The following is a 56,682-nucleotide window of genomic DNA, read 5'->3' on the forward strand; positions in this document are numbered from 1 at the left end:
GTAGCAAATGCTAATTTACAACACTGTCCCTAGAAGGGTTTAAGATAAGATAAGCTACTCCTTTATTCGTCCCCCAACAGGGAAATTCATGGAGTTACAGCAGCAAACAAGAAGGTGTACAGTACAAGAATTTCAACAAGAATATATACAGAAAAGAAATGTCCATCAGAGACGACAGCTTGGCCACATTGGATTTTTAAGGGAGTAAAATATTAAAACAGTAATTTAAAATGAAAAAGAAAAGGTATTATCAGTACAGCATGATACAATAAAACACACATTTGGCAATGACAGAACATGCTGAAAAATTAGACATGAGTGCAGGTTTGTTGCTGAATGAACCAGGATTTGGTGGCAGTCTTGAACGTGGTGAAGTTTGTAATGAGGTTTAAGTTATCAGGAAGAGAGTTCCAGGCTTTAACTCCTTTCACAGAGAGAGCTGTTTGAGAAAATGATGTTCTGCAGAATGAGACTTTACAGGCGCCACTTAAAGCTGCTCTGGTGGATCTGCTGCAGCCCTGTAGTCTCTTTATGTATTTGCAGAAAGGTTGAGGGGTAAGACCATTTAAACATTTGAACACAAACTTTGGATAATGCAAATCAATAAAATGACTAAAACGTTGTATGTAATTAAAATGTGACTAGTGGTTGCTAGTCTTTGTAATCTTCACAGTTCTAGAGAACTTCCTCAGTCATAAGATGTGTGCAGCATGTGTGTAAACTTTAAGTTTGCCTCATTATCATAGAATACAATAAGATGGAGGTCAACAATGTTTTCAGCAGTAAGAAGGAGGGGAGCAGCCACCATTCACACCTTCTATTCCAAAAAGTAGAGTTTCCATTTTCCCACCTTGTAATGTACAAATCTCTTCTTAATCTCAGCAGGAAAGTCATATTCAGACAATTCTGTCCCATGGGTGGATCTGCCTGGAACCATTTATGAGTGATTCCTTTTTTAGCAGCAACAACAAATATTTTCAAGAGATATTGAGTGTCTCCTGTTATGTCATCTGGTGGGTCACCCAAATAAAGAGAAACAAAGTTAATAGAAATGACAATCCCAGAATCTGCTTCATGATACTCCAAAATATTTAACATTTAAAAATATGGTGGTGATCCGCCCCATCACTCCCCAATTTCTCCTCCTGTAGGGCTCCTATACAGAATACCTTTCTAGTTTAGGAGTAATGAAATATCGGACAAGATTCTTCCAACCACATCACGCCAGTACATAGAACAAGAAGTGGAAAAGGTGTTTTTGCATGTTTTCCCATTACTGTTCAGTTATTTATCATTGGATTCTTTTTCCCATCTCTCTTTAATACAGTGTGTGGTACTTCCTCTTCCCTCTCTAATCCCCTGGTGAGAAGGAGTTCTTTAAACATGTAAACAAGATAAGATAAGATATTACTTTATTAGTCCCAAAACGGGGACATTTAAAGTGTTACAGCAGCAGAGTAGACAGTGCAAAACAGTATAAAGTAAACAAAAGCATATATAGCAATTTTTTTTTTGAACTTAGTTTTTATTTCAAATTCAACAATTTACTTAATAGTATTCACAATTCTTCATTTTTCCTTTTTTGTTTACAGCTGTATCTATATGATTACAAGGATAAACAATAAAATACAAATAACCCATCAAACTAGATATAACTTAACTCTATCATAAGGTAAAAAATATAAATATACATACAAAAAAAGAAAAAGAAAAAAGCAGATAAATAATAAAGGAGGTAAGAGTCGGGGAGTGGATTTGCACGTGTGTGCGGCCGTATGTGTGTGTGCGCATGTGCACGCGGTAGTGTCTGTGCGTAAGCACGGGGGTGTGTGTGTGCGTGAGCATGCGTGCGTTTACACATGTATGTAGTAGCTTCAGCTTAGAAGCAGAACTAAAATGGCAGGGTTCCATCTTTCATGAATGTTTCTTTCTGTAGTCTTAGGGAGAATGTTATGCGTTCCATGTGATAGATTTCCAATAACTTCTCAGTCCATCTACTATATGTCGGAGGGTCAGGTTTTAGCCATTTAGTTGTTATACATTTCAGAGCTGCTGTAGTCAGTATTTGTAAGAGATATTTTTCAGCTCTACCATCAATGCCTCTTGGTGTTCGACCCAGTATTGCTACTGTTGGTATCTTTTGTAAGCTTTTGATGAAATATAATTTCTAGAGCTTTAAAAAGCTCCTCCCAAAATGCTTTTAATTTTGCACATGTCCAGAATATGTGAGTATGGTCGGCATTTTGTGTACCGCAATTTCTCCAACATATAATAGAATATGCTGGGCCCATTTTAGCCACTATAGCTGGCGTCCGGAAGAATCTCATTATCACCTTCCACTTGAATTCCCTCCATGAATTAGAATTGGTTACAAGATGGGCTTCAGTGCATATTTCCTCCCATGTGTCCTCCGGTATGACTACATTCATTTTGGTTTCCCAGCTGCTTTTAATCTGCAATGTATTATTCAAAGTCATACCTGAAAAGATTTGATAAAAATGACCTATTATCTTCTTACCCTGGTTTCCAGTTTGTACTTTTAACAGAAATTCCTCAATTGGGGTGGGTTCCAAGACTTTATTCCATTCTTTGTGTTTAGTTAAAAATGTCCTTAATTGTAAATATCTATAGAAGTCAGTGTTAGGGAGTATGAATTCCTCTTTTAGTTGTTCAAATGATTTTAGGTTCCTACCCTCATTGAGTTGGTGTAGCTTAGTGAGTCCATGTCCTGACCACTTCCTAAAGCCTGCATCCATATGGCAGGGAGCAAAGTCCTTCATAAATCCAATGTCAGTAAGTGCTGAGATTGTTTTAGGTAATCCAAATGATACTTTCATTTTCCTCCAGATATTTAATGTGACTCTAGTCCATTCACTCATTTGGGTGTCCCCTAATGGGACATCTATAAAAAGCAAGGCCTGGAGGGGGTAGCACAACAACATTTTTCAATGTTTAGCCAGCGTGTATCTGAGAGATCCTGAATCCATATTGTTAGGGGTCTTAACTGTGCAGCCCAGAAGTAGTGCCTAAGATTTGGAAGTTTGAGGCCTCCATGGGATTTAGGAAGTTGTAGTGTTTTCAGTCTAACTCTTTGCCTTCGTCCTTGCCAGATGAACTTTGAAATAAGTCTATCTAATTTATCAAATGTGGATTTAGGAATATCAATTGGCAGCATCTGAAACAGGTAGGAGCTTAGGGAGTATATTCATACGTACGCTTTCAATACGACCTAACAGAGATAGTGGAAGATTTGACCACCAGCCCAGATCCCAAATAATATTCTGAGTTATGGGTTTGTAATTGTATCATATAGGTTGTTTAATGTTCGTGGAATATGAATGCCAAGATATCTAATACCATCTTTTGTCCATTTAAATATACAGCAATTATTAAAAGTTATTAGCAATTAAAATTAAAGAAGTAAAATAAGAATATCTCACTAACATATATACACAACTAAATAATTAAATTTACAAATATTTACAAAACCAGTGATGCAGTGAAAAATGTGCACAGACTTGTAAGGTTAAAAACAATATACAGAACTGAGAAGATGGGTAGAGAAAAAAGTACTGCACATGTAAGAAGAGAGGGATGAAGTAGTTATTGCACGTTAATAAATAGACGGGGGGATATTGCACGTGAGTCCGTTTTGGTGAGGTTATTGTTATTGATTATAAGTCTGACCACTGCAGGAAGAAAAGACCTGTGGTATCTCTCAATGAGACACTGCGGGTGAAGAAGTCTGTCATTGAACAAGCTTTCCAGTGTTGTTATGGTCTCTCTTAATAACACCACTATACTAAACAATATTCCTTTATATTCTGGAGCCTTGAATAAATAAATGATAACTATACAGTGCAAAGCCATACATCAGAAAACTTTCTGCTATTTGGGGTTCTTTGTTATTTGTTGAGGGTGATGGTTTAAAAATTGCTGAAGGGTGTCTGGGTTGGGACAGGTGAAATAATTTATGGGTGGGCTCACTGGGCTTCTTGGCTCTCTGGGGAGATCATCTCCACAGGCTGCATGCTGCCTATCACAAATCTGACATGAAAAGTAGAGGAATAGTCTGGAATAGGTGAAGTTTGAACAAGATTACATGCAAAAAATGAGTCTGCATGCAATCAGAAATGTGGCTAGTTGACTAAAGTATAGAAAACAATAATATAATGATCTGAAAAATGGACCAACACTTAGAAGTTTATTTTAACAGACAGTACAGCTCAACATAATGTGTAGTGACCATATATCTGCATAATATGTGCAGATGTTTTATTGTAACAGTTAATCAGTGTTTTATTAATGTAGCTACTGTATATAATGTGAAACTGTTGAAAGGACAATAAACCATAACAACTGACTGAAAAAAATGTAAAGCATACATATATAGCATATATTATTCAAGTTGTTAGATCAATGTCCTTCATGAACCAAATTGGACTGTGAGCACTAAAAAGGTGCATGTTGACACTTAAACTCTGGGGACCGGATTTGGGAGATTTTATTATAGGTTGAAATGATCAAAAACTCTGAAAATAGCAGATCTACATTCTCAAAACACATCACATTGCAACATGTGAGTTGTAAGCTTGTAGATGTGCAACTTGGTGTGAAAGTATATGAGACCTCCTGGGCCTCTGTAGCCTCTCATAGGGCCATTGAGCCAGGTATTCTTCACAGACAAGCCACTGGGCCAATCAATCATCAGGTCATCTCTCCGTTGCGTTGAGTCTGCAGCTGAGCACTGTGTTTATTTTGTTTTGTCTGCAGCCTGCGTGTTGCCTTGGTAACTACGGTCACTCTCCCGGACAGGACACAGGCCCAGCACATTTCCCCGGGCCGGCCTGGGAGAGTTACCGTAGTCGTACGTGATTGCTCTACGACTGCCCAATCATCTTCATCCTTCTGAACAATACAGTCAGTGCCCAGTTTAGGAAACAGTCTATAATTTACCCTCCATTGAGCACAGTGAGGATCCTCGCTCAGCTGCTGCACTGTGAAACACCACCGGTCAGGTGTCTCCTTCAACCGAAGAATAGGTGTATAACTCACAATGGCTCACACCTTTTTTTTCTCTCAAAGACACACACTTGTGGGGCTGCTTTCCTTCAGCACCACTCTCTTTAACCTGTGCATGGGGCTGCTTTCTGTCAGCATCATGCTTCTGGAACTGAGAGTGAGGCACATTGTTGCCTCTCTCCCTGAGCTGCAGGTCAGGATTGCCACTCTCGTTCTCCTCATTGTTGAGGTCAGTGTGTTTCGAATGTACACAACCTAATATTTGGTCAGAAATCATAAACATATATTTGTAAACTCCAAAATTTGACATACTGTGTGTACAAAAGTGTTTTCTTATATCTACAAAGAGCCCTGATGGTGATGATAAATGATCTTGTTTGATAGGGCTGTTTTTTCTTCCGCTGGCCTACTGACATGGCGTGCATCAGTCTACCAGTGTGTGTGTAAGACTTGTGTGAAGACACTGCAATTTAATTACCTGCAATTATCTTATTTATGATTTATTCAATCATTCATTTCCCCTGTCCTGCATGTGAAGGGCAGTGTACAAAAATGACCAGAACATGGAGGAGGGATGAGGACAGATAAGATACCATTAGGGAGTCCTACAAGCTAGACTCCTAGGACAACCCTAACACACTCATAAATGATGCTCTAACTGTATCATCTTGGTTTCCTGTACTGGAATATCACTAACAAAAGGCACAAGTATGGCCTTTTTAAGTTACAGGGACCTACATTAATGTATCATGGAGCTGGAGGAAGTTGTGGCTTGTTTAACTTCATATCAGTTGTTTTGCATTTCCATGTGAAACAGTATCAGATCCAGAGGTGTGAATCCCACATTTAAAATAGCAAGCTGTGCTTGTAACATATACAGCATCAAGCAAATTGTGATTATACAATCATTTTTAATTTGTTAATCTGAGGACAAGAGAAATCCTCTCTGTCCCCAAAGTTCAACATGAAATCATGAGCAGCACCAAAGACATAACATGAATCTGTAAATATTATGGTTGCTTTGTCCTTGGTTTGAGTACAGGCCAGATAAGATCATACAGCTCTGCTGCTTGAGCTGAGGTGCCAGTAGGCAGAGCTCAGGTCTCAATCAGTTCTCAGTCAATCACTGTAGCATAGCCAGTCAGATGTATTTTCTCAGATGGTCATGAGGATGAGCCATCAGTATAAAAATGAAAATACTGAAAACAATGCATGCAAAAGTATGTAATCAGCACTGTGTAAAGATATCAACTCAGATTTATCATTAAGGAAAGTCTTCAACTCATCCAACAACCATTCACAACGCCTCTCTTCACCATTCTCTCCACACCTCTTACAGGCCACGTCAGACCACACTTTCACACAGATCTACACACATGTACTTGTAATCCCACTCTGGATCACCTCTCACTGGTTTAATATTAGCAGTAGCTAATGTAACCCAGGTCCCATGTAATTAAATTTAAAACTAGAGTAATTAATACAATGGGACAGGGCCTGAGCTCTTTTAGAACAATAAAACTGTAATAAGGTTTGTAACTTTAATAAGGACCACCACAACTGTACTTTAAATGCAAAACCTTCAGAGGTATTTATTTATACAAAATGAAATAAAAGGTAAAAAACAACAATAACAAATATATAAAATACTTGAGTTATATTCAACAGTTCTCTGTTAATTTCCAACACTAATACATCAATAAACATTTACCTGTGGGCCCACACACACTCACATGAAACACACAACATTAAAACAACCTGGTATTCAAAACCTTAACCCGTTGCAGGCCTGTTGAATGTAGCTTGGGTGCGGTGTGGCCTAAAACGGTGATGGCCGCTTCACTCAACTGAGCTTAAAATAAAAAGCATGTGCACAATGTTCAGTTAGTACTCACAAACTCCCAGTTGGATTAGTATGGATAGGTGGGGACAAACAATGCAGTCTCACGAGGGCAATGGCGCACAATGGCGAAGTTCAAAGAAGACGTAGGAAAACAGCAGGGCCGTCTGTTGGAAAAACCCGTCTCGACCTCTCTCTCCAACGTCCGCCCTTTAAACATATCATTCAGTTAAGCCTCAGTATCAAACACTATCTCTTGTTGACTTAGCATTAGCTCGCTTTATGCATCTTAAATGCTAAGGCTACGATACACAGGCACATTAACACTGTATGCTACTGCTAATTAGCATGTCGCTAACCACGTTACACATTCAGTCTCATTAACACTAACAGTTAGATATAACACGAAATACAGGCATACACATTATATTCACCTCTTGCAGGTCACAGAAGTTTAAATCAGGACCACGAGTAGTCGACCTTCACGATAAAACTTAACTGCTCCCCACTCAGAATATCTCCGTCTCAGCTCTCTGATCGATAGCGTCTGCGTCTCTCATGCTGCATGTTCACCTTCACCCCACACTAACCTGCACCACTAGTCCCGCCCCTTACGTAAATGGTGTACTCTGATTGGCTCGTGAGGTTGATAACAACCAAACACAACACAAGAATGGAATGATTGACATAAGACAGGTATCAAGTTAGATTACACACAGAAACTAAACTGCTTCTTCATCTCTCCTTCTTTCCTAATCACAAATGTTTTAAATAAACTTAAGACCTTTGTAAATACTTTATCTTTTAACTGTAAATAGTCAAATATATTAAACTGAAAGTATTATATTTATTCCCTTTTTACAACACTTATTTTAAACAGTTTTAAATCTTATGACTCTTCTTTTGAACATATTATGAACTTTTAATACAACTATTTATTATACTTTTAACATTGTATTTTATGCACTGTAACCAAAATGATTTTGTACAGGGCTACACCCTCCCCCTTCTGACCGTGTAGATGTCCTCATCACACCTTATGTCTCTCTTTAACTCGGAAGGATGATACATTGTCTCCTCCTCTGCGAACCTTCTGGACGTTTTGCACCTTGTTCTTGGTTCGTTTGTCCTGGTCTGGAGGGTTTAACTTGAGTTGAATGACCATACCATGGTGCATGATGGTAACTGGCTCACAGGATGGGTAACCAGGTTTCTCATAAGTTAATCTCACAGCTGGTTTTGTTTTCCTCAGTGATTTTCGGATTGTGGAAGATTTGTCACTGTCATGTCTTGCACTTTTAGAAGCTTTAACATTTCTGGGTCTGTTGGACGTGAGTGAGCTTGCTCCCTCTAAATCTTGTTCTTCCACAGAATCGTTATTTGTCTCTTGAACATCAGAGTCTGACAAAGGAGGTGCAACGCCGTCGGACGATCCCTCATACTCTGCTTCTGTAAGTTCTGGACTTTCTGAAACTTCACAGTTTTCATCCTCTTCAGACTTCCCGTCCTCTTCAGAGCTTTGATCCTCTTCAGACTTCTCGTTCTCTTCAGAGCTTTGATCCTCTTCAGACTTCTCGTCCTCTTCAGAGCTTTGATCCTCTTCAGACTTCTCGTCCTCTTCAGAGCTTTGATGTTCAACTGCCAACTGTCTTTGGACTTCATCCACATCAAAATCAGGTTGATTATGGACAGTTTCAAACTCTGAGTCTGATGACTCTGTGTCACTTTCCTTTGCTAGGTCTGTATACTCAGCTTTTGGTTGACGTTGCCGGGTAAGTTGAGCTCTCGTAACAGGTCTCCGAACAGGTTCTTTATCTTCAGACGGATTAGACATCCTGACCATATATCCGACGGGTAACAGGTGGTTTCGATGGAGAGTTTTGACTGCACCTGGGCCATGTTCTGGTTTGACCTTGTACACTGGCAGATTTGGCAACTTCTCCACAACAACATACGGTGTTGATTTCCATCGATCTTGGAGTTTATGCTTGCCTTTTAGACCCACATTGTGAATGAGGATTCTGTCACCAACCTCCAACGGTAAGTCTCTCACACGACGGTCATAGTGTGCTTTGTTTTTCAGATGACTCTTTGTAGCAGCGTCAGATGCCAACTGATAGGCTTTTTGCAACTCCTTCCGCATCCTGGCGACGTACTGTTGGTGAGAGGACTCACTTTCACCGTTTGGTGAGATTCCAAAACAAATGTCAATGGGTAGCCTTGCCTCTCTTCCAAACATGAGATAATAAGGGGAGTATCCAGTAGCATCATTTTTGGTACAGTTGTACGCGTGTACCAGGTAGGTGATGTGCTGGCTCCAACATTGTTTCTGTACAGTGTCCAAGGTACCAAGCATCGCGAGGAGCGTTCGATTGAATCTTTCTGGTTGTGCATCCCCTTGAGGGTGGTAGGGAGAAGTTCTTGACTTCCGGACGCCAAGCATGGACAAGAGCTCTTTGATCAGGCGACTCTCAAAATCTCGACCTTGATCTGAGTGTATCCGGGCCGGTAATCCGTAGTGCACAAAATACTTATCCCACAACACTTTTGCCACAGTGATTGCCTTTTGATCTTTGGTAACAAAGGCTTGTGCATAACGTGTATAATGATCTGTCACTACTAACACATTAGCAACACCTTTTGAATCGGGCTCTATCTGTAAAAAATCAATACAAACCAAATCTAGGGGCCCATTACTTGTTATTTGGTTTAATGGCGAGGCATGCTGAGGGAGTGTCTTCCTGGAGATACATCTTCCACAGGTTTGAATGTACTGCTCGACCTCAGCTGTCATCCGCGGCCAATAAAATCTGTCTTTGATCAGTTCGGTAGTGCGTTCCACTCCCATGTGTCCACACTCATCATGAAGAGATTTTAACACCATAGGGCGGTATCTCGCTGGCAAGACAAGTTGTTTGATCTGTTTTCCAGACAATTTTTCTTTTACTCTGTGGAGCAATCCATCCTTTAGTTCCAACTTGCGGCTTTCTCGTAACAACAACACCATCTCAGGTGAGTCATTTTTTGAGCGAGTGAACCCTTTGTTGTTCTCCATGGCTTTCTTTAACGGCCCAATTGCCGGGTCTATATCCTGTGATACCTGGATATCTTTCGGGCTCAACTGGTCAAGGGTGTTGATGCTAAAGTTCACTGGGAACATGTAGGCTTCTGGTACTGATGTGGCAGGAGCTCCCAGCTGATCCACAAATCTGTCGGGCACATCTGCCTCTTCACTGCTGCAGGCTTGTTTGCAGAGGGCTTTGATGCCAGCAGGCGGGACACTGATCCACTCTTTAACCTCCTCTGGAGCATACTGTCGAGACAGCAAGTCAGCATCGATATTTTGCCTCCCAGGACGATACTGGATGGTGAAATCATAGGTGGCAAGGGCAGCTAACCAGCGATGTCCGACTGCGCTGAGTTTGGCAGAGGTCAACACATACGTTAATGGGTTATTGTCCGTTCTGACAGTAAACTTGGCACCATACAAGTAGTCGTGAAATTTGTCCACGACAGCCCATTTTAATGCAAGGAATTCCAATTGGTGGACTGGATAGTTGTGCTCAGAGTCTTTAAGCTTCCGACTTGCAAAAGCTACGGGTCTGAGGCCCTCAGGGTATTCCTGGTTCAGGACAGCGCCTAACCCATTCATACTGGCATCTACATGTAATATGTACCTTTTGGTTGGGTCGGCGAATGCCAACACTGGGGCATTGATGAGGCAGGCACGGATTTGCTCAAAAGCTTCCTGGCAGGCTTGAGTCCACCGTTCTCCAAAGGGCTCGGATTGCTTGAAATAGGCTTTGCTTTGGCCACCACTCTTTTTGGACTTGGGATCTTGCCAGGTGGGGGCATAACCCTTGGTGAGCTCGGAGAGGGGGCGGACAATGGCAGAGTAATTTGCAATAAATCTCCGATAATAACTGCAGAATCCGAGGAAAGACTTGAGAGGCTTCAGGTGAGTGGGTACTTTCCAGTGTTTTACTACATCCACCTTGTCTGGATCAGAAGCTATCCCATCCACAGAAATGAGGTGACCCACATACTTGACTTGAGGTTGACAAAACTGGCATTTGTCAATGGAAACCTTCAGTCCAACCTCCTCTAGTCTGTCCAGCACTTTGAGAAGACGTTGCTCATGTTCTTCAAGTGTTTTGCCAAAAATAATAATATCGTCTAGGTACACAATGGCTTCCAGAAGGTGCATATCTCCGACTGCCTTCTCCATTAGACGCTGGAACGTTGCAGGCGCTCCTGTGATTCCCTGTGGCATGCGCTCAAATTGGTAGAAACCAAGGGGGCAAATGAACGCTGTCTTTTCTTTGTCCTCTGGTGCCATCTCTATCTGGTAGTAGCCACTACGCAGATCTAGGACCGAGAACCATTGGCTGCCTGACAAAGAGTCCAATGCGTCGTCAATGCGTGGCATTGTGTACTGGTCTGGTGTGGTGCGGTTGTTGAGTGTTCTGTAGTCGATACAGATTCTTATTGTCCCATTCTTTTTGCGGACTACAACGATCGGTGAGGCATAGGGACTGCGGGACTCTGTGATAATCCCAGTGGCCAGCAACTGTTGTATGTGTCGCCTCACATCATCAATGTCTGCAGGGGCAATTCTCCTTGATCTCTCTCTGAAAGGTCTGGGATCATGCAGGCGAATGTTATGTTCAACCCCTTTGGCCACACCAACATCCCACTCATGCAATGAGAAAACATTCTGCCTCTCTGCCAACTTCTGCTGAAGTCGACTCTTCCACTCTTCAGGGATAGGGGAATCTCCGAAATTGAAGAGACTTGGATCAAGGGTTTCTGATGAGAGGTCGGATGGCTGGATTGGGGTAACTGTGTCCACAGCATACAGCTCAGCAATGACGGCCCCCACCGGTATGGAGGTCGTTTTTTTGGACTCATTTTGAATGAGCACAGTGAAACTGTTACTGTCTATATCAGTGTCTGGGAGCACACCTGGCTGTACCAGCACACCAGCGGGGAGACACTGGGCAGTGGGTGCATCAATCATCACAAGATCTTTGGATGGGGCACTCTTTCTGTCTACTGAGCAGGTTGCATAATACTTTGCACCTGGAGCAATAGAGAGTGGATTGGGGCCTTTCCACTTAATCTGTCCCAAAACGTCATCCTTAGTTAACTGCTCTTGTGCTTTAGCTGGGGCGTACACTGACTGAATTCTCATGGAGTGAACAGCATTCTGGTCTCCCTTTGTCTTCACCAGCTCCCACAGGCGGCGGAACAGAGATGTATTGGTTCCAACCAGCACAGGGGTTTGTTGCTGGTTTCTTGGCTCAGGACAAATCAAGGCGAGCACTTCTACACGCCCTGATACACCAGTGATCTCCTCAGTAAACTCCATCTCTACGACAACATACCCTTTGTACGGATACTCTGTGTCAGCCAGGCCCCAGAGTCCAAGGCAAGAGAGGGGCTTTATTGGGACATCTGACAAGTGTTCGTTGTACCAGCTTTCAAAGATAATAGTCACGTTGGACCCACTGTCGATGAGAGCATCGCAGACCACATCATTGACTTTGATGGTATGAATAAATGATGGACCTACAAGACCCTCAGGTAAGTCATTGTTATCTTCTGGGACTTCAATCTTGTTGGTTCTAGCTACACACTGCTCTTCAGCCGTGGGCTTTGGGTTTTCTTTGTTAGGGTCAGAGGAGCTTCGCACCAAGCGTATAAGCTTGCTAATGACTTTCCGGGGGTTCTCCGGGGCAGTACATCTAGTGGCTATGTGACCATTTTCCCCACACCGATAACAAAAACATTCATCGTCTTTGAATACTTTGGAAGGAGTGGGCTTGTGACCTGGAGCTCCTTTGTGTCGGTGGGGCTGCATTTTGTGTTCTCGTTGGGGTTCTGAGGTGTATTTCACTGTCATTACACTCAGTTTATTTTCCAACGCCTTCACTTGTTTTTTCTCAGAGAAAGTAGTTCGCTCTGTGATCCATTCTTCTGGTTTTGCTTCTCTTTAAAGCCTTTGAAGGAATCATCAGGTAGTGATTGAGGTGGCGAGTTGTTTCTCTCTTCCAACTGCGCTCTCAGTTCTCCAATCTGCGCTTGTAACTCACTCCGAGAAGCTGAGTCAGGTTCTTTCTCTTTTTCTGCCTGGATGGTGCGTACACGCTGGTGACGCGGGGGTGCCACTTGGCTTAGTCTGGCTGATTGACGACTTTCCTCTTCCATCACTTCTCTTAACAGGTTCAGGAATGTAGGGGGATCATTTCTCCGCTCCCTAATTTTCAACTGAAGCAACATGAGCTCAGAGGTGGATCCTCTAATGAGCTGCTCTATACGAGCACCGTTAGCTGCGCCGACAGATAAACCACCTCCTTGTACTACTTTGACAAGGGATCTCTCTAATCTTCGCAGGAACTCAGACAAACGTTCACCAGGCTGCTGGTGGAAGGCTCTGAATGACAGGTATAGTTCTTCTGCAGACTCTACTGTACCAAAAATGCTCTCTATAGCCTCTATGTACTCACGCGGGCTAGCATCAGGTTGAGTCAGACGCACAGCTTGAATGATTTCAAAGGCGGGCCCTTTGAGACTTTCCAGTATCCGGCGTCGTTTCTCTTGGTCTGAGCATTCACCTTCATCTACTAAGAGTGTGGCTTGCTCAAGCCAGTTGTCTAAGGACTCTTCTCCAGCAGGGGTGGGACCGGTTCCGGAAAATGTCCGTAGACGTCGATATGTGTGGCTGTCAGGCTGTTTGTTGGTTCTTTGCATAACATCACCGACCGCACGGATGATGTCTGCTGGGTTACTGTTACCTTCTTTGGAAGGGATACTTAAACCTTGGATGTCCTCTAAGGTTTTCCCTTCGCCCTGCAGAAAGGTGAGTAATTTCTCTTCAAACACTTAATGTTGAGGCTCAGTGTAGTAAACAGCTTTCCAACCACTTCCGCCACTTATAGGCATTATCTCTGAGGGAATTCTGGAGGGGTGGATCTCTTCACGACACTCGCATAACACCATCAGCGATTGTTGTTGAGGGTGAAACATTTTGCCCCTAACTGCAACTCTCCCCAGGGATTTGATAGTCCCTGCTGTTTCTTCAATGTCTTCTGTAGGAACTCCTTCAGGCACTCCATATAACAGAAGTGCATGCTTTAAATCTACTGATTCTCCTTTGCACCAGTTAATTAGCTCTATTTGTGTTGGACTGCTTGCTTGAACTTCCATTATTGTACTTGGTTTAAGTAACTTTTAATTACTGTCACACGTGTTACTTTTACATTAAAGCTCTAAAGTTGTGGGGTCCAGTTACTTTTGATTGTCTCATTTACTTTATGTCAATAAAAATCCCAGCGGTGCCTCCATTTATGTAACCCAGGTCCCATGTAATTAAATTTAAAACTAGAGTAATTAATACAATGGGACAGGGCCTGAGCTCTTTTAGAACAATAAAACTGTAATAAGGTTTGTAACTTTAATAAGGACCACCACAACTGTACTTTAAATGCAAAACCTTCAGAGGTATTTATTTATACAAAATGAAATAAAAGGTAAAAAACAACAATAACAAATATATAAAATACTTGAGTTATATTCAACAGTTCTCTGTTAATTTCCAACACTAATACATCAATAAACATTTACCTGTGGGCCCACACACACTCACATGAAACACACAACATTAAAACAACCTGGTATTCAAAACCTTAACCCGTTGCAGGCCTGTTGAATGTAGCTTGGGTGCGGTGTGGCCTAAAACGGTGATGGCCGCTTCACTCAACTGAGCTTAAAATAAAAAGCACGTGCACAATGTTCAGTTAGTACTCACAAACTCCCAGTTGGATTAGTATGGATAGGTGGGGACAAACAATGCAGTCTCACGAGGGCAATGGCGCACAATGGCGAAGTTCAAAGAAGACGTAGGAAAACAGCAGGGCCGTCTGTTGGAAAAACCCGTCTCGACCTCTCTCTCCAACGTCCGCCCTTTAAACATATCATTCAGTTAAGCCTCAGTATCAAACACTATCTCTTGTTGACTTAGCATTAGCTCGCTTTATGCATCTTAAATGCTAAGGCTACGATACACAGGCACATTAACACTGTATGCTACTGCTAATTAGCATGTCGCTAACCACGTTACACATTCAGTCTCATTAACACTAACAGTTAGATATAACACGAAATACAGGCATACACATTATATTCACCTCTTGCAGGTCACAGAAGTTTAAATCAGGACCACGAGTAGTCGACCTTCACGATAAAACTTAACTGCTCCCCACTCAGAATATCTCCGTCTCAGCTCTCTGATCGATAGCGTCTGCGTCTCTCATGCTGCATGTTCACCTTCACCCCACACTAACCTGCACCACTAGTCCCGCCCCTTACGTAAATGGTGTACTCTGATTGGCTCGTGAGGTTGATAACAACCAAACACAACACAAGAATGGAATGATTGACATAAGACAGGTATCAAGTTAGATTACACACAGAAACTAAACTGCTTCTTCATCTCTCCTTCTTTCCTAATCACAAATGTTTTAAATAAACTTAAGACCTTTGTAAATACTTTATCTTTTAACTGTAAATAGTCAAATATATTAAACTGAAAGTATTATATTTATTCCCTTTTTACAACACTTATTTTAAACAGTTTTAAATCTTATGACTCTTCTTTTGAACATATTATGAACTTTTAATACAACTATTTATTATACTTTTAACATTGTATTTTATGCACTGTAACCAAAATGATTTTGTACAGGGCTACACTAACTCAATCTTCTTTGACTTTAAATGACCTGAGATGTGGCCATCTTTGTTTTATCCATTTACCTAGGAGTGGTGAGAAAGTGACCACTCACTGCTCTTCTCACAATGCCCTCAGGCGTGTCTGTGAGGAATGATTGATCCTACTATGTTGTCGAGTCAATTGTATGTGAATTCAATGTAGTATTTGAGGAGGTTTTAACAGAAAGTCATGCACATTTATCATTAGCATGTGTGTGTTTATTCTTAACTTTATCATGTTGAGGTCTATTAGCTGTTGTGGACTGATGATTACATATCTTGCAATAAACAATGAACACAACACAATAGCAACACAAACCAGGAAAAACACACAGCAAACACAAAACATTTAATAAACACTTCAACTGCATTCAGAGTCTCTTCTGAACTCAAGGCAATTTGAACCATTTCATTTGAGTTCAGATGCTGTTCATTTATGTGGCCGGTTATGTTTGATCCACTTTCTCTCTCTCTCTTAGTGTACGTATGTAACTTAATGTACTGTACATAGTCAGTAGTGTTGGGACTTATTATTTATTTAGATAGGAGGGATTATACCAAAAATCAACCCCCTTTAGTGCTCTGAAGTTCGTGACTTTGCAGAGTCTTATTGTCCCCCCGGACACAGAATCCCAACTGGTCTTGTCTTAACGAGATGAACCCTTCAATCATTCGATTCACCTCAGAACTTTTTCCAAGGGTTAAGACTCACAGATTGAATATTTTCTGTGTTGAGTCGCAGCCCGAAGCTGGCTCAGACCTCTTGACTACCCCCACAGGCTGCCCAATGCCCAACATCTAAACAAATTGTAGATCCCATTTTAACTTTATTCCATAACGCCTTAACTTATAAATGTCAACATACAGCAATTATCAATTCACTTCTGTCACTATGTGTCAAGTTTAGAATTCTAAACCCCTATTACAGTTTCTTTGAGATCTTGTCAGACTTAGACATGGTGATAGCAAATAAAAGTTTGCACTTACCAGTCTCTGTCGTTAAGATTCTCGTTTGTGATGCCTATTTGTGATGGAATTCATAAATAAACTGGACACTGCACACAGAAGACTCAGGAGACTCTGACGGCTTGCGTTGAAATAGTTTATGTAGAACTTGATCAAGGAGAAATAACATAACAGTACACAGGCAGGGGAGTGCAGTGCAATGACAAGTCAGTTCTGTCAGACAAATCCCCAGGCATGTACCTTTATTCCCCCAAAGACGACACTACAGTTAGATAACCATATTTGGACAATAGGAAACAAAACAATTGGGAAGAAGAGCTGTGCTCTAGTCTGGAGACAGTAAGTTGGTCACAACACACAGATAAAGACAGGAACAGGGGGAGAGACCTTGATTACTACACTGACCCTGTCTCTTCTATCCCCTCCGTAGCCACAGCTGACATAGTAGAAGTTACTCTGACCCTGACACTTAGACTGGAAGAATACAAGAGTTAAACATTCTTACATACATATATGTAAGACCATGAAAATTCCATGTCACCGAGAACATTCAAACTACACACACAGAAAGGTTCCTTTAAGGCCAGGGATTCAAACCAGGAACCTTCTCACAATGAGGCAACAGCGCTAACCTATGGAGGAAAGAAGCAGTGACTTTATGGATGCATGTCTGCTTAGGGCTTCAAATACTAGCAAACAAGGAAAAGCAAAACAAGCTATTCAAAGTTAAACCTCAAACTCTTCACCTGTGGAGTATCAAGTTGTGATAAAATGTCAGTTTAATTTATGAAGTAAAACCACATTTTTGGACAGGTTCTACTAACTGTTAAACACTTGAAAATGGTCACACCTTCTAAAATGATCTATATATTACCACTCTAAGGTATTGATTATGACATAAGATGCACCCACTCATGCTCTCCTTATGTTAGACTTTAAAAATACAACTTAAAGAGCCTTTTGAGCATTAACAGTAAGTTTGATCAACCCTCCTCTACCCAGTAATCTGAGAAAGAGGACAACAAACCTGACTGTGGATGTTCTTCAGACCACCAGAGGGCACTGACTGTCTCTTCTGTTATTGTCTGTGGGCCTTCAGACTGCTGCACAGCAGGAGGCTCAGTGTGACTCAGAACATGCACCAGATGGTTCAGAGGTTTTATACAGCGTGGGTTTTGCTTAGTAACACATGTATAACACATTGTATAACATCAGAGAAGGTCATATATGTATGTTTACGTTCATTTATCAGGCCTTCCTGTGGGAATGGGATTTGGTTACAGATTTAGAGCCACTCAGTTCATGTTGAGGTGACTTTGTGTTTGCATCCTTGAATGAGATGCAGGTTTGATGTTTGGGGGGTAAGGGGGGGCATACATTTTTCTAGTCATATATTGTTTTTAAGTTATATTTTTGGGGCTTGAGGAGGAAACTTGAAGAAAGCAGGGGGTTTAAACGTGGGAAAGTGGACGCAGACTGGACTGGAACCAGGGCCGTCCACTATATGGGTGCACAACTTAACCATTAGGCCAAGCCTGCACCCCACCATGTATTTTTGACACCTGGTTGCTAGCTTTTCCACCTGTACTTGCATTCCTTTTTTTTTTCATTCAACAGAGAGAAAAGAGAAAGAGCTCAAATGTGAAAGAGGTGAAGCAGGGACCACTCAGCCACCCCCAGGCCCTGAAAAGCCCCAGAAACCCCCAGATCGAAGCAGATCCCCCACCCCACCCTTTTCCTTTTGATTTATAATTGTGTGTATTTCATATATATACAGATCAACTGTCTTTTTACTGGGAGAACTGGGAGTACGTGGACAGAATTAGCAAAACACGGCTAAGGAAATGTCAGACGAAGCAGTTAAAACTAGTCAGTGGATCTGGTTGAGGAGGAATAACATCAGTTGAAGGCAAAAACAGAAATAGGAAAATACTCAGTAGGGGGGAGGTAGAACACACTGCCTAACAAGGCAGGTATGAGTTCTAGCCTAGACCAGCTCCTCATCTTGGCTCTGCCTCCCCTGTCTTCTAACACCTGGCTACATACGCCTCTTGTTGTGTGTTGGGTGGTGGGGGCTGCTCGGGGCCAGGTGGTGGAGTAGGTAGTATCAGTGGGTTGGGTTTTAGGGGTGTTCTGCTGGTGGATATGATGGACAGCAGGAGCTGGCATGGAGGGGGGTCGCTCTGGGACGTCAGAGTTAGTAAAGTGAGGAGCCCACTTGATAACCCCAGTGATATGCTGGTTTTGCTCCCCATCTGACTTTCTATCTCAGGCTTTAGGGGACATCAGGAGCCATGGAGTAGGCAACTAGACATATCAGTAGAGGGCATAGTGGGGTGGGATTCTGCACTGAGCACTCTTCCCTTCTTTCTTTGTATTTAACTCACATTGTGTTTATATCACATATTTCTTTGAATTTGCTCGTAAACACAACAACATTAAGCGAGGTCGAGCTTGCAGAAATAACTTATTGTCTGGTCCATTGTGTGAAGGAGTCGTGTGCACAAATGATACACATTAGAAACCAGAATCAGGGTCTTATACATACATGTCTTGGTGTTTTTGGTGCGAATAAACTTAAATAGGGAATAAGAAAAGGAAACAAATAACCAACAGGACTCCTACAGCTGAGAAACTTCAACAGACTCAAATAAAAACTGAAGTTCTAAAAGTGGAATTTCTTAAATTGCCTTGTCTTATATTACACACTCATTTTAATCCTATGTGCAAAAGATATTAACTTGTGAACATAAGTTAAAAGGTTGTGCACATTGTAGCTGTTTGTGGGCACAAGTTGCTACAGCTACAGAGTTCAATCACAACACTGGGGCCTGACTGTTGTATAGAACCCGGGTCACAGGGGCCTGACTGTTGTATAGAACCCGGGTCACAGGGGCATTGTTCATTGGGAGTGCATAAAACTGGAGATTGAATACAGCAGAGCTCATTTCAACTGAAATACACCAGAGAGAGAGAGAGAGAGAGAGAGAGAGGGCGATAGAGAGAGAGAAATTCACAAAACTACGAGAGATAAAACCTGAAGATAGAGAGATCAGAGATCAGAGATTGAAGAAGAGACAGAAAACGAAAGTTACACCTGCTCATCTAAAACATGTCTGAACAGACACAGGTGAGTACTCGCTGCAGTCACTTCAGCTTGAAACTGTTTTTGAGTTCAAAGTTTAAAGAAAGAGATGTAGAGGTTTTAAGAGAAGGATGTCAATATGAAGCAGCAGGAGGGAGGAGGTTTAAGAGCAGGCTGGAGTCCAGATCTGATAAGTCTAGGTGAAGTGGTTTTTTGATCAGGACCTGGTTTCATCAACCCTGTCCTTCACAGCTCAATCAGAAGCTGTGAATCCGATTTGAACTTCAGAGTCGGTGTATTTATGTTCATTATTTACATGTTTGTTAATGAACTGTTGAGTCAGAGAGAAGACGAATAAGGACATGGAAGAATATTTGAATATCTAATGTTTGACTAATGAATCAAATCCCTCTCTGTTGTAACTGTTGCACAATGAGTAGTTATTTAAACTCCATAAGAAGACTTTGAAAGTATTTCTCCTCCTCAGTAACTTAAACAATGTTTGTGGTTCCCCTGCAGATTTCTGATTTCAGTGAAAGGGATGAAAAACCAGAGAGCATGAAGGAAACCTTCATCCCTCCTGAGTTATCCACAAACCTAGCTGAGATAATTGAAGACCTGATGAACTGTGAGGATCTGTTCCAGGACAAAGACCTCACCTCCCGTCCCAGTTCTACTCTCAAAGACAAGAAGAGCTTATACTCTCTGTCTCAGAGTTCCCTGGATGAGGACCGCGTGTCCATAGCCACCTCTGTGTGGTCATCTCCTGCCTCAGACATCTCTGAGAGGATCTCACATGACGTCCAATCAGAGGAGAGCAGGAGAGCGTCCTCCATCGGCATGAAGAAGGTGACTATAAGAGGCCATCAGGACTGTGTCCCCTCAGCCTGCAGCACAGAGGGTTTAAACATCACTTTTTAAACATACTGTGTGATATATATGAGAGAAGTCAAATGTTTGGTTTTAAGGGTTAACACATGCATACCCACTGAAACAAGGAAATAAACATCTGAGATCAATTATAATTTACAATATTTCAGTTCATGTTAGAGCAAAGAATCAGAGCAGCCCTCCCCAAACTTAAAACACCTTACAAATCCATAACAGTAATACAAAATAAAATCCTGCATCTGCATCACTACTGAAGTGTTTCAGACCTGCAGGTGGAGAAAGTTTGAGAGCAAGTTGTAGAGAAGAGCTTTCATTACATTGTATCCTCTCTCTGATTCTCATAAATATAAGATCTCTAAGATGTTTGAGGTGTTTGACTGCATGTTACAAACTCCACAGGTTTTTCTTTAGTGTGTGATGATTGCAAAGATTTGAACCTTGCTCTAAATATTAAATGCAAATGTTTGTCTTTGTCCACCAGATGTCTGATTCCAGTCAAACTGAAGAAGAGGCAGACGATCTGATGAAGTGTGACGACCTCTTCGGAGATGAAGCCACGGACTTGCGTCTTGATTTGTCTTCCATAAATGAGGAGCGCTCTCACACTCTATCTTGGGGTTCCCTCAGCTGGGACAGCAGGACCATGGTGAGAGGTTTATATTCAAGACCCTCGGATGATGAACATCCATCACAACAGGAGGAAGCAGAGGCAGGAGAGGTCAAACAAACAGAACAAAGTGACCCTGCTCCTGCCAGCTCCAAGACCACCATCTCCACCAGGGGGAAGTTCTTCAGATGGATGAAGAAGAATAAAATCCACCCCGATGACGTTGATGTCAGCACTGGACAGACCTCTATTGAAGAGGTGCCAAGAAGAGTCAGTGCTGAGACAAAGACAAAGAAGGGCAATGGTTTCATAAGATTCTTCAGAAGCATCTTCTCAAAGGTAAGGATGCATTTATTAGCAGATTGTCTGGGGATCAATGAGGGCGATGGGCTGAAATGAGCCAGATGATATGAAGTGTGTTTTTTGATACAACTGTTCTAAATGTTTTTTATGTCTTCCCCATAAAGAACGAGAAGAATGAGAATGGGCAGAAAAAGGCAGACATCAAAGTTCCTGTTGAGGAACAAGAAGTACATACAGAGGAGACAGAAGAGGAGGTCCAATCTCCAAACGTTGGCAGATCAAGTCCCTCTTCAATTCAGGAGGATAAAATCCCCTCACCTCAGAGCCAAACAACGGCTGGATCTGTGATCCAAGTGGAGGTGATAAGTTCTTCTCCAAGACCCTCATATGACAAAGATTCATCACACCAGGAGGAAGCAGAGGCAGGAGAGGTCAAACAACCAGAACAAAGTGACTCAGTGACCCCTGCCAGCTCCAAGACCACTATCTCCACCAGGGGGAGGCTCTTCAGATTGAAGACGGACAAAATCCACCCCGTTGAGGCTGATGTGAGCACTGGACAGAACATGAAGATCTCAGACTGTCCTCCAGAGACTTGCTCCTCTATTGAAGAGGACATAGGAGAAGTCAGTGCTGAGACAAAGATGAAGAAGGGCAATGGATTCACAAGATTCTTCAGACGCATCTTCTCTAAGGTAAAGATGCATTTATTAGCAGATTGTCTGGGGATCAATGAGGGCAATGGGCTGAAATGAGCCAGATGATATGAAGTGTGTTTTTTTATACAACTGTTCTAAATGTTTTTTATGTCTTCCCCATGAAGAAAAAGAAGAAGCTGAAGCAGGAGGAGAATGAGCAGAAAAAGACGCATGCAGAACAACATGTCACGCTGTCTTCATTCAGCTGGTGTGGAGCAGTGAGCTGAATCCCATGAACCCACCCATAACCCCCCCCCCCTTCCATTTCACTCCCTCCTCCGTAACTCTCTCCTTTCTCCAGTCACCCCGACCCTCCATTCCTCTCAGACTGTCTCTTTCTGCATATATCAATAAAAATATTGATATCCAAGCTCTGAAGGTTACAGTTTTACACTTTCATGTACCAGGTTGTTACTAAAACAGTACAACACAATGTCTGAGGTAAAACAGCCCACAGTGGGGTGTGTCCTTTCTTCTGAGCAAATCTCATGATTCCTGCCCAAGTTAGAGATGTTGTGGTGTCAGGAAAACATAAAGGCAAAGAGTTTATTATCACCAGAGGTCAAGAGGTCAAAGAGATGACAGTTTTCACCATCATTTCATCTTTATTCATGTGTTTCAACTTTATTTCTCGGCTGCATTCTTTAGCTTTGCAGAGAAGGTGTTCTTTTTTTTAACACATCAATTTTATCTTGTTTTTTTGCTTTTACATAACAAAAGAAAGAAAACACAAACATCAACATCATTTATTTATTCATTTATGGTTTATTTGTTAGGGACAGATACATAGACAAACTGTGAACAGCCATCCCATGCAAGTATCATAGTATTTGTAGCAAATGCTAATTTACAACACCGTCCCTAGAAGGGTTTAAGATAAGCGACTCCTTTATTCGTCCCCCAACAGGGAAAGTCATGGAGTTACAGCAGCAAACAAGAAGGTGTACAGTACAAGAATTTCAACAAGAATATATATAGAAAAGAAATGTCCATCAGAGACGACAGCTTGGCCACATTTGATTTTTAAGGGAGTAAAATATTAAAACAGTAATTTAAAATGAAAAAGAAAAGGTATTATAAGTACAGCATGATACAATAAAACACACATTTGGCAATGACAGAACATGCTGAAAAATTAGACATGAGTGCAGGTTTGTTGCTGAATGAACCAGGATTTGGTGACGGTCTTGAACCTGGTGAAGTTTGTAATGAGGTTTAAGTTATCAGGAAGAGAGTTCCAGGCTTTAACTCCTTTCACAGAGAGAGCTGTTTGAGAAAATGATGTTCTGCAGAATGAGACTTTACAGGCACCACTTAAAGCTGCTCTGGTGGATCTGCTGCAGCCCTGTAGTCTCTTTATGTATTTGCAGAAAGGTTGAGGGGTAAGACCATTTAAACATTTGAACACAAACTTTGGATAATGCAAATCAATAAAATGACTAAAACGTTGTATGTAATTAAAATGTGACTAGTGGTTGCTAGTCTTTGTAATCTTCACAGTTCTAGAGAACTTCCTCAGTCATAAGATGTGTGCAGCATGTGTGTAAACTTTAAGTTTGCCTCATTATCATAGAATACAATAAGATGGAGGTCAACAATGTTTTCAGCAGTAAGAAGGAGGGGAGCAGCCACCATTCACACCTTCTATTCTAAAAAATAGAGTTTCCATTTTCCCACCTTGTAATGTACAAATCTCTTCTTAATCTCAGCAGGAAAGTCATATTCAGACAATTCTGTACCATGGGTGGATCTGCCTGGAACCATTTATGAGTGATTCCTTTTTTAGCAGCAAAACAAATATTTTCAAGAGATATTGAGTGTCTCCTGTTATGTCATCTGGCGGGTCACCCAAATAAAGAGAAACAAAAGTTAATAGAAATGACAATCCCAGAATCTGCTTCATGATACTCCAAAATATTTAACATTTAAAAATATGGTGGTGATCCGCCCCATCACTCCCCAATTTCTCCTCCTGTAGGGCTCCTAGATAGAGAGTACCTTTCCAGTTTAGGAGTAATGAAATATCGTACAAGATTCTTCCAACCACATCACACCAGTACATAGAACAAGAAGTGGAAAAGGTGTTTTTGCATATGTTTTCCCATTGCTGTTCAGTTATTTTATCATTGGATTCTTTTTCCCATCTCTCTTTAATACAGTGTGTGGTACTTCCTCTTCCCTCTCTAATCCCCTGGTGAGAAGGTGTTCTTTAAACATGTAAACAAGATAAGATAAGATATTACTTTATTAGTCCCAAAACAGGGAAATTTAAAGTGTTACAGCAGCAGAGTAGACAGTGCAAAACAGTATAAAGTAAACAAAAGCATATATAGCAATTTTTTTTTTGAACTTAGTTTTTATTTCAAATTCAACAATTTACACAACAGTATTTACAATTCTTCATTTTTCCTTTTTTGTTTACAGCTGTATCTATATGATTACAAGGATAAACAATAAAATACAAATAACCCAGCAAGATAGATATAACTTAACTCTATCATAAGGTAAAAAATATAAATATACATACAAAAAAAGAAGAAGAAAAAAACAGATATATAATGAAGGAGGTAAGAGTCGGGGAGTGGATTTGCGCGTGTGTGCGGCCGTGTGTGTTTGTGCGCGTGAGCACGGGGGTGTGTGTGCGTGAGCATGCGTGCGTTTACACATGTATGTAGTAGCTTCAGCTTAGAAGCAAAACTAAAATGGCAGGGTTCCATCTTTCATGAATGTTTCTTTCTGTAGTCTTAGGGAGTATGTTATGCGTTCCATGTGATAGAATTCCAATAAATGGAGCGACGCCTGCGAGCTAGTTCAGGCAGACAACTCGAGCTGCAATGCCATACACGTCACATGTCCCACTCTCATAACCATCATCCAATCCTGCCCTTTGCCTCTAAAATTGGCGGTCTATTTAAACTGGGGAAAAATCTCCCATCTCTCCCTCTGCCTGTCAACGCCTCTGCTGCTGCATGCCTATTGCTGATATTTCTTCTTCCCCGCCGCCTCCCCAGCTTCCACCTGCAGGCTCCGGGGGTGTTTAGTATGTTTTGCTCATCACTCCAAAATGTCTGCATGTAAACTTATCTGCAGGGAGTGATGAGGCCGGAGCCTGGGCGCCAAACATGAATATGTATTTGCTGCTACAATAAACAATTTAAACGTGAGTTGTCTGACTGAACTTCTCAGTCCTTCTACTATATGTCGGAGGGTCAGGTTTTAGCCATTTAGTTGTTATACATTTCAGAGCTGCTGTAGTAAGTATTTGTAAGAGATATTTTTCAGCTCTACCATCAATGCCTCTTGGTGTTCGACCCAGTATTGCTACTGTTGGATCTTTTGTAAGCGTTTGATGAAATATAATTTCTAGAGCTTTAAAAAGCTCCTCCAAAAATGCTTTTAATTTTGCACATGTCCAGAATATGTGAGTATGGTTGGGATTTTGTGTACCACAATTTCTCCATCATATATTAGAATATGCTGGGCCCATTTTAGCCACTATAGCTGGCGTCTGGAAGAATCTCATTATCACCTTCCACTTGAATTCCCTCCATGAATTAGAATTGGTTACAAGATGGGCTTCAGTGCATATTTCCTCCCATGTGTCCTCCGGTATGACTACATTCATTTTGGTTTCCCAGCTGCTTTTTATCTGCAATGTATTATTCAAAGTCATACCTGAAAATATTTGATAAAAATGACCTATTATCCTCTTACCCTGGTTTCCAGTTTGTACTTTTAACAGAAATTCCTCAATTGGGGTGGGTTCCAAGACTTTATTCCATTCTTTGTGTTTAGTTAAAAATGTCCTTAATTGTAAATATCTATAGAAGTCAGTGTTAGGGAGTATGAATTCCTCTTTTAGTTGTTCAAATGATTGCCCTGACCACATCCTAAAGCCTGCATCCATATGGCAGGGAGCAAAGTCCTTCATAAATCCAATGTCAGTAAGTGCTGAGATTGTTTTAGGTAATCCAAATGATACTTTCATTTTCCTCCAGATATTTAATGTGACTCTAGTCCATTCACTCATTTGGGTGTCCCCTAATGGGACATCTATAAAAAGCAAGGCCTGGAGGGGAGTAGCACAAAAACATTTTTCAATGTTTAGCCAGTGTGTATCTGAGAGATCCTGAATCCATATTGTTAGGGGTCTTAACTGTGCAGCCCAGAAGTAGTGCCTAAGATTTGGAAGTTTGAGGCCTCCATGGGATTTAGGAAGTTGTAGTGTTTTCAGTCTAACTCTTGGCCTTTGAAACTTTGAAATAAGTCTATCTAATTTATCAGATGTGGATTTAGGAATATCAATTGGCAGCATCTGAAACAGTTAGAGAAGCTCAGGGAGTATATTCATACGTACGCTTTCAATACGACCTAACAGAGATAGTGGAAGAGTTGACCACCAGCCCAGATCCCAAATAATATTCTGGGTTCTGGGTTTGTAGTTTGTATCATATAGGTTGTTTAATGTTCGTGGAATATGAATGCCAAGATATCTAATACCATCTTTTGTCCATTTAAATATTTAGCAATTATTAAAAGTTATTAGCAATTAAAATTAAAGAAGTAAAATAAGAATATCTTACAAACGTATATACACAACTAAATAATTAAATTTACAAATATTTACAAAACCAGTGATGCAGTGAAAAATGTGCACAGACTTGTAAGGTTAAAAACAATATACAGAACTGAGAAGATGGGTAGAGAAAAAAGTACTGCACATGTAAGAAGAGAGGGATGAAGTAGTTATTGCACGTTAATAAGTAGACGGGGGGTTATTGCACGTGAGTCTGTTTTGGTGAGGTTATTGTTATTGATTATAAGTCTGACCACTGCAGAAAGAAAAGACCTGTGGTATCTCTCCATGAGACACCGCGAGTGAAGAAGTCTGTCACTGAACAAGCTTTCCAGTGTTGTTATGGTCTCTCTTAATAACACCACTATACTAAACAATATCCCTTTATATTCTGGAGCCTTTAATAAATAAATGATAACTATACAGTGCAAAGCCATACATCAGAAAACTTTCTGCCATTTGGGGTTCTTTCTTATTTGTTGAGGGTGATGGTTTAAAAATTGCTGAAGGGTGTCTGGGTTGGGACAGGTGAAATAATTTATAGGTGAGCTCATTGGGCTGCTGGGCTCTCTGGGGAGATCATCTCCACAGGCTGCATGCTGCCTATCACAAATCTGACATGAAAAGTAGAGGAATAGTCTGGAATAGGTGAAGTTTGAACAAGATCACATGCAAAAAATGAGTCTGCATGCAATCAGAACTGTGGCTAGTTGACTAAAGTATAGAAAACAATAATATAATGATCTGAAAAATGGACCAACACTTAGAATTTTATTTTAACAGACAGTACAGCTCAACATAATGTGTATTGACCATATATCTGCATAATATGTGCAGATGTTTTATTGTAACAGTTAATCAGTGTTTTATTAATTTAGCTACTGTATATAATGTGAAACTGTTGAAAGGACAATAAACCATAACAACTGACTGAAAAAAATGTAAAGTAATTCACACAAAAAATCTTTTCCCATCAAATTCCACAGCAACATTGTCTTCAGTGGAAACTGGCTCTGATATAGGAGAGCCTGAAACACCTACAGTGTGGATCATTTAGGATGCCGGGTGTTTGGGTATACTCTTGTAAATTTAAATCTTAACATCATCATCTTTAATTGACATAATTAATCTTTCAAAAGGACAAGTATAAAATCTTATTGTTAATATTGACTGTGGATTTGATTCTTCTTCTACACGGCCTCCCTTTGCTCAGTTTAGAGAGGCCCCTCCTAAAGAGGAGGGGGGGAAATATGGCACATTTTTTATATGTATCAGCAAGTTATTTATGTATCGCTATGTTTGAAGATAAACTGACTAAGAAAGTCTTACTTTAGTAAAATGACTACAATTACGTGTGCATGTTCTTACATACTTCTCAGCTTTGTGATTCAGCCACTCATTCATAGGTATGGTCATGGGCCACTGCCCATCTGGTGAATGTGGAAACTTGAAAATGCTCTCACACATTGGCCATTCAGCAGCATATGTGAGGCTCAATAGCATCTCTACATCAGGTATTAAGCAGTGGTAATAGTGACAGATGTGTTTTAACCAAACTAAGAAGGCTTCAGGACTAGAGATTGGATTAGGGGCACACTGTTTTATGTCTCTGACCTCAGATGGAGTCCAGGCCCTGAAAACTGCCACTCGTCCTATTGCGTTTATAGGAGTATCTAATCTAGATGTTTTGTATCTATCTAGTGGATTAGCTATGTTTCTAAGTCCATCTGTCTGATTGTGTCTCTCCTCAGGGAGCAGACTGTAGTCTGCTGCATTTTCATGTGTCTCTTGAGTACCAGTGATATGTGAGGCTTCAGTGAGTGCATACCTCTCTGCTCTTACTTTGTAACTTTTCATGATTATGGCTGCTGCATGCAAAAGTATGTAATCAGCGCTGTGTATAGATATCAACTCAGATTTGTCATTAAGGAAAGTCTGCAACTCATCCAACAACCATTCACAACGCCTCTCTTCACCATTCTCTCCACACCTCTTACAGGCCACGTCAGACCACACTTTCACACAGATCTACACACATGTACTTGTATTTCCACTCTGGATCACCTCTTAGTGGTTTAATATTAGCAGTAGCTAACTCAATCTTCTTTGACTCAAATGACCTGAGATGTGGCCATCTTTGTTTTATCCATTTACCTAGGAGTGGTGAGAAAGTGACCACTCACTGCTCTTCTCACAATGTCCTCAGGCGTGTCTGTGAGGAATGATTGATCCTACTATGTTGTCGAGTCAATTGTATGTGAATTCAATGTAGTATTTGAGGAGGTTTTAACAGAATGTCATGCACATTTATCATTAGCATGTGTGTGTTTATTCTTATCTTTATCATGTTGAGGTCTATTAGCTGTTGTGGACTGATGATTACACATCTTGCAGTAAACAATGAACATATAACACAATAGCAACACAAACCAGGAAAAACACACAGCAAACACAAAACATTTAATAAACACTTCAACTGCATTCAGAGTCTCTTCTGAATTCAAGGTAATTTGAACCATTTCATTTGAGTTCAGATGCTGTTCATTTATGTGGCCGGTTATGTTTGATCCACTTTCTCTCTCTCTCTTAGTGTACGTATGTAACTTAATGTACTGTACTTAGTAAGTAGTGTTGGGACTTATTATTTATTTTGGCCAGGTTCTACTAACTGTTAAACACTTGAAGATGGTCACATCTTCTAAAATGATCTATATATTACCTCTCTAAGGTATTGATTATGACATAAGATGCACCCACTCATGCTCTCCTTATGTTAGACTTTAAAAATACAACTTAAAGAGCCTTTTGAGCATTAACAGTAAGTTTGATCAACCCTCCTCTACCCAGTAATCTGAGAAAGAGGACAACAAACCTGACTGTGGATGTTCTTCAGACCACCAGAGGGCACTGACTGTCTCTTCTGTTATTTTCTGTGGGCCTTCAGACTGCTGCACAGCAGGAGGCTCAGTGTGACTCAGAACATGCACCAGATGGTTCAGAGGTTTTATACAGCGTGGGTTTTGCTTAGTAACACATGTATAACATATTGTATAACATCAGAGACAGTCATATATGTATGTTTACGTTCATTTATCAGGCCTTCCTGTGGGAATGGGATTTGGTTACAGATTTAGAGCCACTCAGTTCATGTTGAGGTGACTTTGTGTTTGCATCCTTGAATGAGGTGCAGGTTTGATGTTTGGGGGGTAAGGGGGGGGCATACATTTTTCTAGTCATATATTGTTTTTAAGTTATATTTTTGGGGCTAGAGGAGGAAACTTGAAGAAAGCAGGGGGTTTACACGTGGGAAAGAGGACACAGACTGGACTGGAACCAGGGCCATCCACTATGCACAACTTAACCATTAGGCCAAGCCTGCGCCCCACCATGTATTTTTGACCCCTGGTTGCTAGCTTTTCCACCTGTACTTGCATTCCTTTTTTTTTTCATTAAACAGAGAGAAAAGAGAAAGAGCTCAAATGTGAAAGAGGTGAAGCAGGGACAACTCAGCCACCCCCAGGCCCTGAAAAGCCCCAGAAACCCCAAGATCGAAACAGGCCCCCCACCCCACCCTTTTCCTTTTGATTTTTAAATGTGTGTATTTCATATACATACAGATCAACTGTCTCATTACTGGGAGAACTGGGAGTGCGTGGACAGAATTAGCAAAACACGGCTAAGGAAATGTCAGACGAAGCAGTTAAAACTAGTCAGTGGATCTGGTTGAGGAGGAATAACATCAGGTGAAGGCCGAAACAGAAATAGGAAAATACTCAGTAGGGGGGAGGTAGAGCACACTGCCTAACCAGGCAGGTATGAGTTCTAGCCTAGACCAGCTTCTCATCTTGGCTCTGCCTCCCCTGTCTTCTAACACCTGGCTACAGACGCCTCTTGTTGTGTGTTAGGTGGTGGGGGCTGCTCGGGGCCAGGTGGTGGATTAGGTAGTATCAGTGGGTTGGGTTTTAGGGGTGTTCTGCTGGTGGATATGATGGACAGCAGGAGCTAGCATGGAGGGGGGTCGCTCTGGGATGTCAGAGTTAGTGAAGTGAGGAGCCCACTTGATAACCCTAGTGCAATGCTGGTTTTGCTCCCCATCTGACTTACTATCTCAGGCTTTAGGGGACATCATGAGTCGTGTGCACACATGATACAAATTAGAAACCAGAATCAGGGTCTTTTACATACATTTCTTGGTGTTTTTGGTGCGAATAAACGTAAACAGGGAATAAGAAAAGGAAACAAATTACCAACAGGACTCCTACAGCTGAGAAACTTCAACAGAGTCAAATAAAAACTGAAGTTCTAAAAGTGGAATTTCTTATATTGTCTTGTCTTATATTACACACTCATTTTAATCTTATATGCAAAAGATATTAACTTGTGAACATAAGTTAAAGGTTGTGCACAATGTAGCTGTTTGTGGGCACAAGTTGCTATAGCTACGGAGTTCAATCAGAAACACTGGGGCCTGACTGTTGTATAGAACCCGGGTCACAGGGGCCTGACTGTTGTATAGAACCCGGGTCACAGGGGCATTGTTCATTGGGAGTGCATAAAACTGGAGATTGAATACAGCAGAGCTCATTTCAACTGAAATACCCCAGAGAGAGAGAGCGATAGAGAGATAGAGAGATAGAAATACACACAACTACGAGAGATAAAACCTGAAGCTAGAGAGATCAGAGATCAGAGATAAAAGAAGAGACAGAAAACCAAAGTTACACCTGCTCATCTAAAACATGTCTGAACAGACACAGGTGAGTACTCGCTGCAGTCACTTCAGCTTGAAACTGTTTTTGAGTTCAAAGTTTAAAGAAAGAGATGTAGAGGTTTTAAGAGAAGGATGTCAATATGAAGCAGCAGGAGGGAGGAGGTTTAAGAGCAGGCTGGAGTCCAGACCTGATAAGTCTAGCTGAAGTGGTTTTTGATCAGGACCTGGTTTCATCAACCCTGTCCTTCACAGCTCAATCAGAAGCTGTGAATCAGATTTGAACTTCAGAGTCGGTGTATTTATGTTTATTATTTACATGTTTGTTAATGAACTGTTGAGTCAGAGAGAAGATGAATAAGGACATGGAAGAATATTTGAATATCTAATGTTTGACTAATGAATCAAATCCCTCTCTGTTGTAACTGTTGCACAATGAGTAGTTATTTAAACTCCATAAGAAGACTTTGAAAGTATTTCTCCTCCTCAGTAACTTAAACAATGTTTGTGGTTCCCCTGCAGATTTCTGATTTCAGTGAAAGGGATGAAAAACCAGAGAGCATGAAGGAAACCTTCATCCCTCCTGAGTTATCCACAAACCTAGCTGAGATAATTGAAGACCTGATGAACTGTGAGGATCTGTTCCAGGACAAAGACCTCACCTCCCGTCCCAGTTCTACTCTCAAAGACAAGAAGAGCATATACTCTCTGTCCCAGAGTTCCCTGGACAAGGACCGCGTGTCCATAGCCACCTCTGTGTGGTCATCTCCTGCCTCAGACATCTCTGAGAGGATCTCACATGACGTCCAATCAGAGGAGAGCAGGAGAGCGTCCTCCACCGGCATCAAGAAGGTGACTATGAGAGGCCGTCAGGACTGTGTCTCCTCAGCCTGCAGCACAGAGGGTTTAAAGATCACTTTTTAAATATACTGTGTGATATATATGAGAGAAGTCAAATGTTTGGTTTTAAGGGTTAACACATGCATACCCACTGAAACAAGGAAATAAACATCTGAGATCAATTATAATTTACAATATTTCAGTTCATGTTAGAGCAAAGAATCAGAGCAGCCCTCCCCAAACTCAAAACACCTTACAAATCCATAACAGTAATACAAAATAAAATCCTGCATCTGCATCACTACTGAAGTGTTTCAGACCTGCAGGTGGAGAAAGTTTGAGAGCAAGTTGTAGAGAAGAGCTTTCATTACATTGTATCCTCTCTCTGATTCTCATAAATATAAGATCTCTAAGATGTTTGAGGTGTTTGACTGCATGTTACAAACTCCACAGGTTTTTCTTTAGTGTGTGATGATTGCAAAGATTTGAACCTTGCTCTAAATATTAAATGCAAATGTTTGTCTTTGTCCACCAGATGTCTGATTCCAGTCAAACTGAAGAAGAGGCAGACGATCTGATGAAGTGTGACGACCTCTTGGAAGATGAAGCCGCGGACTTGCGTCTTGATTTGTCTTCCATAAATGAGGAGCGCTCTCACACTCTATCTTGGGGTTCCCTCAGCTGGGACAGCAGGACCATGGTGAGAGGTTTATATTCAAGACCCTCGGATGATGAACATCCATCACAACAGGAGGAAGCAGAGGCAGGAGAGGTCAAACAAACAGATCAAAGTGACCCTGCTCCTGCCAGCTCCAAGACCACCATCTCCACCAGGGGGAAGTTCTTCAGATGGATGAAGAAGAATAAAATCCACCCCGATGAAGTTGATGTCAGCACTGGACAGACCTCTATTGAAGAGGTGCCAAGAAAAGTCAGTGCTGAGACAAAGACAAAGAAGGGCAATGGTTTCATAAGATTCTTCAGACGCATCTTCTCAAAGGTAAAGATGCATTTATTAGCAGATTGTCTGGGGATCAATGTGGGCGACGGGCTGAAATGAGCCAGATGATATGAAGTGTGTTTTTTGATACAACTGTTCTAAATGTTTTTATGTCTTCCCCACAAAGAACGAGAAGAAGCTGAAGCAGGATAAGATGGAGAATGGGCAGAAAAAGGCAGCCATCAAAGTTCCTGTTGAGGAACAAGAAGTCCATCAAGAGGAGACAGAGGATGAGGTCCAATATTCAAACTTTGGCAGATCCAGTCCCTCTATACTTCAGGATGATAAAATCCCCTCACCTCAGAGCCAAACAACGGCTGGATCTGTGGTCCAGATGGAGGTGATAAGTTCTTCTCCAAGACCCTCATATGATGAAGATTCATCACCCCAGGAGGAAGCAGAGGCAGGAGAGGTCAAACAACCAGAACAAAGTGACTCTGTGACCCCTGCCAGCGCCAAGACCACTATCTCCACCAGGGGGAGGCTCTTCAGATTGAAAACGGACAAAATCCACCCCGTTGAGGCTGATGTGGGCACTGGACAGAACATGAAGATCTCAGACTGTCCTCCAGAGACTTGCTCCTCTATTGAAGAGGACATAGGAGAAGTCATTGCTGAGACAAAGATGAAGAAGGGCAATGGATTCACAACATTCTTCAGACGCATCTTCTCAAAGGTAAAGATGCATTTATTAGCAGATTGTCTGGGGATCAATGAGGGCAATGGGCTGAAATGAGCCAGATGATATGAAGTGTGTTTTTTTATACAACTGTTCTAAATGTTTTTATGTCTTCCCCATAAAGAAAAAGAAGAAGCTGAAGCAAGATGAGATGGAGAATGGGCAGAAAAAGACTCATGCAGAACAACATGTCACGCTGTCTTCATTCAGCTGGTGTGGAGCAGTGAGCTGAATCCCATGAACCCACCCATAACCCCCCCTCTTCCATTTCACTCCCTCCTCCGCAACTCTCTCCTTTTTCCGGTCACCCCGACCCTCCATTCCTCTCAGACTGTCTCTTTCTGCATATATCAATAAAAATATTGATATCCAAGCTCTGAAGGTTGCAGTTTTACACTTTCATGTACCAGGTTGTTACTAAAACAGTACAACACAATGTCTGAGGTAAAACAGCCCACAGTGGGGTGTGTCGTTTCTTCTGAGCAAATCTCATGATTCCTGTCCAAGTTAGAGATGTTGTGGTGTCAGGAAAACATAAAGGCAAAGAGTTTATTATCACCAGAGGTCAAGAGGTCAAAGAGATGACAGTTTTCACCATCATTTCATCTTTATTCATGTGTTTCAACTTTATTTCTCGGCTGCATTCTTTAGCTTTGCAGAGAAGGTGTTCTTTTTTTTAACACATCAATTTTATCTTGTTTTTTTCCTTTTACATAACAAAAGAAAGAAAACACAAACATCAACATCATTTATTTATTCATTTATGGTTTATTTGTTAGGGACAGATACATAGACAAACTGTGAACAGCCATCCCATGCAAGTATCATAATATTTGTAGCAAATGCTAATTTACAACACCGTCCCTAGAAGGGTTTAAGATAAGATAAGCTACTCCTTTATTCGTCCCCCAACAGGGAAATTCATGGAGTTACAGCAGCAAACAAGAAGGTGTACAGTACAAGAATTTCAACAACAATATATACAGAAAAGAAATGTCCATCAGAGACGACAGCTTGGCCACATTGGATTTTTAAGAGAGTAAAATATTAAAACAGTAATTTAAAATAAAAAAGAAAAGGTATTATAAGTACAGCATGATACAATAAAACACACATTTGGCAATGACAGAACATGCTGAAAAATTAGACATGAGTGCAGGTTTGTTGCTGAATGAACCAAGATTTGGTGACGGTCTTGAACCTGGTGAAGTTTGTAATGAGGTTTAAGTTATCAGGAAGAGAGTTCCAGGCTTTAACACCTTTCACAGAGAGAGCTGTTTGAGAAAATGATGTTCTGCAGAATGAGACTTTACAGGCACCACTTAAAGCTGCTCTGGTGGATCTGCTGCAGCCCTGTAGTCTCTTTATGTATTTGCAGAAAGGTTGAGGAGTAAGACCATTTAAACATTTGAACACAGACTTTGGATAATGCAAATCAATAAAATGACTAAAACGTTGCATGTAATTAAAATGTGACTAGTGGTTGCTAGTCTTTGTAATCTTCACAGTTCTAGAGAACTTCCTCAGTCATAAGATGTGTGCAGCATGTGTGTAAACTTTAAGTTTGCCTCATTATCATAGAATACAATAAGATGGAGGTCAACAATGTTTTCAGCAGTAAGAAGGAGGGGAGCAGCACCATTCACACCTTCTATTCTAAAAATAGAGTTTCCATTTTCCCACCTTGTAATGTACAAATCTCTTCTTAATCTCAGCAGGAAAGTCATATTCAGACAATTCTGTCCCATGGGTGGATCTGCCTGGAACCATTTATGAGTGATTCCTTTTGTAGCAGCAACAACAAATATTTTCAAGAGATATTGAGTGTCTCCTGTTATGTCATCTGGTGGGTCACCCAAATGAAGAGAAACAAAAGTTAATAGAAATGACAATCACAGAATCTGCTTCATGATACTCCAAAATATTTAACATTTAAAAATATGGTGGTGATCCGCCCCATCACTCCCCAATTTCTCCTCCTGTAGGGCTCCTAGATACAGAGTACCTTTCCAGTTTAGGAGTAATGAAATATCGGACAAGATTCTTCCAACCACATCACGCCAGTACATAGAACAAGAAGTGGAAAAGGTGTTTTTGCATGTTTTCCCATTGCTGTTCAGTTATTTTATCATTGGATTCCTTTTCCCATCTCTCTTTAATACTGTGTGTGGTACTTCCTCTTCCCTCTCCAATCCCCTGGTGAGAAGGTGTTCTTTAAACATGTAAACAAGATGAGATAAGATATTACTTTATTAGTCCCAAAACGGGGAAATTTAAAGTGTTACAGCAGCAGAGTAGACAGTGCAAAACAGTATAAAGTAAACAAGAGCATATATAGCAATTTTTTTTTTTAACTTAGTTTTTATTTCAAATTCAATAATTTACACAATAGTATTCACAATGCTTCATTTTTCCTTTTTTGGTTACAGCTGTATCTGATTACAAGGATAAACAATAAAATACAAATAACCCAGCAAGATAGATATAACTTAACTCTATCATAAGGTAAAAAATATAAATATACATACAAAAAAAGAAAAAGAAAAAAGCAGATAAATAATAAAGGAGGTAAGAGTCAGGGAGTGGATTTGCACATGTGCGGCCGTATGTGTGTGTGCGCATGTGCACGCGGTAGTGTCTGTGCGTGAGCACGGGGGTGTGTGTGTGCGTGAGCATGCGTGCGTTTACACATGTATGTAGTAGCTTCAGCTTAGAAGCAGAACTAAAATGGCAGGGTTCCATCTTTCATGAATGTTTCTATCTGTAGTCTTAGGGAGTATGTTATGCGATCCATGTGATAGATTTCCAATACCTTCTCAGTCCATCTACTATATGTCGGAGGGTCAGGTTTTAGCCATTTAGTTGTTAATATATATATATATATATATATATATATATATATATATATATATATATATATATATATATATATACATTTCAGAGCTGCTGTAGTAAGTATTTGTAAGAGATATTTTTCAGCTCTACCATCAATGCCTCCTGGTGTTCGACCCAGTATTGCTACTGTTGGATCTTTTGTAAGCTTTTGATGAAATATAATTTCTAGAGCTTTAAAAAGCTCCTCCCAAAATGCTTTTAATTTTGCACATGTCCAGAATATGTGAGTATGGTCGGCATTTTGTGTACCGCAATTTCTCCAACATATATTAGAATATGCTGGGCCCATTTTAGCCACTATAGCTGGCGTCTGGAAGAATGTCATTATCACCTTCCACTTGAATTCCCTCCATGAATTAGAATTGGTTACAAGATGGGCTTCAGTGCATATTTCCTCCCATGTGTCCTCCGGTATGACTACATTCATTTTGGTTTCCCAGCTGCTTTTTATCTGCAATGTATTATTCAAAGTCATACCTGAAAATATTTGATAAAAATGACCTATTATCTTCTTACCCTGGTTTCCAGTTTGTACTTTTAACAGAAATTCCTCAATTGGGGTGGGTTCCAAGACTTTATTCCATTCTTTTTGTTTAGTTAAAAATGTCCTTAATTGTAAATATCTATAGAAGTTAGTGTTAGGGAGTATGAATTCCTCTTTTAGTTGTTCAAATGATTTTAGTGCTCCAACCCTCATTGAGTTGGTGTAGCTTAGTGAGTCCATGTCCTGACCACTTCCTAAAGCCTGCATCCATATGGCAGGGAGCAAAATCCTTCATAAATCCAATGACAGTAAGTGCTGAGATTGTTTTAAGTAATCCAAATGATACTTTCATTTTCCTCCAGATATTTAATGTGACTCTAGTCCATTCACTCATTTGGGTGTCCCCTGATGGGACATCTATAAAAAGCAAGGCCTGGAGGGGAGTAGCACAAAAACATTTTTCAATGTTTAGCCAGCGTGTATCTGAGAGATCCTGAATCCATATTGTTAGGGGTCTTAACTGTGCAGCCCAGAAGTAGTGCCTAAGATTTGGAAGTTTGAGGCCTCCATGGGATTTAGGAAGTTGTAGTGTTTTCAGTCTAACTCTTGGCCTTCGAAACTTTGAAATAAGTCTATCTAATTTATCAGATGTGGATTTAGGAATATCAATTGGCAGCATCTGAAACAGTTAGAGAAGCTTAGGGAGTATATTCATACGTACGCTTTCAATACAACCTAACAGAGATAGTGGAAGAGTTGACCACCAGCCCAGATCCCGACTAATATTCTGAGTTATGGGTTTGTAGTTTGTATCATATAGGTTGTTTAATGTTCGTGGAATATGAATGCCAAGATATCTAATACCATCTTTTGTCCATTTAAATATATAGCAATTATTAAAAGTTATTAGCAATTCAAATTAAAGAAGTAAAATAAGAATATCTTACAAACATATATATACAACTAAATAATTAAATTTACAAATATTTACAAAACCAGTGATGCAGTGAAAAATGTGCACAGACTTGTAAGGTTAAAAACAATATACAGAACTGAGAAGATGGGTAGAGAAAAAAGTACTGCACATGTAAGAAGAGGGGGATGAAGTAGTTATTGCACGTTAATAAATAGACGGGGGGTTATTGCACGTGAGTCTGTTTTGGTGAGGTTATTGTTATTGATTATAAGTCTGACCACTGCAGGAAGAAAAGACCTGTGGTATCTCTCCATGAGACACTGCGGGTGAAGAAGTCTGTCACTGAACAAGCTTTCCAGTGTTGTTGTGGTCTCTCTTAATAACACCACTATACTAAACAATATTCCTTCATATTCTGGAGCCTTGAGTAAATAAATGATAACTATACAGTGCAAAGCCATACATCAGAAAACTTTCTGCCATTTTGGGTTCTTTGTTATTTGTTGAGGGTGATGGTTTAAAAATTGCTGAAGGGTGTCTGGGTTGGGACAGGTGAAATAATTTATGGGTGGGCTCACTGGGCTGCTGGGCTCTCTGGGGAGATCATCTCCACAGGCTGCATGCTGCCTATCACAAATCTGACATGAAAAGTAGAGGAATAGTCTGGAATAGGTGAAGTTTGAACAAGATCACATGCAAAAAATGAGTCTGCATGCAATCAGAACTGTGGCTAGTTGACTAAAGTATAGAAAACAATAATATAATGATCTGAAAAATGGACCAACACTTTTCAATTTTATTTTAACAGACAGTACAGCTCAACATAATGTACCTATTGACCATATATCTGCATAATATGTGCAGATGTTTTATTGTAACAGTTAATCAGTGTTTTATTAATTTAGCTACTGTATATAATGTGAAACTGTTGAAAGGACAATAAACCATAACAACTGACTGAAAAAAATGTAAAGCATACATATATAGCATATATTATTCAAGTTGTTAGATCAATGTCCTTCATGAACCAAATTGGACTGTGGGCACTAAAAAGGTGCATGTTGACACTTAAACTCTGGGGACCTGATTTGGGAGATTTCATTATAGGTTGAAATGATCAAAAACTCTGAAAATAGCAGATCTACATTCTCAAAACACATCACATTGCAACATGTGAGTTGTAAGCTTGTAGATGTGCAACTTGGTGTGAAAGTATATGAGACCTCCTGGGCCTCTGTAGCCTCTCATAGGGCCATTGAGCCAGGTATTCTTCACAGACAAGCCACTGGGCCAATCAATCATCAGGTCATCTCTCCGTTGCGTTTAGTCTGCAGCTGAGCACTGTGTTTATTTTGTTTTGTCTGCAACCTGCGTCTTGCCTTGGTAACTACAGTAACTCTCCTGGACAGGACACAGGCCCAGCACATTTCCCCGGGCCGGCCTGGGAGAGTTACCGTAGTCGTACATGCTTGCTCTACGACTGCCCAATCATCTTCATCCTCCTGAACAATACAGTCAGTGCCCAGTTTAGGAAACAGTTGATAATTTACCCTCCATTGAGCACAGTGAGGATCCTCGCTCAGCTGCTGCACTGTGAAACACCACCGGTCAGGTGTCTCCTTCAACAGAAGAATAGGTGTATAACTCACTGTGGCTCACACCTTTTCTTTCTCTCAAAGACACACACTTGTGGTGCTGCTTTCGTTCAGCACCACTCTCTTTAACCTGTGCATGGGGCTGCTTTCTGCAGCATCATGCTCCTGGAACTGAGAGTGAGGCACATTGTTGCCTCTCTCCTTGAGCTGCAGGTCAGGATTGCCACTCTCGTTCTCCTGATTGTTGAGGTCAGTGTGTTTTGAATGGACACAACCTAATATTTGGTCAGAAATCATGAACATATATTTGTAAACTCAAAATTTTGACACACTGTGTGTACAAAAGTGTTTTCTTATATCTACAAAGAGCCCTGATGGTGATGATAAATGATCTTGTTTGATAGGGCTGTTTTTTCTTCATCTGGCCTACTGACATGGCGTGCATCAGTCTACCAGTGTGTGTGTGAGACTTGTGTGAAGCCATTGCAATTTAATTACCTACAATTATCTTATTTAAGATTCATTCATTCATTAATTTCCCCTGTCCTGCATGTGAAGGGCAGTGTACAAAAATGACCAGAACATGGAGGATGGATGAGGACAGATAAGATACCATTAGGGAGTCCTACAAGCTAGACTCCTAGAACAACCCTAACACCCTCATAAATGATGCTCTAACTGTATCATCTTGGTTTCCTGTACTGGAATACCACTAACAGAAGGCACAGGTATGGCCTTTTTAAGTGACAGGGACCTACATTAATGTATCGTGGAGCTGGAGGAAGTTGTGGCTTCTTTAACTTCATATCAGTTGTTTTGCATTTCCATGTGAAACAGTATCAGATCCAGAGGTTTGAACCCCACATTTAAAATAGCAAGCTGTGCTTGTAACATATAGAGCATCAAGCAAATTGTGATTATACTATCATTTGTAATTGGTTAATCTGAGGACAAGAGAAATCCTCTCTGTCCCCAAAGGTCAACATGAAATCATGAGCAGCACCAAAGGCATAACATGAATCTGTAAATATTGTGGTTGCTTTGTCCTTGGTTTGAGTACAGGCCTGATAAGATCATACAACTCTGCTGCTTGAGCTGAGGTGCCAGTAGGCAGAGCTCAGGTCTCAATCAATTATCAGTCATCACTCTCCAAGGCAAGGTGCAGCATAAATAAACAAATACTTAATATAAACAAATTTAAAAAATGGCCGTCCATCGGCCGGCCCAAAGATTGATTGGCCCACCGGGAAAACTCCTGGTACTCCTGATGGCCAGTCCGCCCCTGTTGGGACACATATACACACTAAGATGGCAGAAAAACACTCGCAACCTTTTGGAACCCTGAGAGCTCTCTTCTCTGTCTCAGTGGAGGGAAATGCAGGACTGCAAGTTCCTGTGAGTCCACCTCTCGAATCATAGGGACTAAATAAGCTAAATAGCACACTCCCCTCAGCCTAGTGTATGGCATGCACCTATAAGCTTTATCACCACAAATTAGATGTACTCTTTCTGGGAGAGGCTGTTGTCTAAGGCTAACATTTACCACTGAATTACAAGAACCCTCATCCAAATTTAGCTCGTTACAGTAACCCACTCCCTTAAAGCATAGAGAAACATTCTGCAACTCATGAGTATAAACGGGTGGAATATAGTCAGAACTGTCTCGTGTCTCTCTGATTTCTCATCAGAAATCATAACAGAACAATTGTACATGGAAACTTTAACCATCTTAAATGACAGTGTATCATACTACACAGAGACAGAAACTTGAGCCAAACTGGATTGGACCCTACAAGGTTGTTTCATCAGAGAACGAGTGACTCATCTATACTCTTTTAGACTTGAGACGCCCTCAAGCTGGATTCAAAGTTGTTCACTATGACCGATTAAAACCTTTTAGATCTGCCTGGGACACAACTTCAGCACCAGTGAATTGGACAGTTCCCCTCTTGACTGTGGACACATACCCCAGGTATACATCTTTGTCTGGTTTATTTATTTATTTATTATTTAAAATGACCATGCATATTAATTAACATTTCTGTAATATGCCAGAGTTAGCCAAAAGGCTAGTTTACATCCGTAGTCCCTTGCCAGATGTTAAAAAGGCTCCATAAAAAAATCATGGTTAAACAAAGATAAAATTGAGTAAAATAAAATCAAAGTAAGAAGGTAGAGGAGAAACCAAAACACAAACAAACAAACAAAAAAGAGAAGAAAAGAAAAGTACAAATAGCACCATACGATTAAAAATGACTTAAAGCTACATAAGGACATGATATGACAGTTTTTGAGAAAGTGTCCATGGACATAAAATACATGGAGCAAGACAATCAGGAAGCAGCACAACGAATAGACAACACAAGCAAGCAACAGTATGTTAAGGAAAAAAAAAAAAACACAGGACAAATTCACAGATGGCCGACACAAGGTGGCAGCAGGAGGGGGAGAAGTGTTTAGTGCTGACAGATTTGGTTTCTTATGAGCCGCTGCTTCAAATGAAAACTAAATGACCGGTATGTGTTGAGCTCTCTGATAGAGGTTGGTATGTTGTTCCATTCTCGTGATACTCTGTACCCATGTGTACCGCCTGTTCACCCTAGGCGGTTTGATCCTTCTGTATTGCCTTGTGGGACACATGTTGGTGACCTACCACTCGCACTGGACAGATTGTTAGAAGACCACAGCATTTTTTGCTGTGAGTTATGGGCCATGGACTACTGATTGAAACAAGGACAAAAAAAGAAAAGAATAGAAAAGAAAAAATATATATATAGTGCCCAGTTTAGGAAACAGTCAATAATTTACCCTCCATTGTGCGCAGTGAGGATCCTCACTCAGCTGCTGCACTGTGAAACACCACCGGTCAGGTGTCTCCTTCAACCGAAGAATAGGTGTATAACTCACAATCATGTAGTCAAAGGAGGCTGGCCTCACAAACGTTTGTTTCAGATCCAGAACTCCCCATGTTTGCCTCCCCTTGGCATCGTATTTACGGTATGCCAGCCGACAATCATTCAGTCCACACCTGTGGGAAGGACACCGGACAGACACTGGGTTCACCTCTCTTTTGGCTCTGTAGAGAGGTGGAACCGAAACAGGTGGAACAGAAACAGAGTCACTAGTCACCTCCTTGTTATTCTTGTTGGGCTTTCTCCCTTTACCTTTCACATAGTCATGTTTTTTCACTTTTTTTCCTCTCATATCCAAACTGTGTGTTAGAAAGGTGTGTCTTACGTTACTTGTGGATTTAGGAATAGCCACTGCAGCTTCCTTCTCACTGTGGCTCACACCTTTTCTTTCTCTTAAAGACACATACTTGTGGTGCTGCTCTCCTTCAGCACCACTCTCTTTAAATTGTGCATGGAGCTGCTTTCTGTCAGCATCATGCTCCTGGAACTGAGTGTGTGGCACATCGGTGCCTCTCTCCCTGAACTGCAGGTCAGGATTGCCACTCTTGTTCTGTTGAACCCTCGGTCAGGATTCACCACCATGAGGAGGAGGAGGAGGAATGTCAGCCCTCCTCAGAGGATCGAGCCCCCTCTCCTGAAGGTGCCAGCCAGCACCGGGATGTGTGCACCCACTCTGCCCTGCCCTCAACCTTTATAGCAGTTCGAGTGACCAGTAACACCTGGAATGGACCTTTCCAACTGGAAGGAAAATCAGAACAGAGACCTTGTCCAAGGACTTGATTAGTACATAATCTCCACACAGAGAAGGATGAAAAGGGTTCGGGAAGCTGGTCAGATACCTGCAATGAAACTTTAGTTGTTCAGTTACATGACGAACAATATCAGACCCAAAAACATCAGTCCATAACAGTGTTACTTTATGGGGTGTCAAAGGTTGACTTGTCCCTGTGGACATTGGTCCTCACATCAAAATATTTTAAGGACTTAGCCTGATTGTTGAGGTCAATGTGTTTCGAATGGACACAACCTAATATTTAGTCAGAAATCATAAACATATATTTGTAAACTCCAAAATTTTACAGAAGGCAAAATAAGAGTGATATACAGTCTAGAAGTTTGAACCAACACACTTTTTAATATTATCATAACCTTTTTTTGGTTTAGCATTAGCTTGAATTTCCTCCCCAAGGTTGTTATGGTTTAAGTCTGAGCAGCTGATAAAGCCTGTCTCACAGAAAGCATTGTTTAACCAGTTCACTCACATGTTTGGGTTCAAACCAGCTGTAACAGCCAGAGTGATATTTAGAGGAGCCTCAGTGTTCCTAAAACTTTTTATTTATTTATTTTCAGACAGTTTGACTGCTAAAGCACACCCTTACAGACACACATACTGATTGCTCACATGTCAGCTGATAAATGCATCAGCAAGTTATTTACACTCCTCTGTTTGATTAATGGCAACTATGCAACAGCAATACAGTACAGGCCTCATACAGACATCAATGAAACACACTAAAGATGATGATTCAGCAACTTTTGCACGTGTGCCATCTCAAATGTGTCAACATTAACTTGGGAAGGTCCAGTAATAAACACAACTTTTAACAAACTGCAAACATTGAACTGCTTGAAAGGCTGTCTCACAGTAATTCTTAAATAAAGCTCACTACAATGAATCAAAGCAAGTAATTCACACAAAAATCTTTTCCCATTAAATTCCACAGCAACATTGTCTTCAGTGGAAACTGGCTCTGATATAGGAGAGCCTGAAACACCTACAGTGTGGATAATTTAGGATGCCGGGTGTTGGGGTACACTCTTGTGAATTTAAATCTTAACATCATCATCTTTAATTGACATAATTAATCTTTCAAAAAGACAAGTATAACATCTTATTGTTAATATTTGCTTATTGACTGTGGATTTGATTCTTCTTCTACACAGCCTCCCTTTGCTCAGTTTAGAGAGGCCCCTCTTAAAGAGGAGGGGGGGAAATATGGCACATTTTTTATATGTATCAGCAAGTTATTTATGTATCGCTATGTTTGAAGATAAACTGACTAAGAAAGTCTTACTTTAGTAAAATGACTACAATTACGTGTGCATGTTCTTACATACTTCTCAGCTTTGTGATTCAGCCACTCATTCATAGGTATGGTCATGGGCCACTGCCCGTCTGGTGAATGTGGAAACTTGAAAATGCTGGCCATTCAGCAGCATATGTGAGGCAGTGGTAATAGTGGCAGGTGCGTTTTAACCAAACTAAGAAGGCTTCAGGACTAGAGATTGGATTAGGGGCACACTGTTTTATGTCTCTGACCTCAGATGGAGTCCAGGCCCTGAAAACATGCTTCTCGTCCTATAGAGTTTTTAGGAGTATCTAATCTAGATGTTTTGTATCTATCTGGTGGATTAGCTATGTTTCTAAGTCCATCTGTCTGATTGTGTCTCTCCTCAGGGAGCAGACTGTAGTCTGCTGCATTTTCATGTGTCTCTTGAGTACCAGTGATATGTGAGGCTTCAGCGAGTGCATACCTCTCTACTCTTACTTTATAACTTTTCATGATTATGGCTATTGCATGTGAAAGTATGTAATCAGCGCTGTGTATAGATATCAACTCAGATTTGTCATTAAGGAAAGTCTTCAACTCATCCAACAACCATTCACAACGCTTCTCTTCACCATTCTCTCCACACCTCTTACAGGCCACGTCAGACCACACTTTCACACAGATCTACACACATGTATTTTGTAATCCCACTCTGGATCACCTCTCAGTGGTTTAATATTAGCAGTAGCTAACTGGATCTTCTTTGACTCAAATGACCCGAGATGTGGCCATCTTTGTTTTATCCATTTACCTAGGAGTGGTGAGAAAGTGACCACTCACTGCTCTTCTCACAATGCCCTCAGGCGTGTCTGTGAGGAATGATTGATCCTACTATGTTGTTGAGTCAATTGTATGTGAATTCAATGTAGTATTTGAGGTGGTTTTAACAGAAAGTCATGCACATTTATCATTAGCATGTGTGTGTTTATTCTTATCTTTATCATGTAGAGGTCTATTAGCTGTTGTGGACTGATGATTACACATCTTGCAATAAACAATGAACATATAACACAATAGCAACACAAACCAGGAAAAACACACAGCAAACACAAAACATTTAATAAACACTTCAACTGCATTCAGAGTCTCTTCTGAATTCAAGGCAATTTGAACCATTTCATTTGAGTTCAGATGCTGTTCATTTATGTGGCTGGTTATGTTTGATCCACTTTCTCTCTCTCTCTTAGTGTACGTATGTAACTTAATGTACTGTACATAGTAAGTAGTGTTGGGACTTATTATTTATTTTGGACAGGTTCTACTAACTGTTAAACACTTGAAGATGATCACATCTTCTAAAATGATCTATATATTACCACTCTAAGGTATTGATTATGACATAAGATGCACCCACTCATGCTCTCCTTATGTTAGACTTTAAAAATACAACTTAAAGAGCCTTTTGAGCATAAACAGTAAGTTTGATCACCCCTCCTCTACCCAGTAATCTGAGAAAGAGGACAACAAACCTGACTGTGGATGTTCTTCAGACCACCAGAGGGCACTGACTGTCTCTTCTGTTATTGTATATGGGCCTTCAGACTGCTGCAGAGCAGGAGGCTCAGTGTGACTCAGAACATGCACCAGATGGTTCAGAGGTTTTATACAGCATGGGTTTTGCTTAGTAACACATGCATAACACATTGTATAACATCAGAGACGGTCATATATGTATGTTTACGTTCATTTATCAGGCCTTCCTGTGGGAATGGGATTTGGTTACAGATTTAGAGCCACTCAGTTCATGTTGAGGTGACTTTGTGTTTGCATCCTTGAATGAGATGCAGGTTTGATGTTTGGGGGGTAAGGGGGGGCATACATTTTTCTAGTCATATATTGTTTTTAAGTTATATTTTTGGGGCTTGAGGAGGAAACTTGAAGAAAGCAGGGGGTTTACACATGGGAAAGAGGACGCAGACTGGACTGGAACCAGGGCCATCCACTATATGGGTGCACGACTTAACCATTAGGCCAAGCCTGCGCCCCACCATGTATTTTTGACCCCTGGTTGCTAGCTTTTCCACCTGTACTTGCATTCCTTTTTTTTTCATTCAACAGAGAGAGAGCTCAAATGTGAAAGAGGTGAACCAGGGACCACTCAACCACCCCCAGGCACTGAAAAGCCCCAGAAACCCCCAGATCGAAGCAGGCCCCCCACCCCACCCTTTTCCTTTTCATTTTTAAATGTGTGTATTTCATATACATACAGATCAACTGTCTCATGGGAGAACTGGGAGTGCGTGGACAGAATTAGCAAAAGACGGCTAAGGGAATGTCAGACGAAGCAGTTAAAACTAGTCAGTGGATCTGGTTGAGGAGGAATAACATCAGTTGAAGGCCGAAACAGAAATAGGAAAATACTCAGTAGGGGGGAGGTAGAGCACACTGCCTAACCAGGCAGGTATGAGTTCTAGCCTAGACCAGCTCCTCATCTTGGCTCTGCCTCCCCTGTCTTCTAACAACTGGCTACAGACGCCTCTTGTTGTGTGTTAGGTGGTGGGGGCTGCTCGGGGCCAGGTGGTGGAGTAGGTAGTATCAGTGGGTTGGGTTTTAGGGGTGTTCTGCTGGTGGATATGATGGACAGTGGGAGTTGGCATGGAGGGGGGTCGCTCTGGGACGTCAGAGTTTGTGAAGTGAGGAGCCCACTTGATAACCCTAGTGCTATGCTGGTTTTGCTCCCCGTCTGACTTTCTATCTCAGGCTTTAGGGAACATCAGGAGCCATGGAGTAGGCTACTAGACATATCAGTAGAGGGCATAGTGGGGTGGGACTCTGCACTGAGCACTCTTCCCTTCTTTCTTTGTGTTTAACTCACATTGTGTTTATATCACATATTTATTTGAATTTGCTCGTAAACACAACAACATTAAGCGAGGTCGAGCTTGCAGAAATAACTTATTGTCTGGTCCATTGTGTGAAGGAGTCGTGTGCACACATGATACACATTAGAAACCAGAATCAGGGTCTTATACATACATGTCTTGGTGTTTTTGGTGCGAATAAACGTAAACAGGGAATAAGAAAAGGAAACAAATTACCAACAGGACTCCTACAGCTGAGAAACTTCAACAGACTCAAATAAAAACTGAAGTTCTAAAAGTGGAATTTCTTAAATTGCCTTGTCTTATATTACATACTCATTTTAATCCGATGTGCAAAAGATATTAACTTGTGAACATAAGTTAAAAGGTTGTGCACATTGTAGCTGTTTGTGGTCACAAGTTGCTACAGCTACAGAGTTCAATCACAACACTGGGGCCTGACTGTTGTATAGAACCCGGGTCACAGGGGCCTGACTGTTGTATAGAACCCGGGTCACAGGGGCATTGTTCATTGGGAGTGCATAAAACTGGAGATTGAATACAGCAGAGCTCATTTCAACTGAAATACACCAGAGAGAGAGAGCGATAGAGAGATAGAGAGAGAGAGATAGAGAGATAGAGAGAGAGAAATACACACAACTAAGAGAGATAAAACCTGAAGATAGAGAGATCAGAGATCAGAGATTGAAGAAGAGACAGAAAACCAAAGTTACACCTGCTCATCTAAAACATGTCTGAACAGACACAGGTGAGTACTCGCTGCAGTCACTTCAGCTTGAAACTGTTTTTGAGTTCAAAGTTTAAAGAAAGAGATGTAGAGGTTTTAAGAGAAGGTTGTCAATATGAAGCAGCAGGAGGGAGGAGGTTTAAGAGCAGGCTGGAGTCCAGACCTGATAAGTCTAGGTGAAGTGGTTTTTGATCAGGACCTGGTTTCATCAACCCTGTCCTTCACAGCTCAATCAGAAGCTGTGAATCAGATTTGAACTTCAGAGTCGGTGTATTTATGTTTATTATTTACATGTTTGTTAATGAACTGTTGAGTCAGAGAGAAGACGAATAAGGACATGGAAGAATATTTGAATATCTAATGTTTGACTAATGAATCAAATCCCTCTCTGTTGTAACTGTTGCACAATGAGTAGTTATTTAAACTCCATAAGAAGACTTTGAAAGTATTTCTCCTCCTCAGTAACTTAAACAATGTTTGTGGTTCCCCTGCAGATTTCTGATTTCAGTGAAAGGGATGAAAAACCAGAGAGCATGAAGGAAACCTTCATCCCTCCTGAGTTATCCACAAACCTAGCTGAGATAATTGAAGACCTGATGAACTGTGAGGATCTGTTCCAGGACAAAGACCTCACCTCCCGTCCCAGTTCTACTCTCAAAGACAAGAAGAGCTTATACTCTCTGTCTCAGAGTTCCCTGGACAAGGACCGCATGTCCATAGCCACCTCTGTGTGGTCATCTCCTGCCTCAGACATCTCTGAGAGGATCTCACATGACGTCCAATCAGAGGAGAGCAGGAGAGCGTCCTCCACCGGCATCAAGAAGGTGACTATAAGAGGCCGTCAGGACTGTGTCCCCTCAGCCTGCAGCACAGAGGGTTTAAACATCACTTTTTAAATATACTGTGTGATATATATGAGAGAAGTCAAATGTTTGGTTTTAAGGGTTAACACATGCATACCCACTGATACAAGGAAATAAACATCTGAGATCAATTATAATTTACAATATTTCAGTTAATGTTAGAGCAAAGAATCAGAGCAGCCCTCCCCAAACTTAAAACACCTTACAAATCCATAACAGTAATACTAAATAAAATCCTGCATCTGCATCACTACTGAAGTGTTTCAGACCTGCAGGTGGAGAAAGTTTGAGAGCAAGTTGTAGAGAAGAGCTTTCATTACATTGTATCCTCTCTCTGATTCTCATAAATATAAGATCTCTAAGATGTTTGAGGTGTTTGACTGCATGTTACAAACTCCACAGGTTTTTCTTTAGTGTGTGATGATTGCAGAGATTTGAACCTTGCTCTGAGTATTAAATGCAAATGTTTGTCTTTGTCCACCAGATGTTTGATTCCAGTCAAACTGAAGAAGAGGCAGACGATCTGATGAAGTGTGACGACCTCTTGGAAGATGAGGCCGCGGACTTGCGTCTTGATTTGTCTTCCATAAATGAGGAGCGCTCTCACACTCTATCTTGGGGTTCCCTCAGCTGGGACAGCAGGACCATGGTGAGAGGTTTATATTCAAGATCCTCGGATGATGAACATCCATCACACCAGGAGGAAGCAGAGGCAGGAGAGGTCAAACAAACAGATCAAAGTGACCCTGCTCCTGCCAGCTCCAAGACCACCATCTCCACCAGGGGGAAGTTCTTCAGATGGATGAAGAAGAATAAAATCCACCCAGATGAAGTTGATGTCAGCACTGGACAGACCTCTATTGAAGAGGTGCCAAGGAAAGTCAGTGCTGAGACAAAGACAAAGAAGGGCAATGGTTTCATAAGATTCTTCAGAAGCATCTTCTCAAAGGTAAGGATGCATTTATTAGCAGATTGTCTGGGGATCAATGAGGGCAATGGGCTGAAATGAGCCAGATGATATGAAGTGTGTTTTTTGATACAACTGTTCTAAATGTTTTTTATGTCTTCCCCATAAAGAACGAGAAGAAGCTGAAGCAGGATAAGATGGAGAATGTGCAGAAAAAGGCAGACATCAAAGTTCCTGTTGAGGAACAAGAAGTCCATCAAGAGGAGACAGAGGATGAGGTCCAATATTCAAACTTTGGCAGATCAAGTCCCTCTATACTTCAGGAAGATAAAATCCCCTCACCTCAGAGCCAAACAACGGCTGGATCTGTGGTCCAGATGGAGGTGAGAGGTTTTTCTCCAAGACCCTCATATGATGAAGATTCATCACCCCAGGAGGAAGCAGAGGCAGGAGAGGTCAAACAACCAGAACAATGTGACTCAGTGACCCCTGCCAGCTCCAAGACCACTATCTCCACCAGGGGGAGGCTCTTCAGATTGAAGACGGACAAAATCCACCCTGTTGAGGCTGATGTGAGCACTGGACAGAACATGAAGATCTCAGACTGTCCTCCAGAGACTTGCTCCTCTATAGAAGAGGACATAGGAGAAGTCAGTGCTGAGACAAAGATGAAGAAGGGCAATGGATTCACAAGATTCTTCAGACGCATCTTCTCAAAGGTAAAGATGCATTTATTAGCAGATTGTCTGGGGATCAATGAGGGCAATGGGCTGAAATGAGCCAGATGATATGAAGTGTGTTTTTTGATACAACTGTTCTAAATGTTTTTATGTCTTCCCCATAAAGAATAAGAAGAAGCTGAAGCAGGAGGAGAATGAGCAGAAAAAGATGCATGCAGAACAACATGTCACGCTGTCTTCATTCAGCTGGTGTGGAGCAGTGAGCTGAATCACATGAACCCACCCATAACCCCCCTCTTCCATTTCACTCCCTCCTCCGCAACTCTCTCCTTTTTCCAGTCACCCCGACCCTCCATTCCTCTCAGACTGTCTCTTTCTGCATGTATCAATAAAAATATTGATATCCAAGCTCTGAAGGTTGCAGTTTTACACTTTCATGTACCAGGTTGTTACTAAAACAGTACAACACAATGTCTGAGGTAAAACAGCCCACAGTGGGGTGTGTCGTTTCTTCTGAGCAGATCTCATGATTCCTGTCCAAGTTAGAGATGTTGTGGTGTCAGGAAAACATAAAGGCAAAGAGTTTATTATCACCAGAGGTCAAGAGGTCAAAGAAATGACAGTTTTCACCATCATTTCTTCTTTATTCATGTGTTTCAAGTTTATTTCTCGGCTGCATTCTTTAGCTTTGCAGAGAAGGTGTTCTTTTTTTTAACACATAAATTTTATCTTGTTTTTTTTCCTTTTACATAACAAAAGAAAGAAAACACAAACATCAACATCATTTCTTTATTCATGTATGGTTTATTTGTTAGGGACAGATACATAGACAAACTGTGAACAGCCATCGCATGCAAGTATCATAGTATTTGTAGCAAATGCTAATTTACAACACCGTCCCTAGAAGGGTTTAATATAAGATAAGACACTCCCTTATTCCTTCCACAACGGGGAAATTCATGGAGTTACAGCAGCAAACAAGAAGGTGTACAGTACAAGAATTTCAACAAGAATATATACAGAAAAGAAATGTCCATCAGAGACGACAGCTTGGCCACATTGGATTTTTAAGGGAGTAAAATATTAAAACAGTAATTTAAAATGAAAAAGAAAAGGTATTATAAGTACAGCATGATACAATAAAACACACATTTGGCAATGACAGAACATGCTGAAAAATTAGACATGAGTGCAGGTTTGTTGCTGAATGAACCAGGATTTGGTGACGGTCTTGAACCTGGTGAAGTTTGTAATGAGGTTTAAGTTATCAGGAAGAGAGTTCCAGTCTTTAACTCCTTTCACAGAGAGAGCTGTTTGAGAAAATGATGTTCTGCAGAATGAGACTTTACAGGCGCCACTTAAAGCTGCTCTGGTGGATCTGCTGCAGACCTGTAGTCTCTTTATGTATTTGCAGAAAGGTTGAGGAGTAAGACCATTTAAACATTTGAACACAAACTTTGACATGTAAGAAGAGAGGGATGAAGTAGTTATTGCACGTTAATAAATAGACAGGTGAAATAATTTATGGGTGGGCTCACTGGGCTGCTGGGCTCTCTGGGGAGATCATCTCCACAGGTTGCATGCTGCCTATCACAAATCTGACATGAAAAGTAGAGGAATAGTCTGGAATAGGTGAAGTTTGAACAAGATTACATGCAAAAAATGAGTCTGCATGCAATCAGAACTGTGGCTAGTTGACTAAAGTATAGAAAACAATAATATAATGATCTGAAAAATGGACAAACACTTCGAAGTTTATTAACAGACAGTACAGCTCAACATAATGTACCTATTGACCATATATCTGCATAATATGTGCAGATGTTTTATTGTAACAGTTAATCAGTGTTTTATTAATTTAGCTACTGTATATAATGTGAAACTGTTGAAAGGACAATAAACCATAACAACCGACTGAAAAAAATGTAAAGCATACATATATAGCATATATTATTCAAGTTGTTAGATCAATGTCCTTCATGAACCAAATTGGACTGTGGGCACTAAAAAGGTGCATGTTGACACTTGAACTCTGGTGACCTGATTTGGGAGATTTCATTATAGGTTGAAATGATCAAAAACTCTGAAAATAGCAGATCTACATACTCAAAACACATCACATTGCAACATGTGAGTTGTAAGCTTGTAGATGTGCAACTTTGTGTGAAAGTATATGAGATGAAAGTATAAAACAGGGCTTAAGTGGTTAATAAAATAGTATATGAATATGGTTATTGTTTTCAGATCCTTTAGATAACTAGATTTAGTTGTAACACACCACAGTGTGCTATTTCTTATGTCAAGTAATGTTCATAGACAGTTCTAACCATTCTGAAGCATCTATTTGAGTTAATGTTTATTCACACCATGCTGGAAGGCACACCAGCTTACTTACCACAGTATCACCACCTCCTTCACATGTGTGGAGGAGAGTCTATTTTATCTGTGGAGGGGCTAAAGCAGCCGTGTTGGTGCTGCTGGTCCCCACCAGGCCGGCTGCAGCAAACATTTCTGTCATTTGTTAAACTTTTGACAGCCTGTGCCTCTAGAGATTTTCTTTTCTTTTCTCTAGCCTCTCAGAGTCGCCTTTTCGTTTTTTTACTCATAGTCTCCATTTTTTTCTCTATCTCGCTCTGTCTGTCTATCGCCTGCTCATCAAGATGATTAGATGAGGGGGGCTCCTGGGCCTCTGTAGCCTCTCATAGGGCCATTAAGCCAGGTATACTTGACAGACAAGCCACTAGGCCAATCAATCATCAGGTCATCTCTCCGTTGCGTTTAGTCTGCAGCTGAGCATAGTGTTTATTTTGTTTTGTCTGCAGCCTGCGTGTTGCCTTGGTAACTACGGTAACTCCCCCTTACAGGATACAGGCCCAGCACATTTCCCCGGGCCGGCCTGTGAGAGTTACCGTAGTGTCCAAGGCAAGGTGCAGCAAAATAAACCAGAACTCCCTATGTTTGCCTCCCCTTTGCGTCGTATTTACGGTATGCCAGCCGACAATCATTCAGTCCACACCTGTGGGAAGATCACCGGACAGACACTGGGTTCACCTCTCTTTTGGCTCTGTAGAGACAAAACTGTGTGTTAGAAAGGTGTATCTTACATTACTTGTGGATTTAGGAATAGCCACTGCAGCTTCCTTCACATTGTGGCTCACACCTTTTTTTTCTCTCAAAGACACACACTTGTGGTGCTGCTTTCGTTCAGCACCACTCTCTTTAACCTGTGCATGGGGCTGCTTTCTGTCAGCATCATGCTTCTGGAACTGAGAGTGAGACACATTGTTGCCTCTCTCCCTGAGCTGCAGGTCAGGATTGCCACTCTTGTTCTCCTGATTGTTGAAGTCAGTGTGTTTCGAATGGACACAACCTAATATTTGGTCAGACATCATAAAAATAAATTTGTAAACTCCAAAATTTGACATACTGTGTGTACAAAAGTGTTTTCTTATATCTACAAAGAGCCCTGATGGTGATGATAAATGATCTTGTTTGATAGGGCTGTTTTTTCTTCTGCTGGCCTACTGACATGGCGTGCATCAGTCTACCAGTGTGTGTGTAAGACTTGTGTGAAGACACTGCAATTTAATTACCTGCAATTATCTTATTTATGATTTATTCAATCATTCATTTCCCCTGTCCTGCATGTGAAGGGCAGTGTACAAAAATGACCAGAACCAAGAGGAGGGATGAGGACAGATAAGATACCATTAGGGAGTCCTACAAGCTAGACTCCTAGGACAACCCTAACACCCTCATAAATGATGTTCTAACTGTATCATCTTGGTTTCCTGTACTGGAATATCACTAACAGAAGGCACAGGTATGGCCTTTTTAAGTTACAGGGACCTACATTAATGTATCGTGGAGCTGGAGGAAGTTGTGGCTTGTTTAACTTCATATCACTTGTTTTGCATTTCCATGTGAAACAGTATCAGATCCAGAGGTGTGAACCCCACATTTAAAATAGCAAGCTGTGCTTGTAACATATACAGCATCAAGCAAATTGTGATTATACAATCATTTTTAATTTGTTAATCTGAGGACAAGAGAAATCCACTCTGTCCCCAAAGGTCACCATGAAATCATGAGCAGCACCAAAGGCATAACATGAATCTGTAAATATTGTGGTTGCTTTGTCCTTGGTTTGAGTACAGGCCTGATAAGATCATACAACTCTGCTGCTTGAGCTGAGGTGCCAGTAGGCAGAGCTCAGGTCTCAATCAATTCTCAGTCAATCACTGTAGCATAGCCAGCCAGATGTATTTTCTCAGATGGTCATGAGGATGAGCCATCAGTATAAAAATGAAAATACTGAAAATACTGCATGCAAAAGTATGTAATCAGCGCTGTGTATAGATATCAACTCAGATTTGTCATTAAGGAAAGTCTTCAACTCATCCAACAACCATTCACAACGCCTCTCTTCACCATTCTCTCCACACCTCTTACAGGCCACGTCAGACCACACTTTCACACAGATCTACACACATGTACTTGTAATCCCACTCTGGATCACCTCTCAGTGGTTTAATATTAGCAGTAGCTAACTCAATCTTCTTTGACTCAAATGACCTTAGATGTGGCCATCTTTGTTTTATCCATTTACCTAGGAGTGGTGAGAAAGTGACCACTCACTGCTCTTCTCACAATGCCCTCAGGCGTGTCTGTGAGGAATGATTGATCCTATTATGTTGTTGAGTCAATTGTATGTGAATTCAATGTAGTATTTGAGGAGGTTTTAACAGGAAGTCATGCACATTTATCATTAGCATGTGTGTGTTTATTCTTATCTTTATCATGTTGAGGTCTATTAGCTGTTGTGGACTGATGATTACACATCTTGCAATAAACAATGAACATATAACACAATAGCAACACAAACCAGGAAAAACACACAGCAAACACAAAACATTTAATAAACACTTCAACTGCATTCAGAGTCTCTTCTGAATTCAAGGCAATTTGAACCATTTCATTTGAGTTCAGATGCTGTTCATTTATGTGGCCGGTTATGTTTGATCCACTTTCTCTCTCTCTCTTAGTGTACGTATTTAACTTAATGTACTGTACATAGTAAGTAGTGTTATTAGTAGTGGACTTATTATTTATTTAGATAGGAGGGATTATACCAAAAATCGACCCCCTTTAGTGCTCTGAAGTCCCTGACTTTGCAGAGTCTTATTGTTCCCCCCGGACACAGAATCCCAACTGGTCTTGTCTTAACGAGATGAACCCTTCAATCATTCGATTCACCTCAGAACTTTTCCCAAGGGTTAAGACTCACAGATTGAATATTTTCTGTGTCGAGTCGCAGCCCAAAGCTGGCTCAGACCTCTTGACTACCCCCGCAGGGTGCCCAATGCCCAACATCTAAACAAATTGTAGATCCCATTTTAACTTTATTCCATAACGCCTTAACTTATAAATGTCAACATACAGCAATTACCAATTCACTACTGTCACTATGTGTCAAGTTTAGAATTCTAAACCTCTATTACAGTTTCTTTGAGATCTTGTCAGACTTAGACATGGTGATAGCAAATAAAAGTTTGCACTTACCAGTCTCTGTCGTTAAGATTCTCGTTTGTGACGCCTATTTGTGATGGAATTCATAAATAAACTGGACACTGGACACAGAAGACTCAGGAGACTCTGACGGCTTACGTTGAAATAGTTTATGTAAAACTTGATCAAGGAGAAATAACATAATAGCAGGGGAGTGCAGTGCAATGACAAGTCAGTTCTGTCAGACAAATCCCCAGGCATGTACCTTTATTCCC

At 40.9% G+C, this 56,682-nt stretch overlaps 2 protein-coding genes and 1 long non-coding RNA gene across 4 annotated transcripts; 2 read left to right on the forward strand and 1 right to left on the reverse strand.

The window, feature by feature from the left end:
* Positions 1-14,343: 14,343 nt before the first annotated feature.
* On the reverse strand, positions 14,344-15,591 carry LOC117825063. The gene is made up of 2 exons (XR_004633773.1): positions 15,052-15,591; positions 14,344-14,827 (listed from the first exon to the last, which is right to left on the reverse strand). It is a non-coding gene; the product is annotated as an uncharacterized LOC117825063 (long non-coding RNA).
* A 4,013-nt stretch (positions 15,592-19,604) lies between these two features.
* On the forward strand, positions 19,605-34,360 carry LOC117825041. 2 transcript variants are annotated; one of them, XM_034700641.1, is made up of 5 exons: positions 19,605-19,730; positions 20,205-20,534; positions 21,058-21,522; positions 21,651-22,181; positions 34,112-34,360. In XM_034700641.1, exons 1-5 carry the CDS (start codon positions 19,713-19,715, stop codon positions 34,217-34,219), a joined length of 1,452 nt encoding a protein of 483 aa, XP_034556532.1. In that variant the 5' UTR covers positions 19,605-19,712; the 3' UTR covers positions 34,220-34,360. The 2 variants fall into 2 exon arrangements, with proteins under 2 accessions (XP_034556532.1, XP_034556540.1); XM_034700649.1 differs by lacking the exon at positions 34,112-34,360 and adding an exon at positions 22,310-22,519.
* Positions 34,361-48,356: 13,996 nt separating this feature from the next.
* Positions 48,357-51,284, forward strand: LOC117825036. Its single transcript, XM_034700627.1, has 5 exons — positions 48,357-48,470; positions 48,944-49,273; positions 49,797-50,261; positions 50,390-50,938; positions 51,066-51,284. Exons 1-5 carry the CDS (start codon positions 48,453-48,455, stop codon positions 51,165-51,167), a joined length of 1,464 nt encoding a protein of 487 aa, XP_034556518.1. The 5' UTR covers positions 48,357-48,452; the 3' UTR covers positions 51,168-51,284.
* The last annotated feature ends 5,398 nt before the right edge of the window (positions 51,285-56,682 follow it).

The sequence above is a fragment of the Notolabrus celidotus genome, chromosome 2, assembly GCF_009762535.1.
Source record: "Notolabrus celidotus isolate fNotCel1 chromosome 2, fNotCel1.pri, whole genome shotgun sequence".
NCBI lineage: Eukaryota > Metazoa > Chordata > Actinopteri > Labriformes > Labridae > Notolabrus > Notolabrus celidotus.

Bases quoted from the DNA above. Each gene is read 5' to 3' on its own strand.
- LOC117825041 (XM_034700641.1), top strand. The intron at 20,535-21,057 runs GTGACTATAAGA...TTTGTCCACCAG, and splicing joins CCTCCATCGGCATGAAGAAG to ATGTCTGATTCCAGTCAAAC. The intron at 22,182-34,111 runs GTAAAGATGCAT...TTCCCCATAAAG, and splicing joins TCAGACGCATCTTCTCTAAG to AAAAAGAAGAAGCTGAAGCA.
- LOC117825036 (XM_034700627.1), top strand. The intron at 50,262-50,389 runs GTAAGGATGCAT...TTCCCCATAAAG, and splicing joins TCAGAAGCATCTTCTCAAAG to AACGAGAAGAAGCTGAAGCA. The intron at 50,939-51,065 runs GTAAAGATGCAT...TTCCCCATAAAG, and splicing joins TCAGACGCATCTTCTCAAAG to AATAAGAAGAAGCTGAAGCA.